Source organism: Plutella xylostella, chromosome 28 (assembly GCF_932276165.1).
Source record: "Plutella xylostella chromosome 28, ilPluXylo3.1, whole genome shotgun sequence".
Classification (NCBI taxonomy): domain Eukaryota; kingdom Metazoa; phylum Arthropoda; class Insecta; order Lepidoptera; family Plutellidae; genus Plutella; species Plutella xylostella.
The window spans coordinates 7,700,784-7,766,140 of NC_064008.1; the positions used below are offsets into that span (position 1 = coordinate 7,700,784).

Consider the following 65,357-nt stretch of genomic DNA (forward strand, 5'->3'; position numbering starts at 1 on the left):
CTGGTGTGCCCCAGAACGATAACCCAGACCACGACTTCTCAAGTCTCTGTCGATTTCACTTTCTCCCCGAACACGAATCATAAATACATGAAATAATCATTTTATACAGGGTGGCCCAAAGAGTGACGTCCAAAGGAAAATGTTTGATTCCTTATGTATACTAGCATAATTATTTGTTCAAAGTTCCACTCGTACCTTGTTATCTTATTTACACAAAACTTAGCAGTTGCAGCTCTAGAGCCACTAGAAAAATAAAATAAAGTATACACAAATGAGACCCCTAATGCAATGATAACTCAAACTGTACAAAGACTGAGGTATCATAAAACTTTAAAGAACAACTTGGACCCAGTAATAAGCAAAACAAACACAACTTGAGAGCAAAATAAGAAAGTAGGAAACAGCAGGTTTATATCTGAGTCCATTCTGCTATTTTATCACGTTTAATAGAAAACTAGTTTTTCCCACGAGTTTTAATTCCCGTTGAAAGGCTATGTATAGATATTTCCGGGATAAAAGTAGTATATGTTTTAATCCAGGCTACGAGTAACAGCTTCATGAAAACTTATTATTCGAAAATTGGTTCAGACTTTATCCCGTGAAAGAGTTACAAACATGCTCTCACACTTACATTTATTACATTAAGTAAATAATTAAAAAAAGTAAATACATGAATTGAGAACCTCCTCCTTTTTTTAAGTCGGTAAAAAAATGAAAATTTTATGTTTATTACGAGTTACAGCTAATATTAGATATTGTATAGACTTTCCAATTAAATAAGCTCTTTTTAGCACTTGCATTTTATAATGATCAGCTTTGTATTTGCATTTTATAAAGACGGTATTGTGCAGACACTGTATCCTCGTCGCGATACGTCCCCACTGCTGGGGCACGGGTCTCCTTCCAATAAAGACAAGTAAGGGTTTAGGCCTAGTCCACCACGCTGGCCTAGTGCGGGTTGGTGGACACACTGTATTTAGCAGAAATGCATCCAAGATCTTTCCTTTGAAGAAGCACTGGAAAAGTCGTTCGTAAGTTGGCTATTTTGCCAATTTATTTCCAAGCAAAATATAACTCTAGCACTCTAGTTTTAAGAGTGCCAGTGATTGTGGAAATCTCAACTGGACGAGTCTTTGCTAAGTGAACAGTGGAAATGCTTGTTAAGTTTAATGAAACACTATCAAACATAATTAAGCAGGGTTTGAAAATAGCAAAATAATTTTACCTCATAATTTTATTTATATTTTACCTACTAGATTTGTAATAACAATAAGTACAGTGTAAAAAGTACAGTGATTGTTTCAAATAGGTACTTATTGTGTTTAGCAAAAATAAAATTTCAGAATTTTCATTACTTTGACTATGTATGTATAACAGCTACAATATTTGTGTAAACTAGATGGAATTAGATTCCATGGTAGGTATATGTAATATGTGCTTATAAAATTGATAATTGTGAATAGTAAATTAACTTTACTTTTACTTCTTGATAATAATCATGTAGTAACTGTAGGCTCCTTTCAAGATCTGAAATTATAAAAAACAAAGGAAAATTTAAAACGTTTTCTTTAAGCATATTCTTTTTTCACCAAGGTAAAGAATAATAATAATTTAACACATTCAATGCAGTTTTGTTTATTGGAAAAAAGTGCATTAATTAGCGAGACGGCATAATTATTTAAGGTACTTTCCCTACAGAGCACGAATTATTTTTCCACTCACTACACACTAATCCGGGTGATTTTGGAGACGCAAATAATATTTTCACCACGTGTTCTCCTAGTCATAATGACCAACTTTCATTATGGAACCAACCCTGAAATCGCGAAAAAAATAACAGCTGTTCCATACATTTTGGTCGAGTAGGTACTGACATTTAATATGGAACAGCTGTTTTTTTTTCGTGTAGGTCACTTTCAGTAACGTTAGGTAAAATAATAACTACACAAAAAACCTCAAAACTAAAACGCGAAATTAATTCGAAATACCACAAAAGATTCTCCACTCGAGATAAACCCAATAACTTTCAGTGTGGGGGAAAACGGGGGATTAACACAAATTCCCGCAAACTCATTAACACATACCAGGACTGGCCCGGAAAACGCGATTTTTATCTTATCGCGCCCGGGACAATGAACAGACAGCCGAGTCGTTCAGAAATGCTGTAGGAAAGTTAATTTGACGTAGAGAGTTTGGACTTAGGACGGCCGAGGACATAGCCTCCTGGCCGACTTTGGAGAGGATAAGTCTAGTTTTGTAAACAATCTGTTGGATTAATTACCTAACTGATTGAAGAATTTATAGAAGATAATAGATCTAAACTGCATTTCTCATATTTGAACATCCACAACATTGATAAAAGTCAATTGTGGCCATTAATATTGCAGGAAACAAATCATTGATGACCATTATTGCTTACCTTGAACAATGACAGCGGCCGCGGCATGGATTTGTTATCGACGTCGTCGATAATGTCCACAGCGCCGTATTTATGGTAAATCGCGTTAAAGTGAGATTTGTGTGTGTCTATAACGAACCCGTGAAGAACATCATGCAGTCACAATGGCTCAATACTAACCCGTACAAACACAGCAATAGTGAGATTGAAGAACGGTCCAGCAGTAAACTCTATGGGTCGGTCGAGAGTTCCAACAAGCAGTATGATCTCTCTACGGACTGTGGCCTTCTTCCACCATCCACTCTCGTATATTCCCCGGATCAGCTCGTTACTCTGTAAATCATATTTATTTATGGAACTTATAAAGTAGGTACTTTTAAAGCAAGGATTCTTATTATCCGTTAGAGGCTTAGGTTGCCGACCATAGCTGCCGTAATTTGCAAGCTGAAGTGGCAGAGAGCTGGTCGTGTTTGCTGAAGAACCGATAACCGAGTTCTCAAGTGAAGACCATGAACAGGCAAACGCCCTCCTGTCCGAAGACCTTAGGTAATTGGTAGTTGCTGGATGAGGAAGGCCAAGGACTGAGTATTGTGGCACTCTTTGGGAGAAGCTTATGTATAGCAGTGGATTATTATGGGCTGATGATTATGTCCAGGTAGACTATTACGGGCTTATGATGATGACAATGATTACCATGAAGGACACTTCATTTCCGTGCCACGAGTACATGAACAGCTGCGACACTCCGAGCAGCAGATACGGAGTAGTCAGCAGCTTCTGTGTGAAACTCGCTTGCGACTGCGGAATTAAAGAAAAAAATTAAGTATTCTAAAAATATTTATGGTCTGGTGTCAGCCCCAGACTCGTCGGAGGAGTAGCGGAAATGAAAATGAACAAGAGAAGAAAATATTTATTACCAGAGGTTGATAAGAGCGGTGGTAGCTCATTCGGGTAGGCGCCGGATTCTCACGCCTGATATGCGCGTTAGAAATATATACATACCAATGAGGTCTTTAGAATTTAAGTACAATGTAATGTATACCACCGCTCTAACGGTGAAGGAAAACATCGTGAGGAAACCTGCATATTTAGATTTAGCACATCTAATAATGTAAACCCGCAGTGGACTAGCGTGGTGGGAAATGGTCCAAACTTAGAAAGGCAGTTTAGACTGCCTATATTCGGCTGTACTTTTAGCCTCGCTACAGCTAAATCTCGGCTCGTAGTTCGCTTTCAATGCTTTGCCATGTTTGGACAGGGCGGCCACGGGAGCGCTTGCCATTTGGTGGCAGCTAGTGAAACGCTATAATAATACTCGTATTTGCATAGGTAGTATCTAGGTTTCTAAATAGTATAAATTCCTTACCGTGGTTTGATAAAGGCTGGAACAGAGCATTACAGAACAAGCTATCATGTAGAGAAACATTACCGGCGACAGGCAAGAATCAAACTGCTTTACGTATCTGAAAATATTAATATTACCCAATCAAAAATATTTCTAGTAAACACCAGTCTCCCTCACACTAGGCTAAGAAAGATACGAGATTAATTTGGCACCTATTTTGTTACTTAAAGAAATCGTAAAACAATTCCCGTTACATACTTTACCAATACATTGTGTCTTCTGTGACACTCTTTAATCCTATTCATAATTTCTTCCTCGTCATCCACTTCGAAGATCTTGGAACATCTGTTAAAAAAACTTCATTTTCACATCAAACTAGATCAATAAGAGATCAACAGAAAGCTCCGTAAAATCTGAGTGGTGCCACTACACCACTCCCATCCCTTCCTCACTGCTATGCTGAAAGTCCCGGAATGGATCCCCGGCTGGAGCATATATTTCTTTAAAGACTCATATTTGTACTCCGATCCTGGGTGTTAATATGTATCTATTTATGTATCTGTATAGATTTATAATATCAGCTGTCAAATACCCTTATTACAAGCTCTGCTTAGTTTGGGATTGGATAGCCGTATGTGAGATGTCTCCACATTTATTATTATTAAAATCGTACCTATTCTTGATCAGCTGAAGCTCAGCCTTGAAGAAGACCATGATGACGATGGCGTTGGTGTCATAGGAGGAGATCCAGCCGCCGCAGTACGTGGTGGCGAAGCTCTGCACTGCTGACGCTGCTAGGTAACCTATAGATGGGTAAATATGATTGGAATAAAGTAATCCAATCAAAAACATAAATGCGAAATGAGAGCCAAGTCCAATATTATTATAAATGCCTTGGTTGTTGAATACAACGACAAAAGAAGTGAGATCTAAATGGGTGCCAAGTATTGAACTTCAGTCAGTCCTGAAATTTATTTATAAGTAACAGTATAACATATCATATCTTCTTATAACATAAAATAATGTATTGTAGCCCAAGGTCTGATTTGGCTAGTTTTTATACACCTACCAACGAATTATTATGTTCGAATTCATAAGAACCGACAAATTCTTGTTGGTTTAACTTGTGAAGGCTATAAGTAATTCATAAAATATATGAAAACTAGCCAAGACAGACCTTAGGCTACACCTTGCATTGCACCCATAACACACTTAACTTGGCACCCATTTAGATCTCACTTCTTTTGTCGTTGTAGTCAACAACCAAGGCATTTATAATAATATTGAACTTGGCTCTCATTTCACATTTATGTTTTTGATTGGATATCATTACTTTTTGTTGGTAAATATAAGTACATGTCCTCGTATTACGACCTACGGCGTTACGAGCCTCGTCCAGTCGAGTCCATTTATAAAGACAAATTTAAAAAACGCATTTAAAAAAACTAAAAGTCTCTAGACTTTATAAAATGTAGGTACAACATTCACTCAATTGTTTAACCGATCCGATCTGTTCCTATCGGATCCGGTCCGATTCGATCCGATTTGACACCATCCGCTCCGATTTGATCCGATTGGATCCAATTTGATCCGATTTGTTCCGATTTGGTCCGATTGGATCCGATTTGATCCGTTTTGTTCCGTTTTGGTCCGATTTGATCCGATTTTATCCGATTTGATCCGATTTGATCCGACTTGAGCCAATTTGATCCGATTTTATACAATTAGATCCGATTTGATCCGATTTGAAGCGATTTGATCCAACTTGATCCGATTTGATCCGATTCGACTTGATTGACACCATCCGATCCGATTCCATTTGATTCGATTCGTTCCGATTCAATTTGATCCGATCCGATTTGATCCGATCGCATCCGATCCCATTCCATTATTATTTATTTACATCTATCTTAGACTAGTTAACATTAATATTATGCATCTCAAAGCCATTTCATATTTTTCGCATATTATGATATAGTACCATAAGAGTTTTGATCTGTACGTGAGTGAGTCAGTCAATGTTAAAAATTAGGTTTTTTGGACATTAATATCTAAATAACCGTTTTAGATACGCTCATGAAATTTAGAACACATAATTATGTATCTCGTAAGTCTCAATATATGTGCCAAATTTCATACGTTTATATTAAATAGTTTTTTTATTTAGGAGGGGGTCAAAAGTGTCTCGAAATGGTTCGTGTAATATTACACACGGTGCGGCTCGCCAGTTCTGTTTCTCGAACTTGGCTTGACACGCTACCGCGTGTCTAGATAGAAAGAAGTTCTGCCTATGATAGGGTACCTACATTCTATTCTAGAATATATGTAATAGAATAGAATAGGGTACCTACATATTGATGGGATCAAGTGGAGTGGGTCGAAGAGCCGATTACCGAGGAGGTAAACTTGTTCTGGAGTGGAGACCACGAACAGGCAAACGCAGCGTGGGACGCCCTCATGCCCGCTAGACTGACGACCTTAGGCGGGTGGCGGGTAGTGGTTGGATGAGGAAGGCCGAGGACCGAGTGTTGTGGCGCTCCTTGGGAGAGGCCTATGTCCAGCAGTGGATGATTATTGTCTGATGATGATGATGAAAGGACGCCCTCCAGCTAGATGGGGTGACGATTTGCGAAATAATTAGATGCGGAAAGCTATAGATCGCATACAGTGGCGTTCTTAAGGTGAAATTTTCAGTATGTATTTCAAATTTAGGTACTTACCTCCAAGTTTATTCTTATTGAACGGTACCCAAGAGCTGACAACCTGATAGTAGTCCTCAGTTCCATCTCTCACGTTGTCACGGTACGTAGACGATGAAAACCAATAAGACATCGGCAGCGCTATCACCGCCGCCGCTGTCGTATACGTCAACAACCAGTAGAGATACGAGATCCTACGACAATATCTCGTGTACACAGTTATTATTTCTCTATTCTCTTCATCTGTACTGGTTCTGGCTTCAATATCCGCTTTGGTGACATAAGCCATGATGTTTTTCCAATCTTTCTGCCACCACAAGTAGGTTACAACTTTATTTACGCTGACTATAGCGAGCATTGTACTCTTCATGTTGGTGATCAGTTGGTTCATGTCAGATCCTATGTACCAGATATCAATGAATTCGGTTATCATAAAGCAAAACATGCATGAATGCACGCAAATGTAAAATTTTCTCATGAAAGTCTTTTCTTCTGGCAATAAAAGCCCCCAGAATTTCAGGCATTTTATGTTTGGACCCAGAAGAGGGTAATTGGGGTCTTCTAATTTCGACAGTAGCTTTTCAAACATGGTTGTGGTGTGATAGTTTGTGGGATCGCATTGATAATGAATATAGAGAGTTAGGATACAGCATAAAATAACAGTATTATAAAGTCATTACAATTTAATTATAGCTCACGTAAAGACTAGGGAAGGGAAAGTTACTTGTTTATATATTCAATGTATTATTCTACTCGTATTATTGGACGGATCGACTAGAATTTTCACATCCAGCTAGGTATAATGAAAAATTAACTATTTCCAAAATTAAATCATCAGAACTAAAATAAATGTTTGTCATACTAACATAGTAAATATTAAAAAGGCACTAAAAAGGCATTAAAAAGGCCGAGTCCCCAAGCCTAAGCAAAAATACACCTACACTAGGTTACCATAGGAAATTCAATCATAAATAAACTTTTTTTAACTTTCTTACACCTAAGATCGTTTGAATGGCTGTGTATTTGTATCGGAGTGCAGGAAGGAGAGCGGGACGGATAAAATGACCAAGTCTTTCGGACGAGAGTCCTGGAGAGAAGCGCGTGTATTTATTGTGACGCCACTGAGTTACCGGCGACATACGGTGAGTTTTCTAGATATTTATTATTTTGTTTCATGCAATATATGTAATAATAAGTAACAATTATGAGGGCATTTTGATATCCTATGTATGTGTATTCATTTAAGTACTAACTCCAAATAGGTTATTGTTTTACAACTGCGTTACCGCTACACTTCGTTACTTTTTAAGTAACGCTGTTGTAGCTATAGTAACTCAGGGGTTTTTCTTATAGTTTACACATATCTGTTACTCAATTTATGGTATAAATATAACATTTGAGCACATTATATTGTTACAGTATAACATTTCGGACTCAATGGCGTTAACAGCGGCTGAAAAACAACGGCTTTATACGCAAAAAAAAGAGAAATATTTATAAGTATTAAGTAGTTATATTTTCAGCGATTTTAATATTTGTTATTTAACTAAGAGTTCTGTTTATTTTAGTTTGATTGTTTTTTTCACATTATGATCAGTTTTAATTGAAGAAAGTATAAAGACTGTGACTGAGATACCGCTGTGTTACCAATTAACCACTGCGTTATCTATTTGTCCCCCGTTTCCTGAGAGTATTCACAAACATATTAGCTATTCTATATTAAAAAGAAACTTAAACTAAATATAATTTTAATAATTAACCTTATTTGGAGCTATTTTTTAACATGACATGTTATGAATGTATTACATTGTAATAAAAAAATAATTATTATTTAGTCCTTTTTTCGAAAAGAATTGCATTTAAATGTATTGATTGGTAACGCAGTGGGAAACTTTATAATAAAATAAATAATCATATATCAGATAAAAAGAAAGAAAAAAACATTAATCAAACAGTTTAAATTAAAAAATATTCTCAGTCTTGGAGAATATTTTTTAATTTAAACTGTTTGATTAATGTTTTTTTCTTTCTTTTTATCTGATATATGTTTACGAACCAAAAAACATGTTCCTAACAATAAAAAAAATATTTTGTATGAAAGTAACGCAGTAGTATTTTTTCACATCGTTCCTCGATTAAACGCCAATATCTTTAAGAAACAGCAAGAAAACATCGCTGCAAATGTATGTAATGAATAATATAAATATTAATTAACATAAATAAAACTTTAACGGTTAATATATAATAAGTTTATTTTTGAAAAAAAAATCTGTAAACGTATGCCAAATTGTACCCAAAATAAAATAATGGCCCGCATAAATTTTATTTAAAATCGTTTAAAAATTTCGTATAAGATAAATGATTTAAAATTACTATTTTGTATGTTTTGTACACGAATCTTACTGGACACCTTGAACATTATAATAATTTACTATTATTATAACGACAGTTTTTACAAATAGCTTTAAAGGCACATACCCAGAAAATCCTCTAACATGACAAAGTAAATACATATGTATGTATATTAAGAGGTAAAAAAACTAAATTACAGTGAAAAGTTCGTGGGCGTTTTAATGAACCTTTTGCATACATACAAGCCTGCAATTAACACCTACATTTCTCTTAAATAAAACACTATTTCTTCACCTCTGGATACAAATTAAAAATGTTTGCCGTAATTTTCTAGAAACTTTTGATCGTATGTTGCTTTCCTGGACGTAAAAACAGCAAAAGAGATACGTATTATGCCACTCCGGCACCAACAGTTAGATCTTAAGAGTCATTGGTAGAAGATAGATGGATCAAATCGTATTGTGGCGATAGATACAACACAAAAACGAATCTTAATACTTTAAGAACTTTTTCTGTCGTGATCACCCCTCAGTGGTTCATAAAATTAAGAAGTGTATGCTAGGGCGGCATATGCATATATTTTGCTGACTGTACATGACTCAATTTTTTTAAAGTTATTAGTCAAGAGTAATGTAATCCACGCTGGACATAAGCCAGTGTAGTTTTAAATTAAATCATACGACGTTCCCACTAAAGCCTTAATTTACTCGTACATCTTCTGTAGGAAGATACCGTAAGATAGAAACTGGCCGTCAACAAAAGCCTTGATCTCGATTAAGCCGGAGCTTAACGCAATTTGCGGACTTGTAGTTTTCTCAAACTGCAAGTTAAGGGGAAGTTCCATTTGGTGGTTCCGAGTCCTATAGTGACATAATTGACATGATTATTATTTATCAAGATAGGTTGTACTTCAGTTCAGTTCATTCTTTATTGCCTTAAATTACATGTATATTGTTAGTCTTAGGTACAATAATAAATGTATCAATGTAATTATTTTACCGCTTTGGGTGTAGCACAAAATAACACAGCATGCATGAGAATAGAAATAACAATTTAAGTAACCACAATTAACATTTGCCTATGATGATTTAATTACATATCATTCTTCCAATTACTGTTTTAATAGCAAGGTAGGTAGGTATATGTTATCGATTATTAATAAAAATAATTTAAATTTTTAGAGATATAATAAAAATAAATAAAAAATAATTAAAATCATTAAGTATATTGAATTTGCATAACGTTTATAATTTTTAAACACTAATTTTATTCAACTCATAAAATTCATTGAGGCTATATGGACAATGTTGAAGCAGGTAGGTTTTTAATTTCCAGAAAAATTTTGTTCCCGTCAATGATTTGATATCCTACTATACTTAACTTAAGTAACTTTATTTATTTATGTACCTACCTACAGAACCTATGTACTTGTATAGTATTTTTTCAGGCTCCTTCCTTGTGCGACGACAAATCTGTACACATAGCTTCACTCTAAGTTCATCTGTCCAACACCACCGTCATCGTCAGGTCACCGAGAACGAGATGACAGCGCCGAAGTAGCGGTTCATACATAGAATAGAATAGAATAGAATAGAATATTGCTTTATTGAACACCACATAAATCAGACATACAAAAAACATACTTATAGACTAGAACTAATGTACAATACATTTTATTTAGCCGCGTGTCCACAGCACATCCGTCACTTCGCCGTCAAGTCATATTACCGTCATTCGCCGTCAATTTATTAGGCCGAGTTTAGCCGTATAAATTATCTCATTCTCGAGGACGTGACGGTGACGGTAGCGGTGGACAAACGCTCTAAGGGTGCACCAAATATTCGACAGTGAAATGAAAGCAAGCAAACAATATATTAATATTTTTAAATTCGTTTAAATGTTTGGTGCAAGTCACCCTAAAGAACTATGACCCTTAATGTTGACTCCAGTGTTGATTGTGCGGTCCAAGTTATTAGATTAGGCGGAAATCAAACTCCAACTGAAACTTTGCTCCAGTTCTTAATCAAATTATAAACTCAAACTCAAACTCAACTCAAATTTTTTTATTCATCGTACAAATATAAAATTTTCTGATGAACGTCAATTTTTACAAATTACTCTCCGTTCGGATAAGGGGGGGCTCTTTCTGTCTAAGGAGAAGAACGGAGGCAAGAAACTCCTGAGCCATCTTTTCAAAAAAAGACTTAAAACTAGTTGGTATACAATACATATAAGCTTAATAATTATTATTATAATAATATGAGCAGAGCTAACTACTTATCACAGCCATGCATTAACGTCCTCTAAGTAATCATCAATTTTATAATAAGCTTTTTTACTGAGTTTCTCTTTAATGTAACACTTAAACTTATTCTCTGGCATTTGAGCAACTTCTGCTGGAAGCTTATTATAAAATCTAATACAGTACCCTAAAAACGATTTATTAACTTTCGCCAGACGCATCGCTGGAAAAGCCAGCTTATGCTTGTTCCTAGTATTAATGTCATGATTACTGCCAATTGTATCAAAAGTTGAAATATTCTTTCGTACATACATTAAATTGGAAAAAATTAACTGACATGGAACTGTAAGGATGTTAATTTCTTTAAATAGTTCTCTCAATGAATCCCTGGAACCAAGTTTGTATATAGAGCGGATGGCTCTTTTCTGTAATACAAATATAGTTTCAATATCAGCTGCTCTACCCCAAAGCAAAATGCCATACGATAATAAGCTGTGGAAATAACTAAAGTAAACTAATCTGGCGGTTTCAACGTCGGTCAGCTGTCTAATTTTCCGTACAGCAAAAGCTGCGGAGCTCAACCTTCCAGACAATTTTTCAATGTGAGGTCCCCACTGTAACTTTGAATCTATAGTCATCCCAAGAAAGACAGTATCATTAACTAGGTCCAATTTATTCCCATCTAGAATAATGTTAGTATCGCATTGTCTAACATTCGGCAGTGTAAATTTAATACATTTCGTTTTCTTAGAATTCAATAGAAGATTATTAACGGTAAACCAATCGTGTATGTCAGATAGAATTGAATTAATTTCATTAAAATTATTTTCTCTTCTTTTAACTTTAAAAAGCAAAGAAGTATCGTCAGCAAATAAAACTATATTAGTAAATTTTTCAACCATAAAAGGCAAGTCATTAATATAAATGAGGAATAAAAATGGTCCTAGAATAGATCCTTGAGGGACGCCTATTTTTACATGAGCCCCCTGTGATTTAGTATTGTTAATATCGACCCTTTGTTGTCTCTTGTCTAAATATGAAGATATCAAATCTAAAGCCTTTCCTCCTATTCCATAGTATCTAAGTTTCGAAATTAAAGTCTGATGGTCTACACAATCAAACGCCTTCGACAGATCACAGAAGACTCCAATAGCATCGTGATGGTCTTCCCAGGCGTCAAATATGTGCTTAATCAACGCAGTACCCGCATCGGCTGTTGATTTGCCTTTTGTAAAACCATACTGCTGGCTATGAAACAATCGAGCATCATTGAAATGCAAAAGCATCTGACTGAGTATGACCCTCTCAAATATTTTACTCAAAACTGGAAGAACCGAGACAGGCCTGAAATTCGCAGGGTCCTCCATATCCCCACTTTTGAACAGAGGTATAATTTTACTAAATTTCATAAGATCTGGGAACACACCTTCAGCGATACATTTATTAAAGATGTTAGCTAAAATTGGGGCGATTTTATTAATAATAGAAAGAACAAATTTAACTGACATTCCCCACAAGTCTTCAGTTTTCTTCATATTTAATGACTTAAATGTTTTTATAATAGTTAATGTATTAATATATCTGAATTTAAATTCCTTATCGGTTGAAGGTGCGTTCTCCTTCGTCAGGGTTTCAGCTGCTGCAGCCGAAGAATCCAGGTTACACGTAGTCTCTAAAGGAATGTTCGTAAAAAACTCTTCAAAGACCCTCGCCACCGCATCATTCGATGTTATAATGTCATTGCCTACCTTCAAAGATAAATTTGTCTCGCGTGTTCGATTCTTCCCCGTTTCGTTATTAATAATAGTCCAAACGGCCTTAGATTTGTTAGCAGAGTCTTTAATCTTGTTATTAATAAAAATTATACTATTCTAAATCAAAGTCACGACAACTATTAGGTTTATTGACATGCTGACATTGGTGCTATACAGGGCGTTGCAAAAGTGGTATACTAAGGGTGGGTTGCACCATTTAACTTTAACTATTACAAACGTCAAATCCCTTGACGAGAGAGATCAATCTTCAAGAGATTTGACGTTTGTAATAGTTAAAGTTAAATGGTGCAACGCACCCTAAGTGTCAATTTCGCCATAGTGGGTTAGAGCATAACCAGGAATGATTGCTTGACTTTTGACACATCTGTCAAGAATTTAATATAGAGATGACGCATAATTGATCAACCTTTCCGTGGTTACGATCTAACCGACTATGGAGAAATTTGAGCTGAGCCGAAAGGGGGTGAGTCAAGGGGCCAATCTGAACAACTTTTGTTTATTTTTATGTGTATAAAATAATAATCTAGTCTTTCAACTAAACCAAGGTACTTATCCTAATCCTAACTAATATTATAAATGCGAAAGTAACTGTGTCTGTCTGTCAGTCTGTCTGTCTGTCCGTCTGTCTGTTACTCTTTCACGCCAAAACTACTGAACGGATTTGAATGAAATTTGGTATACATACGGTCTAGACCCTGGGAAAGAACATAGGCTACTTCTTATCCCGGAATTCCCACGGGAAAACTTTTTAAGGCGAAGCGCGCGGGAACAGCTAGTAGCATATAAAAATATCGCTTCATCGGTGATTTCAATCAGATCTATTTACAAATATCTGAATATCACTTTTCTATTTATACATTGATTGAATTCATCAATGAATTGCCTACAGTTCCATTTTATCAGTTCAAACAAGGTGAATAAAGTACAAGAATTTTCCTCATACTAGGAAAATAAATGTCTCAATATTACTTGGCGAAAAATCTAGCTTATTTTGCTATCACATCCTAAGGTTACATAAATAAAGGAGATTCTTAGAAATCGGATTCAATTTCCTTTTTATTTTTCCTACCTATAATATTTTATTGAGGTATTTTTTTAATTTGTTGGACAGAAAATTACTTTTAAAGTAAATATTTACCTATTTGAAAATAACTTTAATATTTGATCAAGAATCTTGTTAAGCCTAATCGAAAGACCTCCACATTCAGCATTCCCCATTGATCTACTTAACTATCTATAGGTATGTTTTTTTATACAGTACACCCAATGCAATGTTAATCTATCATTCCTTGCATCTAAAGGTTGTCTGGCAAAGATCACTTTTAGTGGATAAAACCGCCTTTTGTACCTCAATTAAGTTAGGTACAACTTGTTAATTTTATTATGATTTTTTGGTGTACAAATAACCTGTATTCTATCTATCTATCTTCGGGAAACAGGCTACTGCCACAATTAACAGCACCCTACAAGCCGAACAGAATTGCCTAATACGGCGTTCTCTAGGGTTCCAATAAAAAAGGATTTAAAGATTAATTCCCATGGCTTTTGTCCGTCTTGTTTTCGTTTCGCACTAAGCCTTCCGATTTTTCCCCCAAACGGTACAAATTAATATAGATTCTGTTTGCTCAGGCCGATGTTTGAAAAAGTTGGCCTTCCCTGCAGTTTGTGGTTTGAGATATATGGCAAGGTTTAAGGCTAGTCCACTGCGCAGGACCAGTTCAGTTTTCAAGCCGCTCGAAGGCCTCTGACTAGGCTTAACGACTGCTGCCGAAGCATAACCGGCATCCACGGCTTAAAGTGCCGTCCGAAGCACGGAAGCGTCCAGAAAAGAATCACTTGAAATCGGTCACCCATGCAATGGCTGACCGTGCCAGTTGTTGCTTAAGTGATCAGTTACGATCATTGAAGCTTGCTCGACTACGGACGCTTCAAAGAAAGGAGAAAATGACCAAGCGATTTTATTTTACCATACGTGTGTCGATATAGTTCTATACAGGGTGTTGCAAAATTGGTATATTAAGCCGAAAAGGGTCCACACAACTTATCCCGGAGATAACGTTTTCGATGTTGGAATCGGGCGCACGACATTTTTATCGTCCCATACAAAATTTAATCCATATTTTAGTCTGCATCGTTTTTGGCAACCCTACGTTCTAATATCATTACGTCAAAAGCTGACGTGTTTATTGTAAACAAAAACATAACCTCAAAAACATATGATAAATCGGAGGCCGCAAATTAGAAATATTACTGATTAGAAACACAAGAGTATGTTTGGAATTTGTACGTTATACCTCCCTAGTTTTGAAACATTGCAATAAGAACATTCTTGGGATACAATCAAAGAAAAACATACCTAGTTAATTCCAAAGTTCAATCCATTTTCACAACAATCCTTTTCCACAACAAACACAACACTACATCTTCAACTCTTCACAGACATCTGATGAACCACCGCAGCCTCAAATAATCACATTAATCACATTCCACTTTCACAATACTAACTGTTTTGAAGTAATACTTAACACGAAAAACAACAAAACACTTGAACCACGAGAAAAAGGTTAAATCGGTCAGACTTGTGTAAGTTCCAAGTGTTTCGGTTTAATTATGCTAAAGTTTAAATCCGCACTGAATCTCGATTATAATTATTCCTATGAACTTCCAAATTAGTTACTAGTAATATTATTTAGTAAACATAAAAAAGTAGAAAGCAATTTTTCCACCCGTTGCCATATTGTTGCCTTGTTGCCAATAGAGAAAATAAACTACGATGTTGCCAGTAACCAGTAAGTCGAAGACCCGTTCCCGTTTCCGGCATTTTTATTTCGTCGGATTTCATAACCCAATTAAATAAACAGAAATAGTTTTACTAAGTCTTTTTTTTCACAGTCTATTATTTACGTAATATTAGAGACAAGTAAAAATAAATACCGGCGTGAACTCGCATTTTACGCTTTCGCGGCGTGAGTGTAGCGCGGGCTTAAAGAATAAAATATTTAAAAATGAACGGATCGGTTTCCATAGGTACGTGATTTTATAAGGTCGTTGACACTCGTTGATATGTAGGTCACTGTGTCACGATAGGGTTGTTGGTACCCAGTTTTCGAGTAAAACTTTGGACGTTAATTACTCAAAAACGATAACGTATTTTGAGATTCTGACTTCTTTCTCGGGCTTAGATATAACATGCTGCACATGCTGGTTTCGGCTTGATATACCCTTTTTGCAACACCCTATCTAACTGTGTATCTGTGTATATCAGCTGACCAATACCCATATTACAGTCTCTGTCTAGTTTGGGGTCGGATGGCCGTGTGTGAGAGATGCCCTTCAATATATTATTATTATTAATATCAAAATTACATTGCCGTGCCCTCTTCAAACTTGTAGACACATTAAATAGTTGAACTAATTAGAGCAACCCCTGAAATGCTAAGAACATGTTAATTATTTTGTAGGTTACGGGTACTTGTGTATACGAGTCTCAAAATGTCCAAAACCAAAATTTTACTCTAAAATGTAAGAAAATACAAATATCAATATTTCATATCAGGGTTATATGATTTTGTGTGTACCTATATAATATATTGTATGAGTATTATTTCTATTTTTTTTTTCATAAGATAAGAGACATTTAATCAATAATATGCACCACTGTCTTTAGACATACGAGTAGGATTCCAGTCATATTTTAATATTAATTGATTTGAAAAATAAACTCCTTTTGTTTTCGGTAGGTAGGTATTTTAATTATTTAGAATTTGGTTATTTTGATATTGGGCCATTTAGTTTTCCACATTTTGTTATGTGTACAACAGTATTATAGTGTGCGTGAGGGATAAAGTATCTTGTTTCAACTGACAAGTGTCGACATAGGTTGAGGCGGTCCTTCGTAATATTCAGAGGATAACAAGTTAGTTAGTTAACTGTAAACAATATGAGCCTATTTATTTTGTTGTACCAGAGAATAATACATTGCAATTTTCCCCTTTTGGGTATTCACGCATCAAGCGTGCAAGAGGCACGAATCTTTTTTCTTATAAATTAGCCTAGTAGACATTTTTTAAATATATTTTCCGATGTTTTGAACGTAACTATTAAGACTAAAGCTATTAAGCTAGCTGATATTAACCACTACAGTTCTGTGTCGGTTCTTTCGTTATTTGAAACTCGTCGAGTAATTTCGAAATTCAAAGATAAAATTAGTATATATTTTTAAAAACACCAATACAGATATTTTCGTCTCAGAAAAAACGTCAATGGCGCTGCACAACAACTTTATACGACAGTATGAAGAAGCAATTTCTTTTTCATAAATCTTTCCTCACATCCGGCTCACGTCAAGCAAAAATCATTGTTGTACGACAAAAAACAACCATTTACCAAACCATCGAAACTGACCAGTCACTCTGCGAAATTAACCCTATAAATTACGCGTCCAATATGAGATAATCTGGTCAAAAACGCACCTAACCCTCAACCGTCCCGAGCGTTTACAGTCAAAGTTGACCCTTGTTACTGTCACTCGACGCTTCCGAGTGAAATGTGGACAGTAGAGACTCTTCAAGTTATGTATCAGCTGTGGGGTTACCACCACCGACACATTAGCAATTTATAAGCAGCGTCGCTTTTATTCCTCACGATGTTTTCCGTCTCTGTGTCGATAAAAGTTATATGGCCTGAAAACCGCCACTAGCATAAAACTTAAATAGGTACCCACCATTGACTTTCAAATAGTCAATATAATTTTTGATAAAAATTTATATTAATAAAGATACCATACTGACACCAGCAACCAAAACAAACTGATGGGTATTTGACAATATAGGATTAAATTAGGACAGGAAAAATCGTGCCTTACAACCCTAGGTCCGTTTGTATCTCTGTAGATCGATAGTCAGACACGTGTCTGACACTAGGGATGCCCGATTTTCTGATTGGAATCGATCTTTTGGATCGTAACTCCGTGAATCGATTCTCGATCTGTATCGTATGGCTTTGAATCGATTTAATCGATCTTCAAAGATCATAACATATTTTTTTAAATCTAAATATGTGTATTCCCGATATAAATCCTATGGCTCGGAATCGATCTCAGAAAGATCGTTAAATAACAAAAAAGACAAAGAAAGCACGCCACTTTATTATTTTTAATAACTGTCGATCGCAATCCATTGAATCGAATCAAAAGATTGGTAGATCGTATTGCCATGAATCGATCTTCCAAAAGATCGATTCAGTTGGCATCCCTGTCTAACACACACTGTTCTTAGTAATAAGGTAAGCGTCCACCTTTCGGCATCGTACGCAACGGACGCATCGCATTCGGTATTCTTTGTATAGAAATTCACACAAGTGCGTCCATGCACTTCATCAGCATTGCCGACGCCGTTTCTCCATACATTTTATGAAAATCCGTTTGGTGCGATAACAATAGATGGACGCTTACCTAAAAAAGGGCCTTAGGCGATTCTCACACTGCTGCGCATTGCTGAATGCGCAAGCGCATTCTTAGATTATCAATATACGAACAAGATGGAGTGTCAGTGCAAAAGAAACGTCTCGACAAATAACACCTCACTTTTACTACTAAGCTCTTGTTTAGAATAAGTTCGGTTAGAAGGTTTGTGACTTAAGTAATTCATTGGTACACTGGTTGTCATTAGGTTCAGCTTAAAACGGTTTGACAGTAAAAAAATGCTGATAGTTTTTTGCTTTTTTTTGTATGTGATACCCCAACTTCTTTGTATATTGTTAATCTAAGCTATATTTTGTATGTATGTAGCTGTATCGCATAGGATACAGACATCGTATATTTTGTTTATAAAGAGTGTGGCAAAAAGAGTTTTGAAATTCTGATTTCAGTTTCGGGCTTAGATATACCATGCTGCACATGTAGGTTTCGGCTTAGTATACCCTTTTTGCAACACCCTGTATAGAGGTATGTTTACATTCTCAGTGTCACATGCCAGCGATAGCCTAGCGTGCTGGTAGACCCGATATTAAAAAATATATTTCAGAAAACCACACAGCTTTTATTAAAATTTTGTAAGCAAACTATTTTTTCAAGTACCTAATAAACATTTCAGCTTTTTCATGTTGGCCGTTGCATCAGTTTAATTAAGTTGGAACAACTTTTTAGAGCTTTTATTTCGAAGAATATACGCGTGATAAAAAGTTAGTTCAGAAACTAAAACCCGGCTACTGATAAAACACGCTACATAAAGTATCTATTTCATACAAGATTTATGTCTTTGATCATGATTTTATTGATAAAAATCATTTAAATGTAAGTATTAGAAGCTTCATGAGTTAACAAATCAAATATTCATGCATTCAAACACTGCGTTTTTAACTCGTTGCTAAAAAAAAGATTGTTATACGTTTAACATATTATATATTTGTTATTGTGTATCTGTCTGTGGTAGCATAACTCAGAAACGGCTGAACCTATTTTCGATTTGTTTTTTTGAGTCATAGATACTTTTACCCCAAGTGTTCTGAGCCATTTTTTATAAAAACCAGCTTAGCCATTCTAAAGTTCTTCGACTTTTAGTTTTTCGGTGGTTTTTACGTGGTTAGATTATGTTACTGTACCTTTAGATTACTCTAGAAGAAATCCGCAGTAAACCATCAGAAAATGCCATTACACAAACTCAAAGAAACACGAAGTACCTACAAAGCTCAGTACGCCGCCTCGCCGAGGTTCAAAACCAATAGACCGTAACATTCGACCAACAATGGTCCACAAATAACTTAAAGCCTTCGAATGAATAACAAAAATAACTGCAGAATAGCTACTAGCCTCTAGATGTTGGCTTCTAGTACCTACAGGTTTTGCAATTTACGTACAAGTTTTGTTTTCCTTCTGTCATCTGCATACATTATCCGTCAAAAGTTTCATTATAGTATTCACTAGAGGCGCCACTTTGTATGCGACAAAACGTGGGGCCTCTAGCGAAAATTCTCACAAAACTTTGAACATTGTTAAGTTTTAACTTTTGAAAAAAAAAACTATTTCATCTTTCATTCATCGTTCATGCAAAAACAAAGCCCGCACTAGTAGCAAAAATTTAAAATTAGGAAAAACATTTTAGAAAAACCATTTTCTGTGGTCATTTTTCATTGATTCATTCAAAGGCTCTTCTGCGCTTGTTTCTCATTCTGGGGCTCCGCCGCTAATCTTGTTACAGAATATTTCAATCAGTGTAATCCGTAATTTTGTGTTTCTCCGTTCAACTGTAAAATCACGTTTCCTCAACGAAGTTACAGTTCAGTAGGCGCTATGGAGGTCAGAAAGTCTGATACTTAGTGGTTAGTGTAAAGCATGACAATTTAAAATCATTACTTACTTTAAATACGTCTTCTTACAGGCTGTTGAAAAAATTAAAAGTTAACAAAAGCTCTTTAATATATTTTTTGTTTTTTTTTATGAGGACTGTTATTCATCTTTCTACCGACACGTTTAGAAGAAGAATAATAATTATGAGAAGTATTATTTAAATGTTTCATGTTGTTAATCAGAATAACTATCTGTGTCACTATTATAGCAACACTTTGTATTGTAATGTATGGTTATATTAATGGATGTTTTTCCTTCATTGAAAATTATAGTTAAGATTCTATAAAATATGACATGCGTACGTAAACCAAAATGTTCTGATAAATTGCTCACCAATAGGATGTCCATATCTTAATCTATTCAATGAAAATAAAAACCGCCTTTTAATCTAAAATATCATATAAATTTTACTACAATAATTGTGTGGACACTTTGTGCTTCAGATTTCATATTTGTGCAATAAAGTATCAAATAATAATAATAATAAAGCCATGGGTCCCGGTTGCGACTTCCGGCCTAAAACCCTTCCTGCATTGGAAGGTGACCCATGCCCCGTGCCCCACCAGTGGGAACGTGATGAGTCGTGATGAATAGTTAGGAATTAAATAAATCTCTCAGAAGCGTCTGTAGTCGAGTAGGCTGCAGTGATCGTAACTGATCACTGAGGTTAAGCAACAACTGACACGGTCAGCCATTGGATGGGTGACCGATTTCAAGTGGTTCTTTTCTGGACGCTTCCGTGCTTCGGACGGCACGTTAAGCCGTGGGTCCCGGTTGCTGCTTCGGCAGCAGTCATTAAGCCTAGTCAGAGGCCTTCGGGCGGCTTGAAAACATCTGACAGTCGGTTTGCCCACTTACCCGACTACTCTCTCAGTACAAGCTTGCTTGTGTTGGGGTCCACCAACCCGCACTAGGCCAGCGCGGTGGACTAGGCCTAAACCCTTCCTTCATTGGAAGAAGACCCGTGGAAACAGCTCTGTTAATAAATTATTACATAACTGCAATAAAAAAGTAAACCTTATAATTAACATGTGCAAAACTGAGGATTCCACGTAATAACTCTGCTATTATCGTCACCCTACCTTTTCAGGTCACAATAATTTAGATTAAAACATAGGCTGTTTCAGATTTTGGTCACTGGCACTACGCCAACAATTATAGAACCAAAAAGTCATAAACGCCACTATCCCTAAAACCAACCCCCCTGACTCTGATCCTTAATTCCAAGGGCAATAGGTCTTTATCTGAATGACAAGTTATTTTTTACTTGATAGCTTGTAGACTCGTTTTTCAACTGAAGGTACATTTGGGTTCTCGGATTCTGTTAATTTATTTCTCTGTTTATTTGTGTGTTAATATGCGTATCAGAAAGGACTATGCTTGTTTTATTTCACAGTTATGTAAGATACTACCAGACAGTAGGTTAGGTACCTAGGACGTTAGTGGTCTGGATAAAAGTTCTCAATAAAAGATACCTAGATGGAAATTTCTGGCGTTCAACTGGAAATTTCTATAATGAATATGTCATGATACCTACAAAGACACTACACTAAATCAAGCTAATATAAAGGTAATAATAAAGGTAAAAATAGGTGACGACAGGGAATATGATCATTTAAATTCAGGTTCAAAAGGTGCACTTGAAAAGACATCTCAATTTCCACCCTAAAGCCCAACTCTAGCGGAAACCACATCAAAAAATAAAATACGACGTCGGCAATCGAACCTGTGACCTCACACCGGTAACAAAGGGCTAGTTCCGTCTCGCCACTCATCCATTTTGTCACATTTCGCATCCATCTCTGTCCGTATCGGGTTACAATAGTGTCCCTATTCTGGAGAATGGGACATTTCTAACATCAATTTTAAAACATATGTGTTTTCCCTCCATAGTGTACTGTAGCTTCGCTTCGCCTTAAAAAGTTTTCCCGTGGGAATTCCACGATAAAAAGTATGTGTCAATCCCTGGTGTCAGTTAACACCATACCAAATTTCATTAAAATCGGTTCTGCTGTTTTGACGTGAAGAAGTGTCGAACATACACACACATACTCACAAACTTTCGCCTTTATAATATTAGTAGGCTTCGACCATAATTGATCTAAGTTATTATGATAAGTAGTTTAATTCACGTATCTAATTCGTCGTTGGAATTTTTGGTACCCTCTAAGGGCCAGTTTTTTGATCCCTAGTTAACTCAAGCATTGTTCAAAAATGGCAACCATTAGTTATAAACCGATTGGCGACCGAATGGCGTAGTGGTTAGTGACCCTGACTACTGAGCCGATGGTCCCGGGTTCGATCCCCGGCTGGGGCAGATATTTGTTTAAACACAGATATTTGTTCTCGGGTCTTGGATGTGCCCGTAAAATGGCAATAGGCCCGCCCCCTATTACATTGGGACTAACATAACACTCTGGCGAAAAGTGGGTGCAGCAATGCACCTCTGCCTACCCCGCAAGGGAGTACATTAGTACAAGGCGTGAGTGCGTGTTTTTTTTTTTTTTTAGTTATAAACCATCAAAATTCTGTCATGCTTGACACGTCATTTAACTAATGGTTAAAGTTGGCCACGGATCAAAAAACTGGCCCTAAGAGGCACAGATATATTATGTGATTCAGTGCAAAATCCATCCTGATTGCGTCATGTCATGATTAAACGTTGCAATTTATGAATAATATTTTGCTCTATGAACTTTTTCATTGCTCGTCAATATAGTCTAACGTTCAAATTCATAGACCGTATTTTATATTTACGACAAGGTTAAATTTACTTCGAAACACACGAGTTTCGACTCTTTACGTCACTCAAAAAGTATATATATATATATATATATACGAATTTCAATATATATATACGAGTATATCTCAACGTCAATTTTATACCTATTGTAAAGTCTCAAAAAGCTCTATGAATTTGGGGCTAAAACTCTTACGAAACAAGAATACGGCCGCGGCTAAATAAATTTTCGTGTCCGAAACTCGATATTTTGGTTGGGATAGTCGCTTTTTTGTCAAGTGTTTTAGTCAAAGTCTTTCTATTTTAGTATTTTGGTGTGGTTTTAGTATCTAATACCTACCAAATACTTATTTTTTATCAATGACACATAAACTAAAATTCATTAAAATGTTTATTAAGCGCTATCAAATAAACAGGGTTTAATTATTATATTTTGTGTATACTGTTAATATAGTATTTTGTTTGTCACCGGCGGTGCGCGTAAGATAAGATAAGATAAGAAAGCTACAAATATGCTACGAAATATCGTAGACTACTAAGAATGCTACGAAGAACCGTAGCCGTCTTCGAATGCTACGAAAGTGCTACGGTTTAAATACGTTATTCATAAGGCTGAAAAAAATAAAATAGATAGATAGATAGAATATTCACACATATGTACAAAAATGGTGGCCTTATCGCTTAAAACGATTTTTTCAAGACAACCTTAGAATATAATAACAACCTTAGATAAAATACTTAACAAAATGACTTAAATTATTTTAAATAAATTATGGATAGATCAAGTAACCTCTCAATATAGGTAATAACAAACACATTCAAATAACACACACACACGCACTCACGCCTTGTACTAATGTACTCCCTTGCGGGGTAGGCAGAGGTGCATTGCTGCACCCACTTTTCGCCAGAGTGTTATGTTAGTCCCTATGTAATAGGGGGCGGGCCTATTGCCATTTTACGGGCACATCCAAGACCCGAGAACAAATATCTGTGTTTAAACAAATATCTGCCCCAGCCGGGAATCGAACCCGGGACCATCGGCTCAGTAGTCAGGTCACTAACCACTACGCCATTCGGTCATCCATTCAAATATACCAAAAAAAAATTAGTACTTATAATAGAGGTACCTAAGTACTTAAATTTTTTAGGCTGGAAATTTAGAACCATTAAATCTCCTTAAAACGTAAATTATTACTCCAAACTAACGACACTCCCAGCTCGCAATTAGGGAGGTTTTCTTTGAAAACCAGCGCAGACTCCCATTTTACTTACCACACCCAACAGTCAAATATAACCCTAAAAGCTTCGCCATAAGATGGTAGGTGGCGGTAGTATGTAAAGTGGTAGGTTTCCACAAAGAAACAACGGGGAAATAATGAAACTTTCACTGTTATCGTCAAAGACGCCCGAAGGCTTGACACTACTACAGTTGTACAACGAAAATATTATGATATGCATTTGTTTTTTTTTTAAACAGAGTGTTTTAATGAAGGGAAAATTCGCAAGTGGTAGCGATGGTTTGCATCAAAATAATATATGTTTCGTAACTTCACGTTTGTGTAAGATGTCCCCAAATATTCACTACCGGTTTTTTTTCATAGGCTGCTAGCGAGATGACGTTCGACGATACGACCATAATATATGTAAATACACTCACGGGTAATGAAAAGGTTCTACTGAGAAAATCACCAAATACTCCTAAACGAAAAAAGCTTGGTTAATGACGCCTTCTGCAACATTGGTAACATCGGTAACATTTTGTTCAAATTTTAAATTAGATGTTTAAAAAAATTGGGGTCGTTTGGTGACGGCATTTTGTGAGTGGAACGTTTTCATTGCCCGTGAGTGTACATACTTATACAGAAACCAGTACTGACTACTAGTGACTGTGCAGGGTGTTGCAACACAGGGTGTTAGTCGATACTTTCATTCTTCACTTAAAGTCACCTTATTTTTTATTTATTTATTTTTTATTTATAAACATTGCAGTGATACATAGGGTACAGAAGAATTCCCACAAAACCAATATTTTTGGTTTGACTGTGGGTAAACGGTGACATTTTAATTAAGCTGTTATTTAAAAATTAACAAAATAAACAATATATTGACTGTGTCAAGTGAGCAGTGCAAGGAAGGCACCACTCTCAATCATAATAAGTTTTAAGTAAATGTTTTTTTAATAATGTTTTAAATAAAGATAATTTTTTCTCATTTTTAATAACCTACCTAGTACTTACCTTTAAAATCAAATACATAACATAATATAACCAAATTATATAGCTGTAAAATCCAAATTATATAGCTGTAAAATCCAATCTTTGAAAATTCCTGATAAAAACTTAATTTACATTTGGAGATGAGATCCAATGAGGAAGCTAAGGCCAAGATTATAAAAAGGAAACGAAAACCGATACAAAATGAAAACGTACTCCAAAGAACGGTTGAATAGAACTTTTCTACTGCAACTTTAAATGGAATGATCCTTAGTTAGAGTAAGTAAAGGATGTAGGTTACGGAACTTGCCGGTAGGGGGAAATGTATTGGTTTTATTATACTTAGTTTTTTTTATTAACGTAACAATTTTACAATTCAGTCGTTTAACAGTTTTAGATATCGTCGGTACCTTTATTATAGTGTTACTTTATTTAACGTCACGTTTAAATAGACCCTGTTTCACAATGTCTGGTAAGTGGCTACATATATGTGAGATAAAATACATGCTGTCACTGTCAAAAAAATAATAACAGAAAGTGACAGCACGTATTTTATCTCACAGGTAGCCACTAACCAGACATTGTGTAACAGGGCCTTAACCTCTTTATTGCTGTCCCTCAGTATTTTCAGATTCATAACGCATTGATGTTGACACTAATTACTTCGTAAATGTTACTTCGTTTTGACTTCACGATAACCCCGCTGATGTAAACAAAACACAAGTTCTTTCGAAACTATCAATTCATCATAACAGCTAGATATATCTTTCAAAGTACAGTTTGAGCGTTATCTCAACGGTTTCCGTCAGTTTTTGCTTATCCCTGTATCCTCTTTTCTGGTAAAATATTTACAGTGTTCTAAGGCTAGTTGCCCACGAACCGAGATTTTGCTGATATTATCACATAGCGAAGGGGCCTTAATAGTTTCTGTCAAAACATGAGCTTCCTCCAAGACTATAGGTTTATCGTCATTTGTATAACAAGAAAGAGTGCTCACTGGGTTTATCATCATAGGTAGGTACTTCTGAAAACCCTCATGATCTTAAGCGCGCTCCAGACTCTCGACAAAACAACACGGCACGTAGCGAATACGACAGTGTAGCGGCCCTATTCGGCAGAGCTCGCCAGTAGCTAATAAATTTATATTTACCACCTTACATTAACCTGTGTTAAACAAATAAATGATTTGATTTGATTCGATTTAGCTTTGATATTGAATAGTTTTGTCGAGACTTGTGACAAAATCTCTCTATGGAGCGGGCTTTATGCTGAATCTTTCCTCAACAAATCTTTAATCAAAATTGCATTTTTTTATCGATCTCTTTTACAAAGAACCACAGTTAGTATCCAACTTTGTCCGACCGGCACCGTCCGTAATATCACACGCCATGGAAACTAGTCCTTAGCTCCAAGATACCAAACTTTAGGGTTGATCGCAACCGAAGTTTCTTGTTCTTGTAAAAGTTTATCATCCTCCCACTTAAGGCACGATCTTGGGAAGGTATTTTCGTACTGCGGCAGCATAAGATAAAACTTATGTCGGTCATGTTAGCACATCTTATCTTTGACCTTTTATATAGGTACACAGGATGTACAGTTTTACTATAAGACTTTTTTTTTTAATTTGCCAAAAAATACATTAGCTTCTCCGTAGAAACGTTTTTGGTCCCATATTTTTTTGTGTGGGGATTTTTGAGAGCAGATTACAGTAAGTACAGAGAATTTCCAAATATCGTAAAATAAGATTGGATCGAAAATAATGAGTAATTTGCTTGTGGTTTAATTACCTTCATGATTGTCTTCAATTGGGAATTAAAGTTGTTATACAATTAACGTACAGCTTTGAGGTTTAGATCGACCATGTTTCTCTTTAATCAAGCGACCTCAGTCGCATTATACCTTTAGTACTATCGGGGCATCTTCCGGTGGCCTACCTTAGAGCACATAATCGCTTGAAGCCTGCCCACACGTTCAGTACAAACACACTCGATCGCATGACGAGTTGCGCACGGGATATTGTTTTGAAAGACAGTGTGGATTGTCCTGATGGTACCCTCAATAATTAACCCAATGTTGGCTGAAACGTCATAATTGGACCAAACATTGGCGTCATACTATTCAATTTACCGTATGATCACAATCAATCTCCCTAATTTATACAGCGGCTGTTGACGTGGTCAAACAAGGTGGTCAGGTCCAGAGGAAAGTAGCACTTGGGGTTTAGGTACTAGACTTATAGTTGATTGTTGATGGTCACAAAGGTAGGCATTACCTTAAGTGGGTGCAATGCAAACGCAGCTCTTGTGTGCCAACTGCCAACGTTTTTAGTTTTTTTTAAATTTAATATTTGCGTCCAAACAGTTCTTACAGATTTGTTTTTATAATTGAAGATCTTATTATGTAGAGCTTCAAACACAACTTTGTTGTTAATGTTAATTATTTAGCTGATTTTTCAAAAGTGTGAATGCCTATTTCTTTATGAGTATCTTTTTTGTATAACTTTCTAATACAATAAACTTGACGTTACGGTACCAGAAAAATCTAAATCAACGATTAGAAAAAAACTGCTAAACGTAAAGCTTAATTAATTTAAAATACATAACATAAAATCAGTCCTCTAGGCAAGCACTAAGTCTAGCTAATATAACTTTCCCAGATTTCCCCTCCTTCTATAAATATCTTTTCTACCGTCTTTGGTGTCGGCATATCTCGTTAATCACCGGAAATGACGTAGGTCCGATGCCTGGCTTCCGGTTTAAGAGGCTCAAACAGGGGTCACTAGAGGTGTATAGGTAAGTATGGAGTTAATATGAATATGGGAACTTTTAATGGGAATTCGGGCAAAATGTAATGTGAGACTGTTTTTTTATAGAAAATTTTAAATCTGTAAAACAAGCAATAGTTTAGCCACCACAAGAGTCCTGGTGGTGTAACGGGTAAGGTATATTCTACACTAGCTGTTCCCGCGAGCTTCACTTCGCCTTAAAAAGTTTCCCGTGGGAATTCCGGGATAAAAAGTAGCCTACATTATTTCTCAGGGTCTAGACTAGACCATAACATGTATACCAAATTTCATTTAAATCCGTTCAGTAGTTTTGGCATGAAAGGGTAACAGACAGACAGCCATACAGACAGACACAGTTACTTTCGCATTTATAATATTAGTAAGGATTCCACAATTGTGCTCAAAGTACTACATACAAATATATAAAACTAAGCGGTGCGGTGATTTAGCTCTACGTACAATGAGGTGGAATTACAGCAAACGCTATAAATGTATTTAATCGCCTGTGAAACGTATGTCAGTTAATACACAATGTATTTAAAATTGGTTTTAAATGGCAGAGACAAGATAGTCTGATGGTGGTTTAAATCCTCTAGACAACCGTCAGTAAATAAAACTCCTCCACACCCAGGCACTGCAACTGTGCAACCGACCTGTATGCTAGAGGGAAACTTCGGGAACTTTTGTTTGACAACTTTCCCGCTGGGAAACTTTCCCACACAACCCTCCATCTTCACTCACTATAATAGTAGTAACTTGGGAAATCCTGTAGATATGAAATGTGAATCGCTGCAAGGAAGGTAAATTCGTTAGCGATTGGAATGGGTAGAGCATAGTTACTTTGAAATACTTAATAGAGAATTGGTGTAGGTATAATCAGTCTATTCAAGAGCTTTTTTCAAAATATCTGTATAAAGGTAAGCGTCAATCGCCATCGTATGGATTGCAGCAAACGGATTGTCATAGATGTATGGAGAAACGGCGACGACAATGCCTAATTGCTAATTCACACAATAGTGAATGCGATGCGTCCGTTGCATACGATGCGGGGAGATACAAATTATGCGATTTGTACAAAAAAGTGTAAATCCGAGGTAGGTAATAATCTTTTTATACAATGATCTGTTTTGCATTTTGTGTCCATATAAATGTTCTCTTCTTGGGTACATGATAATTAAAAAAAAACATCTTTTATTTTGGGCTACCACGCTACTAAGAAATATAGGTAAAAAAAAAATCATTTAATTTGCAGAAGACCTAGTGAAATTAAGCGAAACAAATTCGGAGTATTTGATATTTTTTTATGGTGATTTTGTGAAATCATTTCCTTTGAAAAGAACTCAAACTCAACTCAACTCAAATTTTTTTTATTCATCGTACAAATATAAAATTTTCTGATGAACGTCAATTTTTACAAATTACTCTCCGTTCGGATAAGGGGGGGCTCTTTCTGTCTAAGGAGAAGAACGGAGGCAAGAAACTCCTGAGCCATCTTTTCAAAAAAAGACTTAAAACTAGTTGGTATACAATACATATAAGCTTAATAATTATTATTATAATAATATGAGCAGAGCTAACTACTTATCACAGCCATGCATTAACGTCCTCTAAGTAATCATCAATTTTATAATAAGCTTTTTTACTGAGTTTCTCTTTAATGTAACACTTAAACTTATTCTCTGGCATTTGAGCAACTTCTGCTGGAAGCTTATTATAAAATCTAATACAGTACCCTAAAAACGATTTATTAACTTTCGCCAGACGCATCGCTGGAAAAGCCAGCTTATGCTTGTTCCTAGTATTAATGTCATGATTACTGCCAATTGTATCAAAAGTTGAAATATTCTTTCGTACATACATTAAATTGGAAAAAATGAACTGACATGGAACTGTAAGGATGTTAATTTCTTTAAATAGTTCTCTCAATGAATCCCTGGAACCAAGTTTGTATATAGAGCGGATGGCTCTTTTCTGTAATACAAATATAGTTTCAATATCAGCTGCTCTACCCCAAAGCAAAATGCCATACGATAATAAGCTGTGGAAATAACTAAAGTAAACTAATCTGGCGGTTTCAACGTCGGTCAGCTGTCTAATTTTCCGTACAGCAAAAGCTGCGGAGCTCAACCTTCCAGACAATTTTTCAATGTGAGGTCCCCACTGTAACTTTGAATCTATAGTCATCCCAAGAAAGACAGTATCATTAACTAGGTCCAATTTATTCCCATCTAGAATAATGTTAGTATCGCATTGTCTAACATTCGGCAGTGTAAATTTAATACATTTCGTTTTCTTAGAATTCAATAGAAGATTATTAACGGTAAACCAATCGTGTATGTCAGATAGAATTGAATTAATTTCATTAAAATTATTTTCTCTTCTTTTAACTTTAAAAAGCAAAGAAGTATCGTCAGCAAATAAAACTATATTAGTCAATTTTTCAACCATAAAAGGCAAGTCATTAATATAAATGAGGAATAAAAATGGTCCTAGAATAGATCCTTGAGGGACGCCTATTTTTACATGAGCCCCCTGTGATTTAGTATTGTTAATATCGACCCTTTGTTGTCTCTTGTCTAAATATGAAGATATCAAATCTAAAGCCTTTCCTCCTATTCCATAGTATCTAAGTTTCGAAATTAAAGTCTGATGGTCTACACAATCATACGCCTTCGACAGATCACAGAAGACTCCAATAGCATCGTGATGGTCTTCCCAGGCGTCAAATATGTGCTTAATCAACGCAGTACCGGCATCGGCTGTTGATTTGCCTTTTGTAAAACCATACTGCTGGCTATGAAACAATCGAGCATCATTGAAATGCAAAAGCATCTGACTGAGTATGACCCTCTCAAATATTTTACTCAAAACTGGAAGAACCGAGACAGGCCTGAAATTTGCAGGGTCCTCCATATCCCCACTTTTGAACAGAGGTATAATTTTACTAAATTTCATAAGATCTGGGAACACACCTTCGGCGATACATTTATTAAAGATGTTAGCTAAAATTGGGGCGATTTTATTAATAATAGAAAGAACAAATTTAACTGACATTCCCCACAAGTCTTCAGTTTTCTTCATATTTAATGACTTAAATGTTTTTATAATAGTTAATGTATTAATATATCTGAATTTAAATTCCTTATCGGTTGAAGGTGCGTTCTCCTTCGTCAGGGTTTCAGCTGCTGCAGCCGAAGAATCCAGGTTACACGTAGTCTCTAAAGGAATGTTCGTAAAAAACTCTTCAAAGACCCTCGCCACCGCATCATTCGATGTTATAATGTCATTGCCTACCTTCAAAGATAAATTTGTCTCGCGTGTTCGATTCTTCCCCGTTTCGTTATTAATAATAGTCCAAACGGCCTTAGATTTGTTAGCAGAGTCTTTAATCTTGTTATTAATAAAAATTGTCTTCGCACAGTGACAGACACATTTATACATCTTGCTATATTTCTTCACATAAGATTGAAAGTCAGGTCGGAGTATGAATGTTTTCATCTCATACAGATCATATAATGTCGCCCTGCTTTTGCGAATACCCTCTGTAGCCCAGTCACAAAATTTAATTTTATTGTCAATCAAAACTTCCTTCGTTTCAAAATTACTCTCAAACTCATCAGCTATTATCTTAAACAAGTTACTATACATCTCATTTGAATTGCAATCTAATTTAACATTCGGAAGTTTTTCGTCTAGTTTCTTCAAGTAATTGTCAATTTTCTTTGTAGTAATCGGTCTGCATCTCACCTTAGTTTTATTTGTCTTGTCAGTGTTTACTAAGGTAATGGTCTGCCCACTGTGGTCTGACCTCAGACAATTAATCACACTACTGTCTTTAAACTCACAGTTACAGAATATGTTATCTAGACAAGTGGCTGACGTGGGTGTAATTCTAGTTGGTTCCAGAAAAACATTAAAAAGATTAAATGATTTAAAAAGTAACAACAATTTCGACCTATTAGGAGAGTCACCTAATAGGTCAACATTAAAGTCACCACACACTATTACTTCCTTTTTACTATTGGAAGCTAACCTTAGAACATCCTCCATGACAGTCTCAAAGGTAATAAAATCACCAGTAGGTGGCCTGTAGGTACATACTATTATATACTTATTAAGCTCTGCACTTGAAATTTCTATATGGTGTTTAACAGAAAGAGCAACTATATCCTTTCGTTCTTTACATTTACAATTTTCTTTAAGAAATATAAGTGACCCACCATGCTCGTTGATATTTCTGTTAAAACAGCTTATAAGTTTGTAATTTTTTAATTGGAACATCATTTTATTCTCGTCTAACCAATGTTCTGTGATACATAAACAATCAATGTTAAATTTTTCCGAAAATAGTTCTATTTCTAACAATTTAGAAGAAATACTCTGAATATTCTGATGTACCAATTTAAATTCATTCTTAAATGTCTTGTCCTTCGATAGTTTTGAGCCGAGAGAGCAGTGAACTGAATCAATCTTTATATCAACGCTATGATGCTCTCCCGTTGTCTGAAAATCTAATTTAAATCTACTGTACTATTTTCAGTATTACTACTGACGGTGTCAATAGGGACACAAGTTTTCTTCGTTATAATGCTTATAACTGAGTTAATAAGAGGAGCTACTTCTATAGCTAAACGTCGTTTCTGATTTAAGGACAGAAATAAACTGTCCCAGGTCAACTTAAAATTATCTACATACAAATTAGTATCAAAGAAATTGATACAGTCAGATTTATAACACGCATTGTACATATTTTTATTTAGGCTACATGTCATATAATTGTATTTGTCAGGCAGTGTGCAAGAATAAGGAAATGCACAAACAAATATATGTTTTGCAGGAATGCTTTCTAATATAGTAAAACTTCTATTTATATCCGAATTTGACACACCTAAACTATTTCCCACCATAATTAATATAGTAGTTTTTTCGGTGTACGACCTCTCTGAAATCAGTTGTACTATTTGTGCGAATGAAAGTTCTGGGTAACAATGATTAACAACATTTCCAGTTACATGATTACCCAACATGTGCCCGAAATCCTTGCCAAGCCTATCGGAGTATACTACTGTGCTGTAATCCTTGGCTGAACTGCTACTACTTGTATCAGTAGTAAGCCTTGTCAAGTAAGTGGGTGACATCTTAGGTAACTGCTTATTACCTACTATTCTACTAGCTGCCTGAGCATAGGTGGGTATCCTATGTAATTTATTATTGGAGGTCGGAAAAACATCTGCTGTAGCCGATTTACTCTGGATGACCCTTGAGGATGGCGTGGCCGTCGGGAGGCTGGTGGTGGCCCTCGGGAGGATGGTGGTGGCCATCGGGAGGATGGTGGTGGTCCCCGAGAGTCTGGTGGTGATCCCCGAGAGTCCAGTGGTGGCCAACGGGATGCTGTTTGTGGCCTCCGAGGTGGTGGTGGCCCTCGGGAGGATGGTGGTGGTCCCCGAGAGTCCAGTGGTGGCCAGCAGGATGCTGTTTTTTGCCTCCGAGGTGGTGGTGGCCCTCGGGAGGATGGTGGTGGTCCCCGAGAGTCCAGTGGTGGCCAGCGGGATGCTGTTTGTGGCCTCCGAGTTGGTGGTGGTGGCCTCCGGAGATGCGGTGGTGGCTTCAGCAGGTGAAGACTTCTCCGGCAGCATCTCAACCCGAACTAAGCCCACACTACTCAGCACCAGCAGCTGGTTTTCGTATTCCAGAGTTCTCTGTTCTAGGGCAGACTTCAGTGTGGCCAGCCTAGACTGTAGCATGGCAATGTTGAACTCGCACTCCTGGTTGTTGTCTGCGAGCTTCTGGTTGTAGTCTGACATCTCTTGTTCATATTTATTCACCAGTAGTTGAAGTCTCACTCTATCCTTTGTCAATGGAAGGTGCGTCTTATGCTTTTTCAATGCTCGCTCAGACTTCCTGATATATTTCTTTATTTTAATATATTTTTTAAGCCTGTTTGCACCTGTGATATTGGTTGATTTTCTTGGAGTTGTGAGGTCTATTGTTGGCATAGGGGTGGGGTGTAGGGTGACTAATTCATCGTACAATGCCATTGTCTTATCTGTTTCCTCGCTTGCATGTGCTTCATTTATTTGCTGGATCTCTGCGTGTGCTTCAGCCAATTGCTGCTCTAGGCTATAGATCTTAGACAAGGCAGCTTCATGTAAATCCTGACACTCTTTGTATGATCTAAGTACAATCTGTAGCTCATCACATTTGCCTTGCAAGTCTTGGTATTGGATGTCCATTTCAGCTATGTCATTCTTTAAGTCCGAGTTCTTTTTTAAAAGGGAATCAAATTCCTTTTCATTGTCCTCCCGCTCTGCCATCAGTTGGCTTGAGAGGTCACGAGATGCCTTGAGATCCTCCAAAGCTGTCCTCAGCTGGATCTCCAGGTCACGGCTCTGCACCTTCCGGGTCGTCATCCTCGACATGTCTGAAACCACCCGGGGTTACCCGTTAGTATGTTGATAGGTAGAATTGAGAGGATGTTTATCCAAGATATATACAAAATAACCCTCTTTAGGTATAACTTAATCAAACCAATCAAAACTTGATATATTGTAAGTCTATGTAAAAATGATCAAAAGGTAACTTATTTGTTAGTTATCATATACAATGTAGTCATGAACACAAACTATGGGTGGGGAGGGAGTAATATGCATAATATGTTACTTAAATGAATAGGTACTCAGTGGTGTTATTGACTTAGAATTATGTAAACTTTAAGCCAAAAAAAACAATCACTTGATCATTATTCAATGAAGTACTAATACTAATAGCAATTAAGTAGGTGGAGACTATGGTATAGTAATAATAGGGAATAAGGGATACAAAAGCTAATAGAAAGTTTGAAAATTAGAAATGAAAACAACAGAGTTTGAAAATGACAAAGTCTAAAAGTGGGTTAAGGAAGTGTGAAAAACATTTCACGTCTGCAGCAAACTAATGAATAATGATTAAATAATTTAGTGATTATGATTTTAAATGAGTAATACTAGTAAAAATATGTAATTTTAACAATACTCCCCTGATAGATATCCGTTGGCAAATTCGAACTTTGACAGGTGCCGCTGCTTCAAATATCCGAGTCCCGTGAGTGTTTTATTTCAGGGTTTGAAGGCTTGTCTTCATTTGCACAGCTGTATAACACTATATTCTTTAAGTTAACACTAGTTTTAAACGTAATTACACATTAAATTTAGTAATATTAAATTAAATTAAATCAGCTGGTTTTTTTGACACCCGGTTCGTAGGGTTGCCAGGGAAAAAAAAAAAAAAAAAAAAAAAAAAAAAAAAACGAACGAAAAAAAAAAAAGAGATTAGTAATGTCAATTTCCTGGTTTCAAGTAGGTACCCATAATAATGTATTATTACGACGAATAAGATAATTTCGATGTTTGATCAAAATTTGGCTCCTACATTATTAACCTTTACCTTTGTTTCTCATAATTATATTTTCCGTACTTATAATAAACTGACCTGGATTTTCTACGACCGACCATCTTCACACCCTAAATCAGATAATAGAAAAACATAGTGAGTTCAACAAACCTCTTTACCTTGGTTTTGTAGACTACAGCAAGGCCTTTGATAGCATCACCCACAACTCCATATTCACAGCATTGCAAAACCAAGACGTGGACCCTACCTACATACAAATACTGAAAAAGATTTATAACAATAGCACTGCAGATATCAAACTTCAGAATCCAGGTCCACTATTCAATATAGAGAAGGGTGTGAAGCAGGGCGACCCGCTGTCTCCGAAGCTGTTTACTGCCACACTGGAAGAAGTCTTCAAAAAGCTAGCGGTCTCGTGGGAGCGGAAGGGTATAGACGTTGGTGGCAGAATGCTAACAAACCTACGCTTCGCCGACGATATAGTCTTGTTTGCTTCGTCCGCATCAGAATTGACACAAATGCTTCAAGACCTTAGCACGGCGAGCCTTGAGGTGGGACTGAAGATGAATAGGTCTAAGACTCAAGTCATGACCAATAGCGCCAAAAGTAGGGTCGTGGTAGACGGGCAGGAAATAGGATATGTCGATGAGTATATCTACTTGGGCCAGATAGCATCCTTCGAGAACAGGCAAGACAAAGAAGTCGAAAGACGCATTAATAACGCCTGGAAGAGCTTCTGGTCCATGAAAGATCTAATGAAGGGCACTCTCCCTCTCACACTCAAACGCCGACTCATCGACATGTGTATTCTGCCTGTCCTAACCTACGGCGCACAGACTTGGTCTCTGACCGAACATCAGAAGTCCAAACTCAAGGTTTGCCAAAGAGCGATGGAGCGTACTATACTTGGTGTACGAAGGATAGACCGAATCCGGAACACCACGCTACGCTCCTCGACTCGTATAACTGATGTGGGCGCACAGACTGCGAAGCTGAAGTGGGCCTGGGCAGGCCACGTCTGTCGCATGCACCCGGACCGGTGGGCCAGAATTGTCACCGAGTGGGTGCCCAGTGATGGACGTCGGCGACGCGGAAGACCCAGGCGGAGATGGCGGGACGACCTCGACAGGTTTTTGCCTCAATGGCCGAAGGAAGCACATGATCGGGAACGGTGGTCAGTTTATAAGGAGGCCTTTGCCCAGCAGTGGGACACGACACAGGCTGCATAAAAAAAAAAAAAAAAAAAAAATAATAATAAACTATAAATATATTCATTTTTAAAATGGAGGGAGTCAGAAGCTACCAAATTAATTCCATAATAAGAAAAAGTAATTCAAACAAAGTTCAAATAACTATTTTAATTGACTTAAAAAGGGATGTTTTCTGTTTGGCCTATTATAATAATTCATGTTTGTGGTTATGTGTGTATGTTTGTACGCGATAATCTCGCATGCGGCTGAACCGATTTTTATTACTTTATGGCTGCAGTGAAATGATCACTGGCATAATGTGAACAGCTTATTATTATATATCGATAAAATATAAGTGGAAATGAACAGAATATGAACCGATTTGAATTTTTAATGATTCAGCTCTCAGCACGATCAAACATTCGTGTTCCTAACAGATCATTCAAATAATTAAAGTAGTTCCTAACTGTTTATAACATTTATCTATTACACAATCCAATCATGTGCCTCATACTTAGTATGAAAGATCAATTAGGAACACTGATCAGTCACATTAAGTATGAGGTGGATGCATTATCCAATGATAATGATGCATGAAAAGAGCCTCTTCGACTAGCGTGTCAACTATAGGTACCTTGCGCCCGGCTCACTCTAAGCAGTCATCGACTAATAAATAATATGACTAGCTAATAAATAATATGACTAGCCAATACTTTCACCACGGTGACAGGCCCTAGTCCTGCTCAAGTTTTTGTCACCAACACTCTATTATTTTTAAGTATACAATTTATACTCGTGGAAGTCAGATCAGTGTATCCTCTCTATATTGTGATTCTCCCAACTTTCTGTGAGGGAATATGCAAACGCAAACTTGTATAATATGTAAAGTAAACTGACCTTTATTCACTTTCAGATTTTAACTCTAAAACGGCCAAAATGGTAAAGAAACTGTATTTCCACCTTAACTCCATAGCGTAGAGTTTAAAGAAGGGTGGCAATATTTCAGCCACTTCCTGTAAAAGAGATACCCTTAAATCATCTAAGGGCCTATGTAGTAACAAATATTTAATCTGTGCTAGTGTAAGTTATTCTTATTAGAATAAAACGTGTCTCAACCGATCATTACAATACTGATCAGTATGTACAAAACCAATACTCTATGAAAGGCAAACAATTCTGGTTTTAATTAGTATCTCGATAGTAAACACTCAGCGCTTTCATCAAGAGAAAGAATTTTTTCGACAAATAATAATAATGACAGGATTAATAATAATATATTGGGTAGAATTACATCGTAATCGTCGAAAATAAAACTGGTGGTTGTGAATTGTCGAGGATTTGTCACTATCTATAGCTCTCAGCTAAGGTTGCTAGTATTGGGTAGGCGTAAGTAAAAGCAGCGAGATTACTTTTTATAATTTGGATTTTTATTGGATATGTACTCGGTTAGACAGGTAAGCAGAAAGAGAGGAAGACGTCAGGTGCACATAAAATCACATAATAAGGATATACTAGTTTACATTATTATTCCAACAGCTAGTGTCCCACCCTCAGGGTCCACTAACCCGCACTAGGCCAGCCTGGTGGACTAGGTATAAACCGTTCCTTCATTGGAAGGAGACCCGTGCCTCAAAAGTGTTGACTCCTCAGGTTGTGTTGATAAAGCCACTGAATAAGAAATTTTTACACTTAATATTGGAATAAAAATGAAACATTTGTCTATTACGAATTTACCATAACAGTATCATTTTATTCCCGGAAACGGAAGGAAATAACCAAAAAGGAAACTTAGTCGGGCGCGTAGCTCACTGATTTTTTTAAAGGACTCAAGTGGAAAAAAGGTAAAGCAAATATGTAGGTCGACTCCATATTATATGAATGATTGCACATGATTTACGAGTACTTCTTCGCCCATTTGCGTCATTGCATTTGTTTTGTAATCCATATAACTATGTAAATTGATATTGCCATAGAGTAATCTATTGCTATAAACCTTGATGAATTAATTTTTAAATTTCGTCACCTTGTACAGTGCCGCAAACTTATCTGTTCCGGTGACAGCTCACATAAATTTCTAATATTTCTTAATTCTATAAGATTTTAAGTTGGCGCGTATTGTTAATTCGCTCTTGCGGTGTTAATAAACCCATCTAATCTTTTACAATATACAATTCATAAGTAAGTAATGAGATATGGATCAATTCAGTTCACTCTCACCGGAACAGATAAGTTTGTGGCACTGTATGTGAAAAGTACTGATAACATTCTTTGACACATCAGCTGTCGAAAAAAAAACGGCCAGGTGCAATAGCATTTTATGTGGCGCGGTTTATAATAATAACGTTTATAATAACTAGATAATTGTCTATATCATTGATAAAATTCAACCATGAGAGTCACGAGCATTAAAAGATTTAAAAGAGAAACAGCCATTTAAATTCTATGTTTTTTAATAAAAATACAATAACTCATCCCGTAGCGAAAACTAGAAAAGAGCAAGAGAAAAATAGCAACAAACCCTTATTATACGGTTTATACGAATCGCGAAGTAGATTTTTCTCTTCACAAACGCCTGACTTTATAGAAATATAACTATGTGATTTAAACTAAAGTATCCTCATGAGCAATGAGAATGTCGTCACAAAATTACCCCAATTTTAACATGTAATTCGGAATTTGATCAAAATATTTTCGTTTTTTAAATAATATTTTGATGCGCTGTCCTTCAATATTGCAGACGGCGTCATTAACTGCCAGTTTCAATAACTCTACCTACCAATGACTGGTAGTTAGTTAGCTTGACACATTAAAAGTTGCCAAAATAAAGTTAAAATCTGTCTAAATCATAGACTTAGGGCGTCTTGCACAATAAAGTTAATCAAAATTAATACTATGACCTCTTGCTCTGACACTATATTGTCAGAGCAAGAGACAAACTAATTAATTTTATTTAACTTTGTTATGCAAGACGCCCTTAGTATATATATACTAACTATAATATACTAAGTCTATGGTCTAAATTGTATGAAAGTATCTACCAGTCATCGGTAGATAGCGTTATTGAAACTGGCAGTAAGCTAGTCTTGTTCTTTTAGGAGTAATTCTGTGCTATTATCACCGGAACTTTTTCATTGCTCGTGAGTGACTTTACACTATATACAGGGTGTTGCAAAAAATTTAATAAGGATTGCAATAAGGGTTGCGAATTTCTAAAAGTCGTAGAACAAAAGTTTTTCAGCATGACCCTTTGAGTCACCTCCTTTCGGCTTAGTATACCCTTTTCGCAACACCCTGTATAGTGAAAGATTAAAACTACAGACTAGAAGCACTTAGTAGGTTCCCGCGGACTGGCGCCACATCCGGTCGCAGTGGTTCAAATTTATTCCCGTAAATGTGCACAGGAAGCGGCTGTCTCACATTATTTAAGGCTTTCAGATGTGCTCTGTGGGTTTAGAACTGGCATCTACTAGTTAGCAAAGGGTTGTTTTTAATTTTCGACGTAAAATTAGGAGTGTTATAAGTTTAAAGATTTGTGTATCTGTGTGTGTGTGCGGTTGCGTAGCTCCTAAACGGCTGAGCCAATTCAAAATTTATTTATACATATAACCCCGAGTGTTCTTAGCCATCATTTATGAAAATCGGTTCGGCAGTTCAAAAGTTATGAAACTTATCATTCTGACTCACATACAAACACACACACACAAACACACACACACACATACACACACACACACACACACACACACACACATAACACATACACAGCATGTTAGTTATTAGGTTTTTATTTTTATTTTGTGTCTTCTTTTATGTCCTTCCTTCTGAGGGAACATAAAAATATTGTTTGAAAAACATGACACCACCGATCACTGTTACGATCCTCATAAGAGGTGCGGGCCTACTTAATCATAAATACAGGCTACATGTGAGCCTAGTTATGATAGTAGTCGTCAAAACTTTTCTGTTATGTTAATTTTTACTAAGAATAAAGATTTTTGATTTTTGATTTTGATTTATAGTGTTGAATGCTGGGGTTATTAACGTTGGTAAGGATATTGTTGGTATTAAAATTATAGTTAGGTTTACCGGTTATAGTCAAATTATTTTTTCTTTTTCTTTACAAACTATCAAATTATTACCTACGTCACATCAACATTAATCCGACAAGGTTCCTGCGCAATAGCAATTTACGGGGCTTACACCTGAGGTCCAGATTCTAGATGAAATTTCCTCCACGTGTCTACACTATTCTTAATCCAACAATTTGCTGCAAACCCCGGCTCGGTGTTACAACGTTGGATTAATTAAACCGTGTCTTGTTCATCGAGACGATTCTATTTCCAGCACTTTTTTGAAACGAGGTAACGTAATGAAAATAACAGTTAAGTATACCAACGTGGGTACTAGTTTTGCTTGATTGAAAATTAGTTTGCAGGGTGTTAAATTATGAAATTGTAAGTCTACGGTTATGGTAAAAAAATCATAGGCAATTAATGATTCTATTCTATTTTCTGTGGGGATGTAAGTACCTGCACCTGGCTCTCTCGAGTGGAACATTTGTGCATATCCCCAAGGTCTAAACTGCCTTCCTAAGCTTGAACCATTTCCCACCGCGCTGGTCCACTGCAGCTTGGTGGGTTCACATATCTAGATGTGCTAAATCTAGATATGCAGGTTTCCTCACGATGTTTTCCTTCACCGTAAGAGCGATGGTATACATTGTACTTAAGTTAAAAGAACTCATTGGTACATGTCAGCGCCGAGATTCGAACCCGCGTCTCTTGCGTGAGAAGCGGGCGCTTACTCGACTAAGCTACTATATTATTAGCTTTTACAAAATGAAAACAATTTAAAAGTAAAACGCTGCAAATTGAAAACACAATATTTGCAATACTTTGTATGAACTTGTACCATTATCAGACCAAAGAACAACAACGTGATTTTATAAGGGTTCCGTTTATACAATTTAAAGTATACGGAACCCTAAAAAAAATAGTTTAATAACAACGCAGACGCCATAACGCGTAAAAACTGTACCTAACTCAAGTAAAAAGGCAATTTATTCTCAAGAAATTATTAAGGCAATATCTGAGTTTCAGAGCCTAAAGTTTTAGAAAATAAGAGGGTGGGTCTGGACACTAAAGGGCCTGGAAAAATACTATTAAATACATATTTTATTTCCTTAAAAAAAACTTTTGCAGTTATATGCAGGGTGTTGCAAAAAGGGTATACTATGGCGAAAGCTACATGTGCAGCATGGTATATCTAAGCCCTACTAGTAAAAAGTCAAGTGGCGTCAAAAATTTCTATGGAAAATTATATATTTTTTCGCGAATTTTGAAATTCTAATTTCAGTTTCGGACTTAGATATACCATGCTGCACATGTAGCTTTCGGCTTAGTATACCCTTTTTGCAACACTCTGTATACTCCTTCGAAGAAGATTTCTTATTAGAACGCGGCAGAATAAACAAAGAAACAAAAGTCACGACACCCATAACCTTAGATAAACAATATGCGAACAAGATAGGTAGAGTGTAAGTGCAAAAAAACATCAAACAAAATTTATTATTAAGCACTAAGTTTCTTAAAATAAAATATTAATTAGTTTATCTACAGTGAAGTCTGAATCCACAGACAAACCAGTAAACTGGTTTGGTGGGTCATTATCAATTGTACTGTGTTTTTTTATGTTTAATAAAAACATTGAACATTGAACAAATACCTAACACCCCACTTCCACAACCGAGCTGTTATTTTGAATTAGTTTGGTTATAAGGCCGTGTCCGCACCGCGAATATTTTTCCCGGAATTAATTCGCGCGAATTATATTCCGCGATCAAAGTTCGCCTGTTGATTTTTTTTGCTATTTTTTTTCCGCAAGTGCGGATACTTCTATAGTATACGATGTGTTACGGAATTGCGAATTAATTCCACGAGGAAAAATATTCGCGGTGCGGACACGGCCTAAGATTTGTGACGTTATTCATTTGTACGATGATTGTCATTGGGCTGAACTAAAAAACGAGTTGACTATAAACAAAATGTGGACAGTTTTTTGCTTTGTTTTTTTATGTGACCCACCATCTTGTCCGTATATCGTCAATCTAAGACCACATCACAATGATAAATACGAGGTCAGGAAATCTATAAAACCTCCATCCTCATACATTCAGTATCCGTCGACGTTGCACAAAATAAAGACACAAAATTTCCATTTATTGGAGGGAAGCGATAAAAACAAGTTGTTATTGACAAAATAAGCTTAAGTTGAGAGGCAGAATATTATAAGGGACTGATCGATGCTCACAAAATAGCTAAAACCACTTTTATCGAGGGATTTTCTTTTTTTGTTATAACAAAAGATTAGGGCCACTTGGTCCATTGGGGAATCCAAATATTACTGAGCTTGATCTTTGCTCTTTTGTTTTTACTCTCATAGCTCGATTAGATAAAAAGGAATGATATATTCTACTATGCTAGGTATATAACTAAAACATATATATATATATATATATATATATATATATATATATATATATATATATACGCAAGAGATGCGGGTTCGAATCCCGGCACTGACATGTACTACTGACCTGTAAGCTTTTTTTGTATTTTTTCTGTTTTTGGTGCAAATAAAGAGGATTGTATTGTATTGTACCAATGAGTTCTTTTAACTTCAGTAAAATGTATACCATCGCTCGTACGGTGAAGGAAAACATCGAGGAAACCTGCATAACTAGATTTAGCACATCTAGATAATTATCTGACCCCACCAACCCGCAGTGGACCAGCGTGGTGGGAAATGGTCCAAGCTTAGGAAGGCAGTTTAGACCTTGATATATGCACTAAGGTTCCACTGGAGCGAGCTAGGTGCAGGTACTTACACCCCCACAGAGAATCGAATAGATGTACATTTGTACTCACATGATAGACCGCAAGCTATATTGCCTATTTTGAGTGAGTACCTACAATGCGCTTGAGACGTGTGCCGTCTAGATATGCAGGTTTCCTCACGGTGTTTTCCTTTGGAGAGAGTACTTTTTTACACGAATAAGAGTTTAATCATTAAGTATGAGGAAAACCATTCAAAAAATAACTTTTGAACAGTATCCTTCTGGCCTACGGAGAAAAGTTTTATGACAATTTTATTCCAAATTATTTTTATTCTTTTGTGACGGATGGCCATCTGATTTGAAAGACGAATGTTGACATAAATTTATTTTTTATAAGTCACACTTACTTTCATACAATTTTGACAGATTATATCTTTTCATATGTGTCAAAATAGTATGAAAGTATCTACCACTTATCGATAGATAGAGTTATTGAAACTGGCAGTTAGAGTTTTATATAATATATAAAATCATTTTTATCATTTAACAAAATCAAATCTGCTTTCAGCCTAAATATTTACAATATAAAATATTCTAAAATATATCTAGGCATTTAAAACGTAGATCTTTGTATTGATAAGTAGCATATAACCAAATGCTATTTTCACGTCGTTTTACTTGAAAACATACATTATTATTAAACTTAAGCGTTGTCGGATTCAATCGCTTAAACTTAACGCTGAAACAAGTAATTTAAACTTTAAGTTTATCTCAAACGTGAGCTAAGTTTAATTTCCGTACGAACACTAATATTCCATATTTAAACAATGGTAGGTTCCAAAAAGGTAGGTTTCGAAAAATGTTTCTGCTGCGTTGCCAACGTAAGACGCAAATAATTAAAATAAACACAACATACTCGTAAACATATTATATTATAATGAAATACGGTGATTATTTTATCATGCCTGAATAAAATTTTATAGAGTCCATGCCACCATTGAAGTCCGATAGCCTCGTCGCTGTATTAATATTTATTATTTATAGTTATAATATTTTTTCTTCAACATAATAGTATTATTTATAGTATGATAGATATATTAGTTCCCAACATTGCCGTTAGACTTCAGTCCTTCTATCTGCACTAAGCTAAATTCCTCCAGTGTTTTGCCACTCTTATTGCGAGATCATACTTTAGTTAAAGTGGTTGTTGACTTTATTGTAAAAATTATGCTGACACTCTGGTCTGAAAACTTCGCTTCGCCTAAAAAAGTTTTCCCGTAAGAATTCCGGGATAAAAAGAAGCCTATGTCCTTTCTCAGGGTGTAGACCACATGTATACCAAATTTCATTCAAATCCGTTCAACAGTTTGGGCGAGAAAGAGTAACAGACAGAGAGACAGACACAGTTACTTTCGCATTTATAATATTAGTTAGGATAACTATAAACAATTTGAAACACTATATCAGGGTAGTAATAAATTTTTCACAAATGAAACAAAAGTGAATTTAAAATAAAATAATAAGAATAAATACAATTAACATACCTAAACGTGTTAAATCTCCAATAACTCAAGCGAGAGTTAAACTCGGTTTAGGTTAATCCCACTTTAGTGTGAACTAATCCGACGGTCGTACTTATCCGCAAATTTATGAGTGGGTTAAATAATAGAGGTGGCTTGTTATTTCTATTACGCGCTAGGATGTGACAAGACTCCACAAGATAAATATTATTTAGGTTCTAAATGGTGTTGCAAAAGTGCTATAGTAAACCAGAAGGGTGACTCAGCTCATCATTCTGAGCAACTTTTGTTTCAAGACTATTAAAAATTTGTCAATTAAAAAATTGTTTGTTTCTCTTTCACAAGAAAACGGCTCAATCAATTTTGATGAATTCCCACAGGAAGCCTTTTAGGCAAAGCATTAAACTAGTCTAGGTATAAGTAATATTACTTTGTTGAGTGTGTAAAGTCAAAGGGGTAAAGTAAAGGTATTCGGCATTGTCATTGGTCAAGATCTAGATAGTATTGTGTGTACTAGTGTGTCGGCCTTTGAATATAGTGTGGCGTGCTCAGTAGGTATATACTATATATATATATATATATATAGTATATATATATATATATATATATGTGTTAAAGTAAAGTAAAGTAAGTATTTTATATCCATATCAAAATTACACTAATTACCTACATACAAAGTAAATAAACAACAAACTGGTACATAAAAAGGTATTCAGCTCAGCTTTACATACTGCAGCAAAATATTTTTTACTGAGCGCTGATATTCTGCTGAACCCTAACTAGTTAGGTACTAATATTGAGCGTAAACTAAAATCTTAAAATTACGTATACAATATTAACACACAATTAATATACAATTTTCACATTCTAATTAAACAATAATAATAATGTTAAGTAATAAAATGATTATATAAGCACAAATACATATTAATACATATTTAGATACAATAGTAGAATTTATATTATATTTAAAAATGTTTCGCAAAAGTGGTACCTATAGTAAGCAGAAAGGGGTCACTTTCCTTCGGCTAACTATATATCATGGATGTGACACTCAGCATACTAAATAACAATAACTTCAACACTAAGAAAAACGGGAAATGATTACCATTAGCAATCCACCTAAACAAATAAAACGGAAATTGGTTCAGCTGTGTGGCAGATATACATACACGTTAAACATATAACCTCCCCCTTTTCCGTGGGGGGTTCAAATTAACCGATACGCCACAGACTCTTAACCTAGTCTTAACACTATTCTTCTGGGGACGACGGCGCTGTAACCTTATGTCGTCTGCCACCAATTTTCACCTTAAACAAGTGATAAATAAATAAGTATAGTGCGTTTCATCGGTTATTTTATTATATATGCCGTTATGTTGTCACTTGGCAGCAATGCATTTTAGTGTTGCCACAGAATAGAAAATAAGCTTCCCAAAAAAAATATTTTTTATTTTTATTTAATTTATTTATGTAAAGGTTTTTTTTTACTGAAGCTTTTTTACCGACTGTCTCAATATTATGAGCAGGTTATGTGATATATTCCTTCAAATATTAAATTGTAGCTCACTGACATTGAACAACTGTTAGATATAGCTATAAAGTAGCTAAGTTGGCAACATCACAGGCTTGACAGACAGGGGGGGCAAACATAACGGCATATACAATATTCTATGAAACGCACTCTAGACACTAAATAAGTTTACGCTGAGCAAAGTGCGACCTCAACAGATAATAAACAACAATAATGCAAAGTCCATTACGCTCTTAGTCCCGCATTTCCATCTACATTCCGCAGTGAACGAGCAATGAATAGGCGATTCTCTGTTTGCGAATTGTTTGGAGCCGTGACGACGCAACTCTGCGATATCAAGCAAGTACAGTCTGGTATGCAGATACCTGACCCGCTACTAAATTCAATGAAGGTTTATACTTTGTCCATCTTATTATTGGTTTTTTGACATTCGAAATCCAATACCTATTTGATGACTGCAAAGGAAAACCAACTTTACTGATCAAACAAAAAAAAATGTTAAAAATAATGGTAGAATTAGTTACTTATAAGCAAATTATAGAGCTTGCACTATATTATTGTATTTTTAACGTACTAAGGGATAATTTTTTTTATTAAATTATTAAAACGTATATGTATATTAAATAAAGTATAGTATAATTATGTTTGTATTTATGTTAGTATATGTATATATATTAAATTATTAAAATTATTAAAACGTTCCTCAGAGCAAAGTTTTTGTGTGTTATTCTGAGAGGCTGATAGTATTTTTTTATTTGAGTAGTTTGTAAAAATTGACGTTCATCAGACATTTTTATAGTTTTACGATGAATAAAAATATTTGACTTTGACTTTGTGTAACCTAAATCAAGTGCGGTCAGATATCTCCGTGGCAGACTGTACCTACAATGAATAATGTAGCGTTATGCTGAAGTGGGCGTGGGCCACATCTGTCGAAGAACCGAAAACTTTTGAGCTTGTGAAGTCGAGTATTTTGGCCCGCTGGACGCTACTTCTTAAAGCTAAAGATTTTTCACCGTTATTCTATTTGTTTCATTTCGGCTGGAATAAATATATTTAAATAAAAAAAAGTGGTTTCTACAGAAATGACCCTGAAGGTGAAGTGTAAAGCCAACTAGCGCCTTTATGATTTTTAACAATTACCGGCGCTAAAGTCTGTTTTTTAATCTCAGATACTAAATTGACAGATTCGGAACGCTTCATATGTACAAGTAAAGTTTCGTTCTATTGGCGGGACAATCGCCTGTTGAGGTACCGTTTAGAATCTATCAATTTAGTATCTGAGATTAAAAAACAATGTTAGGCCTAGGCCGCATAAGACCGACTTTCCCCGACCGTCAAGACGTGAGAAAAGATTGCGATACAAAACTTATGTCACGTCTTGTTGTATGCGACCTGCGCTCCGTGCTAGCAATTTTAAATTTGTAGAGGCGTCTCTTGTGAAAAACCTTATATCTAAACAGTAATATGTGGGGACATCTCACACACGGCCATCCGACCCCAAGCTAGGCAGAGCCAGTGTTATGGGCATCAGACAGCTGATATATCTACACAAATACATAGATAGATACATATTAATTATAAATATCAACACCAAAGACCCGAGTACAAATATCTGTCTTTAAACAAATATCTGCCCCAGCCGGGAATCGAACCCGGGACCTTCGTCATAGCAGTCAGGGCCACTAACCACTACGCCATTCGATCATCTGAATCGGTGGGCTGATTATGATGATGATGATGATGATGACTATAGACAGTCACAGAGTATTCGCACATGTAAAATTATATGTATATCTATCGTAACAATACCAGCGAATCCGTTTCAAATTCGACAGAAACGCACGAAAATGAAGTAGCTCTTTTATAAACCAAACTATATTTCAAATGCCACAACCATCCCTCCAGACCTGTAGCCAGAGGAGTTCCACTCTTATTCCCATAGCGTTAAAACTGCAGGTAGGGTTCAATAATGTTTGCTGATGCGTTCAGAGGCTTCTATCTGCATAAATTTGAATGGAATCGATATTTTTATTTGTGATGAGATAAATGATCGCCCCTCCGTGTATGAGTGCTAATATTTTATCGTGATGAATGATTGGTGCGATTTACGTGCGACGTGCCTTTTCGTGTTTGAGTTAATATTGAATTTTCTTGGGGCGAGATATTTTTCGAACGTACAATTTCGAGACCTTAGATTGTCGAGCGTTGTCCTGCCAATAGAACGAAACTTCACTTAATCGTGAGACAATCGACTGTTGATGAACCATTCCGAATCTGTCAATTTAGTATCTGAGATAAAAAAAAACAGACTTTAAGTGTGTAAATGTCATGGGTGACAGACTCTCATAAACGATACTACACTCATGTGCAAAGAAACAGTTCCACTTACAAAATTCCGACACGAAATGGGTTCAAGTTTATTATTAGGGAATATTATGGTGAGCTTTTAATTGTGCTTCAATATTGCGGATGGCGTCATTAAGCTAGCCTTTTCCGCTTATTAATAACTTGGTGCTTTTCTGACTGAAACTTTTTCATTGCCCGTGAGTGTATTAGTTCCAAAATTCAAAGTTAAGACAATCATTTATCAATTAATAAGTAAACTTAGAAGCATTCTCTGGGAATATATTTATCGACTTTCAAACCGCTTTTGGTTAAAGATCCAACAACGTTGGCTCGCTTTCTGCGAATAAATATCACTGGTCGAGTTCGAATTTCGGAATGCCCTTAGAAAAAAAGTTTCCGAATTTCCAAAACTCCTAAACGTTGTTCAGAATGAACCTGAGTTTTCTTTCGGCTTAGTATACCATATTTGCAACACCCAGAATAAACGTTATTTTAACGCACTTATCTTCGATAAGGTCACGTAGGGTCACGTATGTATGAGGTTTAAATGGAAAATGACAGTTTGCGATTTGTTTGCGACTTTTAAGGGTGATTCCACACGAGCGTAATTTAGTGAGTGTTGAAATTCTGTTGGGCTGCCAAACGGGCGCATTTTTTTCATTATCTTTCCAACGTTTATGATTTTATCACAAAATTACACTCGTGTGGCCTGACCCTGGAGGAGAATAGACTGTCTGCTGGGCAGTCAGCGACTGGTACGAGTATGTTACCTAGTCTAGCTCTCATGTCGGTCGCCAATACGATAAGAAGAAGATAAAAGAAGAAGATAGAAGAAGATTTTTTATATTGGGTAAAGTCTCGATTTGTAGTTTCCGTGAGTCACATAAAGGGTCCCTGCTGAAAATCAGCGCTGTAGGTACATTATGTACTTGCAGCAATTGCTGAGCTCGTGGCCTTTTTGGCGCTGCGCTGATGCACCATCTACACAGGCTGGCCAATATTTAAGTTATTTTTATTTTTAGGAATTTAGTTTAGTTTTTATTTTTATGTAATTTTTTTTTTTTGTTTTTGGTTTTATTAATTTTATATTCAAATTGTATCTGATGTTTTGTTGTTATATGTTTTTGTTTTGTTGTATTTTTCGGTATATTTGTGCAGCACCAAATAAAATCTTTTTCTTTCTTTAAAATATATTATATAATGCAGAGATGTAGCTTGATGAAACTCAAAAACTAAACTAGTATGTAATGTAAGACTTGTGTGTCGACGAAAGTTTGCTATCGAACTAATTAAACGAAGAGCTTCGAACTAAGTATTGATATTTATCAAACAGTTCGATGAAAACTTAATGGCGGATGTGTGGTTTTAATTAAACTACTAGCGAAAATAATGGTGACTTGCACCACATAGGTATTTAACGAAATTAAATATTTAAGTTGCTGTCCTACCCAAAGCAACAGAGCAATAGATTTAATTTCGTTACGTTCAGTGCAACTCAAGTACACTTTTTTATAGAGTGAAACTTTATCAGTGCGCTTCTCGTCGGCATGTCATAAACGTTTTCGACATACTGAGCAACTTTTATTAATGGACATACTGTTAAATAGATACAAAAATAGGTTTTCTATAGCAAAAGTAAACCAACTCAACCGAAATCTATGGAACAAATCTGATAGGTATGATTGCGATTTCAAAGTTGGACCCATAATGAAAGTAAGCAACAAAATAGGTAGTACTTATCTTGAAATAGGTAGTATCTGGTGAAAATGATAAAAACACGCCAATTTTCCAACCATTTTTCTTCTAAACGGAGGTCGCTACCATTTATTTTTTACAGAAAAAGATTTCCATTTTATCTCAATATTTTATTTCTGTCTTCAATATTTTTTGTTTCACTGAACTAAATAAGGCTTCTTAGGTTTCGGTCTGAAAGAAAATAAGTTTTTATTGGGTTGTTAAACCTTACATCCTTTATCTACATCAATTCTTATGAAATTTATAACATAGTTTTCTTTATTTAGTTCCAATTTTTCCATTCTCGGTTAGAGCATAACCAGGGAGTAGTGGTTAACTTTTGACACACCTGTCATGAATTTTATATGGAGATGACGTTTAATTTATAAATCAATCCCTGTCGGTTACTCTCTGATTTTTAATTGGAAAGAATTCTGACATTTTATAAGTGATGCTACTAAAAAAGTTCTTTACCGAAAAAATGAAAAATTGCGATCCATTTCTGGGCAATAATTTTTTCTTAATATTTTTATACAAAAAGATAAATCTAAATATTTACTTGCTCAAGTAAACTAATACAAAAATAACAAATATTTCAATATAATAGCTGTTCCCGCGAGCTTCGCTTCGCCTTAATAAGTTTTCCCGTGGGAATTCCGCGATAAAAAGTAACATATGTGTTAATCCAGGGTGTCAGCTAACTTCATTCCAAATTTCATTAAAATCGGTTCAGCCGTTTTGACGTGAAGAAATAACAAACATACACACATACATACATACATACATACACATATACACTTACAAACTTTCGCATTTATAATATGAAGTAGGATCACGACTCACGACCCATGTATCGAATTAATTTTAATTGCTTTATTTTATTCTTTAGCATGGCATCACTTCCTACTAAATTCAGGGATAATAAACCTTTTTAATCAATTTCAAAAATTGGTGTGGGCTCAAGTGAAGGGGCATGTCGCAAGACACAACACAACCTACAAAATGGCGGAAGTTAAAAAACTACTACTAGAAGGTATAAAAAATGTTACTCCTGAGAAATGGCAAGCATGCATCAGCCACACAATAAAAGAGGAAGATAAGATGTGCACTCTCGACGATTTTATCGACAGAGTTACAGAATCTCTAATAATTAAAGTCAGCGATGCTGATGATGAAGATACTGATGATGATGATGATAATAGTGATGATTGGGTAGAGATTTTAATAAACAAATCCATCATCATCCATCCATCGTCATACCTATAGCAGTTCACTGCTGGACGTATTCCCTCCCAAAGCACGCCACTGGATTGGACAGACTCTGCAGCTGGGTAGAAACAACTTCCAATCAGAGGTCAATAGAAGAATACAATTGGGCTAGGCAGCATTTGGCAAACTTCGTCAAGTCTTCTCGTCGCCCATACCACAAAGTCTCAAGACGAAAGTCTTTGATCAGTGTGTCCTACCGGTTATGACCTATGGGGCTAAAACGTGGACACTTACTGTGGGACTGGTTCACAAACTGAAGGTCACTCAGCGAGCTATGGAAAGAGCTATGCTTGGAGCTATGCTTGAAAGATCGCATCCGGAACGAAGTAATCTGACAGAGAACTAAAGTCACCGACATAGCTCACCGAGTTAGTAAGCTTAAGTGGCAATGGGCTGGTCACATCTGTCGAAGAACCGATGACCGATGGGATAAACGTGTTCTGCTGTCTTACTCCCAGCGATGAGTCGCTGACACAATTTCACCTGTATCGCTAATTTGGTACCACCACCGCACATTTTAGACGCACAGTTTGCTGTGACGACACGCAAGCCAGTCAGTGCACAAATTATAGATCGACATCTATTTCAGTCAGTGCACAATTTTATAGAGCGACATCTATTTTTTTTACCTCTATTCAAATACGAACGCAACATCGGCCTGACATCGGCGCGGCTACCGTTTCAAAAATAATTACTAGTTGTTTTTAGATATATTTTCTACGACAGCGATAATTATATAAGATAATTGAGATTATCTTTAATTGTATTTTTCACTGTTTGTAATATATTTAGGTAGGTACGGTAATTATTTCTCACCGTAGGTAAATCCCCTTTTAATTTGGAGCGCCGCACTTAATAAAATGGATACAGGGACTAAAAAAAATATATTATAGTCTCAGATGTCCAGACTCGTATTGAAAAAGTGCCCAGCCCAAAAAGGTTTGTGATCTCTGATTTGTCTAAAATTGATAACTGTCAGAATTCCGTAAGATTACTAATAACAGTGTAGATGAATGAAGAATGGAGAAATTGGCACTTAGTCAGTCGATAGCGTCAGTCGCTGACATTGACATCCCAGGGTGCCTGGCAGGTATCATCACGGTAATTTCCTTCAAATATTGTTTTTAGAAGGATGATAAACTGCATAGATAGATAGATAATTCTTTATTGCACACACAAACATAAATTACACAAGGAAATGTACAATATAGACGGTACAAATGGCGGCCTTATTACTAAGAGTAATTTCTTCCAGACTACCTCGGAGGAGAGAAACTATACAAGAAAAGGGGAAAGTGCAAAAAATTACAAACAGAAAACAAGGAGAAAATTACAAATGTATATACCTACGGTCTTATTCATAAAAAGTTACGGGAGACCTATAGGCCTGCTATAAGCAAATGTCAAAAAAACTTTATTCATAAACGATCAATAGCGCTAAAGAACTCTCCAACTGATTCGTAAAACCTTGATATGCTAAAGTTGGCTGGACCCTACTAGACACCTTCCGTAAACCTCCTCTTGTACAAAAACATGGCGGCCGGTCAACAGCTGTTCTGCTTTATTGACGATTTGACATTTGTTGTGAGTTAATATTTGCTGAAAATAAGTTGCCATGGTAACGTAAAAATTTAATTATTTTTTTTGTGGGTTTTGGCTTGGCCAACTGCGCCTTTAAGCCAACGTAAACTTTTTTAAGTGCCGCGCCGTGGCTAACATAGATAATAGAGATTGATAAATGAATGAAAGTTTTCGCTATTTTTGTTTATGGTTTCGTCGGACCGGCAACTTAATAGGGTAAATGTCAAAATGTTTGGTCTGTGAAATCTATTAGCATCACTATAGTTATTGAAGGTCTACGGAACTATTATGAATAGAGATTTTTACGAAACCTCAAATAGGCTTAATGTGTTCCGTAACTATTGAGCTCAGTAAACCTACTTTAGGGTTTTTTTATGAATAAGACCGCTAATCTATACCTAGTAATAGGTAATATAAATAAACTACATACATCATACTTATGTATATACTTAAATAAATACATACTATTATATATATAAATATAAACTGCATGTTCTTAATAAAATTGTGAACCACTCTTTTAAAACCCCAACGAAAAAGAGGGGTGTTAAAAGTTTAACTTGTTTGTGTATCTTAGCATAGCTATCCTAAACGGCTGAACTAAAATAATCTTTTTTTTGTTTTATTTTATAGGTAATGATAGCCCGAGTGTTTAATTATCAAAATCGGCTTAGCCGTTCAGAACTTATGCCACTTTTAGTGTTAAATGTCGGGGTTTGTATCGTTGGTTAGGTTATTGTAAATGCAACTTTCGAACAATTAGAACCCAATGATCTCGTTTTCAGAAGCGGGGCGCTTACCACCATTCTATTGTGACTGTATTATTAAATTAACATACATTATTCTTATCAAAGATTTTATAACCATGAAAATACACAAAATAAAGTCTTCCGTCTTCATAATGTTATGCATACACACATGGGGAAACATAACAAAGCAGTAGCTATACGAAAACATTAAAATTTATGAACAAAATTAAACCCTTCGTCACTGAAATTCAGGCCATAATATAAGCCCGTAAATACCCACATAATCATTAACATTATAACGACATTAATTATTATGGCTCATTATTTTACATTTTCACATGGCTCAAGTTTGGCTGATGTACTTGTATCTTAGATTAACAATATACGAACAAGATGTGTGTTTGTGTTACATACAGAAAAAAATTAAAAAACTGTTTTCATTATGTTTGCTGTCAAACCGTTTTAAGTTCAATCTAATGATAACCATTGTACCACAGACCTGTATTTGAGTAGACAACGCAAGTGCATGTACTTCGCGTGTAAAAAGGGAGTGAAATTATCTTCCTATAGCGCAGTGTCATTAGGGACGTTCCTAAACTAAATCGTTCAAGTGACGTGACTGACGTGACAGTAGGTATAAAAATAATGGCACGCTTGGTTTCTATACAAGGAATGAGACAAGCGTTGTCTATTCAAATACGGGTCTGTGCATTGTACCAATAAATAACATAACAAATCTTGTAACCGAACTCATTCAAAATAAGAGCTCACGGGTAGAAGGGGGCTGTTATTGGTCGAGACGTTTCTTTTGCACTGATACTCCATCGTGTCCGTATATTTTTAATCTAAGACATGTACGGTGAATTCATTATTTCCACTCCGATGGTAGCGACGTAGTCATTGATCTTCATGAATAAGTATTAAAATCACAATACGATGATATTATTAGGAATACTTGCACAGCTTTATGACAAGCTATTGCTATATGAGGTCACATAAATCCATTAATATATAAATCTAAATTTTTAATTCAATTATTAATCAATTATAATTTTATTTTTATAATTAGTATAAGTAGTTAAATTTATTTTAAGTAGCCACTAAATTGACGATTTTTTTTTTAATTTTGTGCATGCAGTGTTTACCTTTAATTGTTTGTGCATCTAGTTTGTATTTAATTATAGAATTGTAATAGTTTTGATGTAACAAATAAATAAATAAATAAATAAATAAATAAATAAATAGCCTGTTTTGGTTGTGGGTTAGTCTTAGTTTAATTAACAAAATGCTTACTGGATTTTCTACTCTTACATTTTATACATTATACAATATACATTTATTTTAAAAAGGATTAGGGCAGATTTTTCTGTAGTGAGATAATTCTGATGATGTCGCATCTGAATGTATTAGACAGTGATAGCAACAAATTTTATTCCTCATATAACATTTTATCTGGCCATTGAAAAATCAGCCCTTAGTCGTTTAATTATAAGACCGCCAGTTGTACATAATAATATGTGTTAGATTAAGGTTTTAGCGTTGTAATTTGTAATATAAATGTGTATTGCGAGGTGAGCTTCACCTTAAAAAGTTTTCCCATGCGAATTCCGGGATAAAAAGTAGCCTATGTTCTTTTTCAGGGTCTACACCATATGTATACGATACGAGATTGCTATAAGCAATAAGGTCGCCTTTTTGTACTGTTTTATTTTTAAGTTTTGTTTTTTGTAATTTTTGTTCTTCGTGCAAATAAGGTGTTTTGTATTGTATTGTATTGTATTGTATTGTATACCAAATTTCATTCAAATCCGTTCAGTAGTTTTGGCGTGACAGAGTAACAGACAGACAGACACGCATTTATGATATTAGTTAGGATTAGGATTTGTATTCTGTTTTGTTTTGAGTTTCATATTCTTACAAGTATAAGTATTACTTCGGACTTCGCATTGTTCAGTATCAATTTGGAGCAAAACCCTAGCGGAACATTGGCAGCGTGGCGGAAATAAAAGTGTAAAATCAGAGCAATATTCCTCGTTTACAACTAAAACTGTTTCAACAATCTTATTTCACTGAAAGCCAACATAAAACGCTGTACCTGCATTCTAGTGTTGGAATGTAATTTTCGTCATTGTAAAATTTAGACGATTCATGTATTTCATTCACTGTATTCTTGTAATTGTATTTTGGTGGAGGCTATCTGTTTATGAAGACATTATTTTAACAATTATTGTTTGTATTCTTCAACATATATTATGTTACCTCCAGGATAATGATCCTCCAGGATTCAGCTTTATGGGATAATAATATAGATCAAGGTAAAAGGCATCCTAATATCTTAAAGGTAAAATAAATAAAAAATGCTAGAGATCAGTTGCATGCCAACAGCAGTATGTGGTTTTGCACTGAGGCCACACATCTAGCAGTCACAATCTGTACTTCCTATTTTCTAGAGATAACCTGTACTTATTCTTCGGCCAGGAATGTGGGTTTCGGCCATTTAGTAAGTAAGTAGGTACTTATTATAAAAAAATACGATAACAAAGGTAACTTCAAATAGCAATTTATATAAGACTAATTAAAAATATGCGTAAATTCGTAAATAGTAAGTAATTTTACGTAGCCCGCAGAGCCGATGACCGCTGGAGTACAAAGGTTCTGGAGTGGAGACCCCGTGTCGGCAAACGGCGTGTCGGTCGCCCCCCAACCCGTTGGTCTGATGATCTGCGGAAGGTAGCGGGAAGCCGCTGGATGCAGATGGCGGGTGACCGTTTGGGGTGGCGATCGTTAGGAGGGGCCTATGTCCAACAGTGGACTACAGAAGGCTGAGAGAGAGAGAGAGAGAGAGAAGTAATTTTATCAAAAGCTTTTTTTCTATAATATGTTTGAGACTATATAGCGTAAATAAGTACATTAAGCACCACTTGCCTACACTATAGTTTCCATATACTCCGCTTCTTAAAGCATTGATGACCAATATGGAAAACCTATATTTTTAATGTATTTTGAAAGGTAAAAAAAACACTAAATAAAATCTTGTTTTATTTAACGATTCCCTGTATTCGCTTCGGCCAAAAAACTATTTATTTTTCGGCCACAATATGTATAATATGTGCCCTCTGTGGTTTTCACAAAAGGTGAGAGAGATCTGGTTTCCTCCAGACAAAAGTCTATTTGTTAAGCAGACAATTCGTTGCTGTCTGAATAAAATATATCCCTTTAAGACATACACCGTTATTTTAACCCCGGAAAGGATTTTAAATATGAAAAGATAGCTTTTATCTTTGCAACGTGTGAACCAGTAAATTTAAATCTTGTTGAAATACGTAATGTTTTTAGAAAAAAGTAGGTACTTATAATATACAGGTTTTGCTAAAGTGGTACAGTCAGCCGAAAAGGTCATACTGAACAACTTTTGTTCTATGACTTTATAAATTGGTATTTTTTACTTCCACATAGAAACTTTACGTAAATTTGAATACGTGCAAAGTTCAGTGTCTCTTGTGTGGTGAACCACAACCCCGTCTCATTGCAAAAGAGACCCAAAAGAATAAAAACAAGCAGCTAATTAGAACCGTATCAAAATAAAATGAGACCGACCTGACCTAAAGCCGCGGTCACATTAATTGTTTTGTGTGCACCCCTTAAGAGGAGAGTATAGCTTCGCGATCCTAGCGAAATAGGTATTTAGGAAAAGTATTGCTGTCGCTCGTGCACTCGCCCGCGCCGGGCACCGCACACACACATGCAAGTAGCGTCACGCACACATCGATGGACGCTGCCGATGCCGCGCCGCCACCGCCGCCGCGCCAACGCGCCTCCGCGCCGGTTGGCGAGAAATTGCGACCAAACACGGAGTGTCTTCGTCTTACCTTCATATTATTATTTCTGTGTTGTGCTTGTGAGTTGTGACTTGTGAGCGAAACTTGAAATTATTGAAGATAAATAGAAATAAGTATAAGTAATTAGTGATAATTTCATGTGAGTAAGTATTTTATTATGTAGGTAATTACCTGATACGTACTTGGACTATCATTTTGTATGTAAGGTTATTTACATAGCTATATATGCAGTGAATCTAAAAAACATTATGATAGTTTTGTAAAAATATAAGTTTATAAGTACCTACTAACAAAGTTTCGGGGCTGTTTATAAATCTTGAGTTGTCTTAGTATTTATTTCTTTTAGCATGAGAAGCAAAAGCAAGGAGTCTAAACTTTCAAGCGAGACACTCGAGCTTATGAGGCAGAGACGCGAATTTCCGTCGGCAGGTGATACTTCGTCAGAACTACGGGTACTCAACAAGCGTATAAAGAAGCTGATACGAAGAGATCTCCGTCGCTCCAACACACGCGCCATAGAAGCAGCAATTGAGCAAAATCGGGGGTCAAAAGTCTTCGTTCAGCAACTTGGGAGAGGCCACTTGACGAAGTTGAGGTCTGCAGATGGTAATATCGTTGCCTCTAAGCCGGAGGTTCTTGCCGAAATCGAAGGTTTTTACGGACAACTTTATGCTTCACACGCGCAGAAGTCTGTGGCTCAGCTCACCGATTCCAGAGCGCCACTAATATGCCACTACACTGACGACATCCCTGACGTCGACATAGGCGAGATTAGGATAGCCCTTGAGCAGCTTAAAAACAACAAGGCTTCGGGTGAAGACGGAATTACTACAGAGCTTCTGAAAGCTGGAGGTATTGCAATCCTCGAACAGCTCCAGAGGCTCTTCAATTCGGTTCTTCGCAATGGCATTACACCGGAGGCATGGTCTGAGAGCGTCGTGGTATTGTTCTTTAAGAAGGGTGACAAAACCCTTCTGAAGAACTATAGACCGATCTCGCTTTTAAGCCATGTATAGGTACAAGCTGTTCTCAAGGGTTATCACGAACCGTCTTGCCCAAAAGTTAGACGAGTTTCAGTTTCGAAAAGGCTTTAGTACAATAGACCACATCCACACAGTAAGGCAGATTATACAGAAGACCGAAGAGTATAATCAGCCTTTGTGGACTATGAAAAAGCCTTCGACTCCATCGAGACCTGGGCAGTTTTGGAATCCTTGCTGAGATGCCAAATCGATTGGCGCTATATCGAGGTGTTGAGATGTCTGTACAACGCCGCTACTATGACTGTCCAAGTACAGGACCACAAGACAAGACCTATCCAACTGCAACGTGGAGTGAGAAAGGGGGATGTGATATCTCCGAAACTGTTCACCAATGCATTGGAAGATGTCTTTAAGACGTTGGACTGGAAAGGACATGGCAAATGTATAAATGGCGAGTACATGTCACACCTCCGCTTCGCGGACGACATCGTTATTATGGCAGAATCTCTGCAGGAACTCAGCTGGATGCTAAGTGGCCTAAATGCTGCTTCCCGACGTGTAGGCCTCGGTATGAACTTGGACAAGACGAAAGTCATGTACAATGCTCACATCAAACCGGAGCCGGTCGCCGTTGGTGAGGCAACAATCGAAGTTGTGCAAGAATATGTCTACCTCGGGCAGACTATTCGGCTAGGCAGAAGCAACTTCGACAAGGAGGCTGCAAGGCGCATCCAACTGGGTTGGGCTGCATTCGGGAAACTTCGTCACATATTCTCCTCGGCCATTCCTCAGAGCCTGAAGACAAAAGTCTTTAACCAGTGCGTCCTGCCAGTGATGACGTATGGTGCAGAGACGTGGACACTGACGGTAGGACTGGTCCATCGATTTAAAGTCGCTCAGCGTGCTATGGAGAGAGCTATGCTTGGGGTTTCTCTGATGGATCGTATCAGAAATGAGGTTTTCCGTCAGAGGACTAAGGTTACCGACATAGCTGTCAAAATATGCAAGCTGAAGTGGCAGTGGGCTGGTCATATCTGCCGAAGAACCGATAACCGTTGGGGTAGACGAGTTCTCGAGTGGAGACCACGAACAGGCAAACGCAGCGTGGGACGCCCTCCTGCTCTCTGGACCGACGACCTTAGGCGGGTAGCGGGTAGTGGTTGGATGAGGAAGGCCGAGGACCGAGTGCAGCAGTGGATGATTATTGGCTGAAGATGTCTTAGTAGGTATACTTACCTAAGTAATTATATCATAGAATACATTTTATTATTCGCTTTTGTGGCCTCAATTCAATTTATAGTAAGTATTATATTTTTATGTAAGTAACTATGTTAGTTTAGATGTAAGTAAATAAAATTTCCTAAGTAACCTAATCCATGTTGAGTGAGGATTAAAAATATAATATAGTCACTAGTAATTTTTTTGTTTGAAAACCTACTAGTACTTTAAACTTTTCCTATTCACATCTTTTTATATACAGGGTGTCCCAAATTAAAGTGCACATCTAAATTATAGTGACTTAATTTAAACAACTTTTGTTTTACGACTTTTTTAAATTCGTGAAAAAAAATCTACTGTCTATAGTAAAAAATCTCATAGCCAACAAAGTTTCTATGAATTAGCAAAAATAAAATTCGCAAACAATCAAAAGTCTTAAAACAAAAGATGTTTAGAATGACGAGTTGTGTCACTATGATTCGGATGTGCAATTTAACATGGGACATCCTGTGTATATCTATAGATATCGATAACGCAGGTGGGATCCCATCTCTACTATCGACTTCACTATGGACATCCCTATCGTACGTGTGCTTTGCTTCCCCCCCGACCCTCAATCGTGCGATAGAGAGCACTGCAGCTCGGGACTGACAATAGGTACTTTTCTTGATGAAATTCTGGTTTTGGGAGAAAACGTTTTACACTAACTAAATATCAACCAATCTCTTTGATTTTAGTGTCAATCGCTTCAGCTTAATATATTCTAGGTTTATAGGTTTCGCTTTTTTTTAAAAAATACGTTGTTATTGATCCACAAACGGCTTAATTCAACAAAGTCGCAATCACAAAAAAAAACATTATTTGAGGTGCCTATAAGTTTGAATCTATAGAAAATTTTGAAAAAAGGAAAACCTATAAACCTAGTTATTCCTTGTGTCAATAACATATTAAAAAATCATGGAGATTGGATAATATTTAGGGGTAGTAAAACGTTTTCTCCTTTTGTATGGACGAGCAAGTGCTATACTCTACTCTTAATTACTTTGGGGACTGTAAAAATATGTGAACCCGGCTTTCGTTTTACAAAATTATTTGCTGTCTAAATAATTTCGTTTGCTTCTCAATTCGTTTGTAAAAAAAAAACTTGTTTTCGGATGTCTTTCTAAACACATTGGTGACGACTTCTGAAAGGTGGCGTGTAATGATCGGATGCGGAAAGCTCTAGTTCGCATCCAGTGGCGTGCTTTCGGAGATCCCTTCGTCCAGCAGTGGACTGCTATAGGCTGATGATGATGGAATCTACTATAAAAGTAGTTCCTACTCGCAATTTATACAGTAGGTACTTATGTTGGATAGAGAGCGGTGGTGGCGTAATGGATAAGGCCTCGTCCTCTCAATAGAGAGGCCGTGGGTTCAAATCCTGACCTGTACCAATTAATTCTCCTATTTTCTTCGAAATAGTAACTGTTGTAAACAGTAGAGTCAAACTTTGTCACAAACCTCAGTCAATTTGGTTGGTCCAGTCCGAATGCGAGCATTCAATGTTGACAATAGGATGCCATTCGGGCTTAACATTTCGATATATTCATACTGGACTTGAGCCAAAACACGTCGCTTTAGGGTTGTTCTACATTGATGTCCTATGCCACATACCTAGCACGGGGCGCAAGGGGCACATGTCAAGACATGATAAAAGTTTTCGCCCTTGCCCTCAAAGCTGCGCGATGTGAGTGAGCGTGAGCGCGGCGGAAAACTTTTGTCACGTCTTGGAGTGCGTCTTGCGCTCCTTGCTAGGTCTTCTCGGCGCATAACAAGGCGTGACAAAAAATATGCGTCACGCTCTTGAGTACACATAATAATCGACTAAGTCAATTACTTTTAAACATTATACTAACTTACTATAAAACGTAGACTAAGTATAATTGTGGTAATTTTTTTTTATTGTAGTCCAGATATTTCATAAATATCATTAGGTACTTTAAAGCCAGTTCTAAATTATAAGTCCTAGCACGGGGCGCAAGATGAGCACATCAAGACGTAAAAAAAGGTTTCTGTTGCACTCGCTTTCGAAGCAGCACGATGTGAGTGAGCGTGACGCAAAACTATTGTCACGGCGCTTCTTGCCCCCCATGCTAGGCCTTCAGAACTATGTGTATTCTAAGCTAAGCGTATCAAAGTCTAGTGCATTTAACAGGAACTGCCCTAAATCGGATTGTGACTTTATGGACATCCATTCCATAACCTGCTGCGGTTGTAAATACTCCTTGTGATGTGCCGTTTTATGTCTTGTTGTGTTATCCCGTTTATTTACTTAATGTTGTATATCTACTTCAGTTAGATACTTACCATTTTACTATGGTGTAAGTAACAGTGTATTCCTATACCTATTATTTATAAAAAAAAAAAAAAAAAACAATAATAAAAATAATATATAGGTACTTCCAGGTTTGATGGCTTAATATCTACCGATCCCAAGAATTGATTCGTAGGGTCAAACAGGGCAATGTACTAACTACACACCCTGTTTGATGGTTTGATGTTTACCGATCCCAAGATTATTATTTCTTCTTATTTCGTAGGATCAAACCTGACAAACTACTACGTATAGACCCTGTTTGATGTTTGATGATATGCCTATCCTATATTTGATGATCCTAAGACTAATACTTACTACATACCTACCTATAAACGTAGGTTCAAAAATAAAAAACCGCGTTATACCTATACTTATACTAATCTTGCCCATATTATAGGTGATATACCTACTTTATATTATGTATTACCTACCTACTTATATGCACTTTTGTCTAAAATGCAACAATCTAATATAAGCACACACACACGCACACACACACTCACACTCACACACACACACACACACACACACACACACACACACACACACACACACTCATGTGTCAGATTCACATAACTTGTTATATTGTTATCTTTGTTATCTTTAACTATCCTTAACTTAAAATCTTACACAGTTAAGCTTATGTTGCTTTCAATATTTTTAACCGTATGCTATTAAAAGAGCGGGGCCGTCTGTCACAGGTATTGTTTACTTACTAGGCGGTCCCAACCTTGTATGTAATCTAGGCTAAGCTTTAAACGAAATAAACGTTATTATTTATTATTTATTTAGTTATTATTCTATTCTATTCTCTGTGAGGGTGTAAGTACCTGCACTTGGCTCTCTCGAGTGGAACCTTTGTGCATATCTCCAAGGTCTAAAGTGCCTTCCTAAGCTTGGACCATTTCCCACCACGCTGGTCCACTGCGGGTTGGTGGGTTCACATATCTAGATGTGCTAAATCTAGATATGCAGGTTTCCTCACGATGTTTTCCTTCACCGTAAGAGCGATGGTATACATTGTACTTAAGTTAAAAGAACTCATTGGTACATTTCAGCGCCGGGATCGAACCCGCATCTCTGGCGTGAGAAGCGGGCGCTTACCCGACTGAGCTACCACCGCTCTATATTATTACCGCGTATTCCTATACCATTAACGCTGAGTTGCAGAAAGGAACTCGACCTTAAATATTTTTATGTAGCAGGTACTTATGTTGGATTTCAGAAAGGAACTTTAAGCTAATGGGACCTTAAATGTATAGCTACCTTACTTTGACATTATACGAATTAAAGAGAGACAAAGGTTTTAATGTTCACTTTAGTTAGGTACCATTTTACTATGATGTAAGTACGGTGGCCTGCGCCTAAAAGTATACAGGCGGAGTTTTTAAAATAACGATCCCTGATGATGAAGGGACCAGCTACATCTGTTATAAATCCGGGGACTTGTTGTGTGTGATGTGTGTAGCAGTGGTGTTTATGTGGATGTGTTTGAGCAGCATGTGAGCTGGAGATCGCTATTTTAAAAACTCCGACTGTTTACTTTTAGGCGCAGGCCACCGTACATTACAATGTATTCGAATATTCCTATGCCATAATAATCCTCTTCCATTTAGCTGCGTTTATTAATTTATTCTCTGTAGGTACCTACAGTATGGGGCAAAGAAATCGGATCCAATATCACTAGCCTGTTTTTAGCACTCGGATCTGAATGCAATAAAATTAGCCATAATAAAAAATAAATAAGTTATCTTACTTTAATATCACTTGACCAACTACTAGTACAGATAACATTCACACAACATAAAATAATAATTAAAAAAATTAAAAAACCGACTTCAAAAAACCACTAAAATGTAAGAAATAATTTAAGGTTTACACAAATTCTACTCGTATGAGACAGTACAAATATACCTAAGCAGGAACTGTTCTTTTTTTATGTTGGTGCGGTGACAAAGTAATCTGAAGAAATATGGCACCAACTTCAACAAGGTATATTTGTACTGTCTCATACGAGTAGAATTTGTGTAAACCTTAAATTATTTCTTACATTTTAGTGGTTTTTTGAAGTCGGTTTTTTAATTTTTTTAATTATTATTTTATTTAATAGTTTTTAGTTTATTTGTAATAATTTTCAATCAAAAGTAAGGTGCAAATGATACCAAAAAGTCCTACTAATCAATACGAATCATTCAAGCCTAAACACGAAGTAGTTGCTATATACCGTTGAGGAGTTCCCCTGACTGCCTTCCGTTTCCATCATCAGATCAGCTCAAGGTCACCATCATATTTTTTTGTTATAAAAACTATATTTACGTTCTTAATTTCATTAGAATCGGTTAATATGTGCCCAAAATGGAAATTCATACCCTGTTTTTACCCCTTTACCCACCCTTGGGGGTGAGATAAAATTCTGAAAAAAAAATGGGACCACCTGGGAGCTCAACCCAATACAACAAAAAAAGAATTTTCAAAATCGGTTCATAAACGGCGGAGTAATCGGTGAACATACATAAAAAAAAATATAAAAAAAAGATCCCGACGAATTGAGAACCTCCTCCTTTTTTTGAAGTCGGTTAAAAATGGTTTTAAAACTGTTTTCGATAGGTAAGTAACGGCTGGTAACAAGGTAACAAGCGGTAAACTCTGAAATAAACTGAAAATTCATTAGAAAAGTTGCGGAGCGCCCTTTTATCTGCAAATACCTAAATTACAAAGTTCGTGGACACCGAACCTTCCGATGTGCAGGTAAGAAGGGCTAGTTTCGTCCAGTTAATTTACACAATACTGTAATTTGACAGATTTCATAGGCGTTTGACACCGCTAAGAATCTGTGTAATACTGTCTAAGTTTTTGTGGTAAGGCCCTAAATGTCTAAAGTCTGTTTTTTAATCTCAGATACTAAATTGAAAAA

The 65,357-nt window shown here is 36.3% G+C and overlaps 2 protein-coding genes across 3 annotated transcripts; both read right to left on the reverse strand.

Annotated features, from left to right (window-relative positions):
• Positions 1 to 949: 949 nt before the first annotated feature.
• LOC105385711 (odorant receptor Or2) lies at positions 950 to 7,082 on the reverse strand. 2 transcript variants are annotated; one of them, XM_038111262.2, is made up of 7 exons: positions 6,464 to 7,082; positions 4,417 to 4,546; positions 4,002 to 4,088; positions 3,765 to 3,861; positions 3,092 to 3,196; positions 2,579 to 2,731; positions 950 to 1,527 (listed from the first exon to the last, which is right to left on the reverse strand). In XM_038111262.2, the coding sequence occupies exons 1-7, from the start codon at positions 7,029 to 7,031 to the stop codon at positions 1,480 to 1,482; spliced, it is 1,188 nt and encodes a 395-aa protein (XP_037967190.1). In that variant the 5' UTR covers positions 7,032 to 7,082; the 3' UTR covers positions 950 to 1,479. The 2 variants fall into 2 exon arrangements, with proteins under 2 accessions (XP_037967190.1, XP_037967191.1); XM_038111263.2 differs by lacking the exon at positions 4,002 to 4,088 and having other exon boundaries at positions 6,464 to 7,080.
• Positions 7,083 to 9,497: 2,415 nt separating this feature from the next.
• Positions 9,498 to 34,316, reverse strand: LOC125490841. Its single transcript, XM_048631200.1, has 2 exons — positions 33,441 to 34,316; positions 9,498 to 9,614 (listed from the first exon to the last, which is right to left on the reverse strand). Exons 1-2 carry the CDS (start codon positions 34,314 to 34,316, stop codon positions 9,498 to 9,500), a joined length of 993 nt encoding a protein of 330 aa, XP_048487157.1.
• Positions 34,317 to 65,357: the final 31,041 nt, after the last annotated feature.

What these genes read in the sequence shown, in the direction of transcription:
- LOC125490841 (XM_048631200.1), bottom strand. Translation starts at nt 34,316, where the DNA reads ATGTCGAGGATGACGACCCGGAAGGTGCAGAGCCGTGACCTGGAGATC. An exon ending in CCACAAACAGCATCCCGCTG is followed by an intron (nt 9,615 to 33,440) that starts GCCACCACTGGA and finishes CTTAACTTGCAG; the next exon opens with TTTGAGAAAACTACAAGTCC.
- LOC105385711 (XM_038111262.2), bottom strand. Translation starts at nt 7,031, where the DNA reads ATGTTTGAAAAGCTACTGTCGAAATTAGAAGACCCCAATTACCCTCTT. An exon ending in AGACACAATGTATTGGTAAA is followed by an intron (nt 3,862 to 4,001) that starts GTATGTAACGGG and finishes TAATATTTTCAG; the next exon opens with ATACGTAAAGCAGTTTGATT. An exon ending in GAAATGAAGTGTCCTTCATG is followed by an intron (nt 2,732 to 3,091) that starts GTAATCATTGTC and finishes TATGATTTACAG; the next exon opens with AGTAACGAGCTGATCCGGGG.